General features: G+C 45.1%; 1 protein-coding gene and 1 non-coding gene across 7 annotated transcripts; both read right to left on the minus strand.

Annotated features, from left to right (window-relative positions):
• Positions 1-1904: 1904 nt before the first annotated feature.
• On the minus strand, positions 1905-43648 carry LOC144326282 (P2R1A-PPP2R2A-interacting phosphatase regulator 1-like). Of its 6 annotated transcripts, none has more exons than XM_077922840.1 (10): positions 43542-43648; positions 40925-41003; positions 17349-17405; positions 14119-14162; positions 13588-13642; positions 13322-13423; positions 11008-11096; positions 7806-7867; positions 3032-3128; positions 1905-2022 (listed from the first exon to the last, which is right to left on the minus strand). In XM_077922840.1, exons 1-10 carry the CDS (start codon positions 43646-43648, stop codon positions 1905-1907), a joined length of 810 nt encoding a protein of 269 aa, XP_077778966.1. The 6 variants fall into 6 exon arrangements, with proteins under 6 accessions (XP_077778966.1, XP_077778965.1, XP_077778964.1 ...); XM_077922839.1 differs by having other exon boundaries at positions 7806-7870; XM_077922838.1 differs by having other exon boundaries at positions 40910-41003.
• Positions 30339-30468, minus strand: LOC144326475 (small nucleolar RNA U109). Its single transcript, XR_013391515.1, has one exon. It is a non-coding gene; the product is annotated as a small nucleolar RNA U109 (small nucleolar RNA).
• Positions 43649-71750: the final 28102 nt, after the last annotated feature.

Genomic DNA, 71750 nt, shown 5'->3' on the forward strand with positions numbered 1-71750 from the left:
TGATCTAGAGCAGTGGTGGCTGAGGAAACCAACTCTCCGCAGGTGAAAACCGGAATAGGGGTAACAAGAGGTACAACTCCAATTCCAAACCAACGCTTTCCAAAGGAAAATTCCAGGAAGGGAAAAGCCAAATGTCCTTTTTTTCCTCCTTTTTCCAAGCCAGATGAGCACAATCTCACATCAAATTCCGTGCTATTTCTCGGAATGAAGGAAGGAAGAAAATCAAAGTTTTCCAAATGTGGACGACAAGAAACATTTGGAACCGGAATCCTACAAATAGGACAACGTTGCCTATCAATACAGACCAGCCAGCGCTCACAGAACATGGGGAAAGGGCTTCATAAATACTCTAACAAATCACCAGACTACTACTATTATGATTATGATTATTATTCTATTTATTTTATTTTACAGAATTAGAAATAATGAATAGCGTGTGAGACAGTAGATTACAAATTGTTTGCTTCTTTTTTAAAAAGAAAAAAGAAGTTAAGGCTGATGGGATCTTGTGAGAAGGAATAGATCAGGCTTCCTCAACCTCGGCCCTTCAGATGTTTTTCGCCTACAACTCCCATGATCCCTAGCTAGCAGGACCAGTGGTCAGGGATGATGGGAGCTGTAGTCCCAAAACAGCTGGAGGGCAGAGTTTGCCTAGGTCTGATCTAGTTTATTTCAACGCCATTCTTACCTTCAGAACAGGCATGGGCAAACTCCGGCCCTCCAGATGTTTGGGGACTGCAATTCCCATCGTCTCTGACCCCTGGTCCTGTTAGCTAGGGATAATGGGAGTTGTAGTCCCAAACATCTAGAGGGCTGGAGTTTGCCTGTGCCTGCTTCAGAACAAGCGATCGCAACAGCTTTTCCGAGAATTAAGAGTTACGATCCAAGCAGACATTGGCAAAATAATAATTTATAATAATAATTTATTCTTTATACCCCGCCCATCTGGCTGAGTTTCCCCAGCCACTCTGGGCGGCTTCCAATCAAGTGTTAAAAACAATACAGCATTAAATATTAAAAACTTCCCTAAACAGGGCTGCCTTCAGATGTCTTTTAAAGAGAAGATAGCTGCTTATTTCCTTCACATCTGAAGGGAGGGTATTCCACAGGGCGGGCGCCACTACCAAGAAGGCCCTCTGTCTGGTTCCCTGTAACCTCACTTCTCGCATCTGGGCTGAATGATGGGGGTGGAGATGCTCCTTCAGGTAGTTAAAAGGAAAACCGGCAAACCAGGCAGCATTGGGCCTGATGTGTTTATTAAAAGGAGAATTATTCTTTCTAAACAAGTATCTAGACCAGGCATTGGCAAACTCGGCCCTCCAGCTGTTTGGGGACTACAACTCCCACAATCCCTAGCTAACAGGACAAGTGGTCTGGGATGATGGTAGTTGTAGTCCCCAAACAGCGGGAGGGCCAAATTTGTGTAGGCCTGACCTAGAGCAACAGAGTTTATTTCAACTACATTCTTACCTTTGGAACAAGTGACGGCGACTGGTTTCTCGCCGACATTTTTAACGCGAATATAAATTGGGTGCTTTTCCGAGAATCTGGAGGAAATGTGGATTCACTTTCTTTGAAAGGAAAGTCCCGATCCGAGCAGTTGTTGTCAAAATAATTGGTAGTTAAAAGGAAAACCGAGCAGATGTTGGCAAAAGAATTAAAAGGGAAACCGGCGAGCCAGGCACCGCCGGGACCTGACGCATCCCTTAAAAGGATTAAAATCACCAGGAGACGTTGCCGAGAAGGAAGGTTGACGTGGGCATTTCACACTCTGCGCTCATAATCCGGATGCCCTCAGGGGTTTTATGCCACCAATTTCTCCGTAGGTGGGTATAGCGAAAGGACGGCACGGGCGGACATCCAGGCGAGCGGCGGGGGGAGTCACTTGGGGGAAAGGTCATCCATCAAGATGAAGGGGGTTTGGATCGCGCAACAGGTGCTTCCGCCACGGCGCCTTTGGCCAGGGAGTCGGAGGAAAGCCTGACACTGCTGGAGCTCCCGTCGAGGGCGTCCGAGGACAAACTGCAGGGCACGAGGGGAAACCACAAGCTTCAGTCAGGGCACATGAAATGAAAATTAAAAAAAAAAGTCCAGTAGAATCTTAGAGCAGGCATAGTCAAACTCCTATGTTACATTTCCCATAATCCCTGACCACTGGTCCTGTGAGCTAGGGATGATGGGAGTTGTAGTCCAAAAACAGCTGGATGGCCAAGTTGGGCCACGCCTGATCTAGAGCAGTGGTGGCCCAACTTGGCCCTCCAGCTGTTTGAGGACTACAATTCCCACCATCCCTGACCACTGGTCCTGCTAGCTAGGGATGATGGGAATTGTAGTCCCCAACATCTGGAGGGCCGGAGTTTGCCTATGCCTGTTATAGACCAACTCATTTCGTTCTGAAGAAGTATGTGCACACATCTTCAGATAAAGTGCACATAAAGTGAATGCAAAAACAAACAAAAAACAACGAATCCGAAGAAGTCACTGGCAGGTTCTGGTCCGTACCCAGCCGGGTGGATTGGGTTCAAATCAAGTCAGTTGAAATCACGATTCAAGTCACTCAGTAACGCTTGATTTAATATCCTTTTATACACACACACACACACACACACACACACACACACACACACACAGAAAGGCCCAACCTTGCTGGCATCCTCTTAATACTAACTCCCATCATCCCTAACTAACAGGACCAGTGGTCAGGGATGACGGGAGTTGTAGTCCCCAAACATTTAAAGGGTCGAGTTTGCCTATGCCTGGACTAGAATGTCACTTAAATAAAAAAGCTTTAGAAAGATTTTTCCTCCAAAAGCATTTTGTTTTAGAAATCTGATTTAAATTTTTAAAAATCCAATTTAAGTAAAAAAAATCAGATTTAAATATAAAATCCCTTTTTTTGTTTGTTTTTTAAATCATTGATTTTTATCCACCCTGGGTAGGAACTATTTTGGAATGCTAGAACATCAAAAGACATGGCAAACCATTTCTGGGCCAAGATGAGTAGTATATGCATTATTATGATTAATTTTACCATGAGCTGAGGTCTGACAGGTGGGTCACGTCGGGAGAAAGCATGTTGGTGATTCCTTGGAAAAGTCTCTTGGGCTGGCTTTCGGTTTCCATTTTTCCTACCAAAATCAAGCAGATTTGGTTCAGATTGGAGGAGACCTTCAAAAAGCAGCAGTTTGAAGCTTGCCTCATAGCAGCAAAACAAGACAACCAAACCAAGTCTCTGGGTGATGATCATTTCAGGCACCCACTCCTCGACTCCAGGCATAGGCAGACTCTGCCCTCCGGATGTTTTGAGACTACAACTCCCATTGTCCCTAGCTAATAGGTGTTGGCATACAACCAAGGAAATGGGGGCAATTGGCAGGCCCCCAGCTGGCTCTAGCCCACTGGCTGGTGTGTTGGGCGATCCCCAGTCCTTGGATCAGCTACTAACAACAGCTGTTGCTGTCTTAGCAAACTCATCAGCAAATCTCTTTGGAGGTTTGCCTTTTGTGGCCCTTGCAGATCTGCATACTAGATGCAAATCTTCAGCACTCATCTCCTCCTTCTTAGGAGAATGGTGGCCAATGGTGAACAGTGTTTCTTCCAGTTTAGTGTCAAACCCATCAGATGGTCTGAGTGAGTCCTTTGCGCTCTTGTAGTCTGCTGTGTCATCACTGTCGCTGACATCAGCAGCAGCACCGCCCACTAAGCTGGAATCCGAACTCTGATCATCATCCTCAGCTTCCTCTGCTACCTCAGCATCCTCATCTTCTGAGTGACTCTGGAAAATCCCCACATTCTCCCCCCCCCCCCCACTTGGGATTGTATTCAACACTCTTTGTGAACCGTATGGTCTTAGTGTCAGTCATGAGTACCCTGTATGCACCTTTTAATACCCCATGAACAAACCATGTGCCCCACGCTTCCCAAGCTTGCTGCTCTGTGGGGTGTGGACCCACATGTCAGAACCAAAGATTCTCATGTGCTTGACGTAAGGTTTCTTACCAAACATCTCATAGGGAGTACAGCCGATAGGTGAAGACAATCTCCTGTTGTACGTGTAAACAAAATTATTCAGCGACTCTGCCCAATATTGCTCAGGAAGATTGGCATCATGCAACAAGGTTTTTAGGCCTTGCAGCAAAGTTTGATTTGTCCTTTCACAAAGTCCATTCTCCCAGGGAGATCTGGGACTTGAGAGGTCGTGCTGGATTCCCTTCTCAGTCAAAAAAGCTTCAAACTGCTGAGAAGTGAATTCCCCACTTTGGTCAGTAAACAAACAACCAAGTTGTCTACCGTGGGCATTATTCAACCAAGCACAGAAGGCCTTGAACCTAGGAAATGCTTCTGATTTCTGCTTGAGCACAAACACATGAATGTACCTGTAAAAAGCATCAATTAAAACCATGAAGTACCTGGCGCCACCCAAAGAGGGTGAAAGTGGACCAACCAGGTCTGCGTGGACTAGCTAATAGGGTTTAGAAGCCTGCCTGCTAGACACTTTGCCTTTGGGTGCAACCTTCACTTTGTTTTCTGCACAAGAGACACATTTCATATAATACATGCAGAGTTTGATTGTCATACCTTGAACCTTCTCTGGCATCTTGGCGAGCGCTTGCCATGCCATGTGACCAAATCTTTGATGATGTGTATGAATACAATCTAAATGAAGAACTTTGTTAGTTTGTGCAACACAAGATTCAACATTAGGCACATTAACACCAGTGTCATCGTAAGTTATCAAGAACAATCCATCTATAAAATCAGCATGCAAGATGCCTTCATTGTTCTTCCGAATGATGCAAACCCCCTTCTTGAAGGAAATTTCAAAGTCTTGCTCAGTCAGCTGTGGGATACTGAGCAAATTGTCTGCTGAATCAGGAACATACAGTACCTTGCTGATGGTGGTGTGCAAGCTTGTCAGTTTCACTGTCCCAATTCCAGCAACCCGCAATGTCTTTCCATCAGCCTGTTGAACTGCCCCATCCTGTGGCATAAAGGAGATAAACAAGTGTCTGTCCCTTGCAATGTGCTGCGATGCGCATGAATCCACAACAAATCAGGCTTTGGCTTTTGGAGAAGCAGTGCTAGCAACTAAAGCCTTGTTCTGCACTGTTTCGGGCTTTTGGCCCCCCTTCTTCCGGCCATCTGCAGTCTTTTTTCTCTGTTTATCTTTCGCCTTTGGACAATTCCGTTGGACGTGACCTTGATTCTCACAGGACTAGCATTTCACAGCTGCCAAAGCCTTAGTTCCCCCTGGTGGCTGCAATGCTGTCCCAGATGACATCGCAGTCTGCTCTCCCTGAAGCACGCAATCGGGTTCTGCGTTCCTCCGATCATACAGTGGTACCTCGGGTTACATACGCTTTGGGTTACATATGCTTCAGGTTACAGACTCTGCTAACCCAGAAATAGTACCTCGGGTTAAGAACTTTGCTTCAGGGTGAGAACAGAAATTGTGCAGCGGCAGCAGGAGGCCCCATTAGTTAAAGTGGTGCTTCAGGTTACTAACAGTTTCAGGTTGAGAACGGACCTCCGGAACAAATTAAGTTCTTAACCCAAGGTACCACTGCACTCATTTTGGAGGACAGCCAAAACCTTTGCTGCAGTCAGGTCTTGAGCAAGTAGAGTAGCGAGCTGGCTTGCCACAGCGTGGTAACTCTCATCCAGGGAGTCCAAAATCAGGACCGCAAATCAAGACTCCGGCATAATGAAACCTGTATGCACTAATTCCTGTCTTAACTTCTGCAAGTGCAATACGTGGGCTCTGAGATCTCCCCCTGGCTCAAGCTTCTTTCTGTGCAGCTTTCTGAAGTAAAGCAATACAGAGCCAGCTTCTTGTCTCAGATGCGATTCCTTCAACGCCTTCCACATTTGGCGTGAAGATGCCTTGCCAGCCAGGGTAATTAACTCCTCCGGAGCTACTGACAGGAGAATCGCCCCTATTGCTTTGGAGTCGGCTGCAGACCATGCATCTGTTATTTGAAGTGGGGGATCTTCAGAAACAGTGTTCCATACCCCAAGCCTTCACAATTGACCCTTGCAGTACTTTGCCCAGGTCTGATAATTGTGTCCATTTAGACGTGGACAGGGAGCCCCATCTGATGCTTGTAAGAGATTCATTCCTGCTTTTTACTTCAGCCAGGACCTGAGCTCTTCACAGCCGCTTATCTTAGCAGGTTGTAAATCAACGCAGCCTGCTTCTCTCCGGCCTTAATTGCTTGGCACAGACATCAAATGCCAGGTGGTGCAGCATCCATCAGCAGCCTTACTCTTGTGTAAGCGCCGTGGATCTGGGCCCATAACCCTGTTGTTGGCATGCAACCAAGGAAACGGGGGCAATTGGCAGGCCCCCAGCTGGCTCCAGCCCACCGGCTGGTGGGCCAGGCTATCACCAGTCCTTGGATCAGCATGAATCTGGACCCGAGCTTCAGAAGCTGGGGCACTCTACTCAGCAGAGTAAACACGCAAACAGAAGTGGCAAGAGAGGTTGTGTGAGCTTATTTACAAGCAGTTTATTCAGCATACATCAGGACAAAAGGAAAACATGTCTGCTTTCCTTCGTGTCCAAAGCAAGACAGCTAAAGCAAAAACAATACACAAACAGAAGTTCCCAGCAATAATAATAATAATAATAATAATAATAATAATAATAATAATAATAATAATAATAATAAATTTATAATAATAATTAATTCTTTATACACCACCCATCTGGCTGAGCTTCCCCAGCCACTCTGGGCGGCTTCCAATCAAGTGTTAAAAACAATACAGCATTAAATATTAAAAACTTCCCTAAACAGGTCTGCCTTCAGATGTCTTTCCTTCACATCTGAAGGGAGGGCGTTCCACAGGGCGGGCGCCACTACCAAGAAGGCCCTCTGTCTGGTTCCCTGTAACCTCACTTCTCACAATGAGGGAACCGCCAGAAGGCCCTCGGTGCTGGATCTCAGCGTCCAGGCTGAACGATGGGGGTGGAGATGCTCCTTCAGGTATACAGGACCGAGGCCATGTAGGGCTTTAAAGGTCAGCACCAACACTTTGAATTGTGCTCGGAAACGTACTGGGAGCCAATGCAGATCTCTCAGGACCGGTGTTATGTCGTCCCGGCAGCCACTCCCAGTCACCAGAATAGCTGCCGCAATCTGGATTAATTGCAGTTTCCGGGTCACCTTCAAAGGTAGCCCCACGTAGAGCGCGTTGCAGTAGTCCAAGCGGGAGATAACTAGAGCATGCACCACGCTGGCAAGACAGTCCGCAGGCAGGTAGGGTCTCAGCCTGCGTACCAGGTGGAGCTGACAGACAGCCGCCCTGGACACAGAATTAACCTGCACCTCCATGGACAGCTGTGAGCCCAAAATGACTCCCAGGCTGCACACCCGGTCCTTCAGGGGCACAGTTACCCCATTCAGGGCCAGGGAGTCCCCCACACCCGCCCACCCCATCCCCCCAAAACAGTACTTCTGTCTTGTCAGGATTCAACCTCAATCTGTTAGCCGCCATCCATCCTCCAAGCTGTGCTGGACTGTAAACAGACATGTGACATGCAACAATCCACACGTCTGTTCTTAAGGTGGAACGCAATATCCCAACAACAGGACCAGTGGTCAGGGGTGGTGGGAGTTGTAGTCCAAAAACTGCTGGAGGGCCAAGTTTGGCCACGCCTGATCTGGAGCAGGAAAGACGCATGGCTTGGGCAGGCCGCAGGCCCCACGGTGAGGGCCCCACGGCATTTTGTGTCCCCCCCCCCAGTGGTGACACCCGGGACGGACGGCCCCACGGCACCCTTCTGCCTTTGCCCCTGCACATACCTTTCCTTTTGATGGGACCAAGAGCGCTGGGCCGGATGCAGTTGATTGGACTCTGGCTCCTCCTGCTAAAATCAAAGCCGGATTACGGTCAACCTAGGAACGGGGAAACTTCTTAGGTGACAAGACGACTTTAAAGCTACTGTATTGTGTTTTCAAAATTATAATCTGGGTGGATAAAAATCAATGTTTTTTTAAAAAATCAGATTTTTAAATAATTTAAATCGAAATTTTAAATCATTCTAAAGATAGTTTTCCATTTAGGTTACACTATAGTCCAAAGGCTATTCACCAGGAAATAAGGTTTTTTTTTAAATCAGGCATCCCTAACCTTCAGCCCTCCAGATGTTTTGGACTACAATTCCCATAATTCCTGACCACTGGTCCCGTTAGGGATCATGGGAGTTGTACGCCAAAACATCTGAAGGGCCACAGGTTGGGGATGCCTGTTTTAAGTGCTAAAACTCAGTCTAAGGTTTTTTTTAAAAAAAATAGTTTAACCACATCAGTTAACAAACATGGATACATGTGCTATAATGTTATTCCTTTAGTTAAATAAATTGTTTAAATTGTTGTGAAGGAAAAGATTATTTTTCTCCTTCCAATCAAGTACTGCAGAAAAGTTGTCCAAATTGAAACAGTTAACTTATTAAACCTCACCATAAATTTTGTAAATATTTCTAATGGTATAACCAAATCAGTCATTTTTGATATAACTGGAAAAACTCTGAAAATTTATTATTCCAAAAAGGAAACCTTCGTCTGGTTGTCAGTATTCAGAGGATGCCAGCAAGGTTGAACCTTTCTGTAAAAAGGGATTTAAATCAAGCCTTCCTGACTAGTGGTTTAAATCAAGTCTGACTGACGAGTGGTTTAAATCGTGATTTAAATCGTGATTTAAATCAAATCCACCCTGATTATAATGCTGTATAGCTACCCCACCCAATCCTTACAAAGAGTAGCCTTTCACAAGCTTTCATCCCTTAAAAGCAAACACTGTTAATATTTTTAACCGCCAAGGAATTTCACCGAAGATGGACTTTGTGCCCTAGCAGTTTATCAAATGAAACTCTGCTACACGAGTCCGCTCTTTAATAAGCATATCTACACGGGGCAGTATTTTCAGGACAATGCTAATAAAATCGATATAAAGTTGAAAATAAATGCTGTCCTTTCCAGAAAATAAAACACAAATAATGACAATTTACATAACATCAGAAATGCCAATTGCTATCTGCTTAGGCGAGTAAGGCAACACATAACATGTTTAAATTACAGTGGTACCTCGGGTTAAGAACTTAATTCATTCTGGAGGTCCGTTCTTAACCTGAAACTGTTCTTAACCTGAAGCACCACTTTAGCTAATGGGGCCTCCCACTGCTGCCGCCGCCCCGCCACCGCGCGATTTCTGTTCTCATCCTGAAGCAAAGTTCTAAACCTGAGGTACTCTTTCTGGCTTAGCGGAGTCTGTAACCTGAAACGTCTATAACCCAAGGTACCACTGTATAACTGATAAATTGTCAGAAGAAAGAAATTTATTTTAAAAATGGGCTTTAAGTAACCAGCCTGTGACTTTATGGTTTCAGCTTGCGGTGTGCTGCCAGATTTGATATACTGTACCTTTAAAGTTTCTTACATTGATCCTAATTATTTGTTATTTGATACATCTGTGAATAACCTTATAAGTTCTATACATTGGTTTTATCAGCATCAGCTAGCTACACTAGTTAGTAAGCACTGAATCCCAAGTATTATATTTACCTGTATGGATATTCTAAAAAAATTACTTGGGGTGTATTCCTAATTTATTGTTTATTCGTTATTTAATATACAGGTTGCTTCAGCACTATTTGAAATGTTAACTCATTACATTGACTACTCTTTGGTGATGGACTGATATCTATTTTATTTGGAAATTGTAAATTTGGGGTGACATTCTACTATTAATAAATGCATTTATTACATTCATTAACCACGTGTTGTGGCTGTATTGGAGTAGACAAGTAAGGAAACACACATGATGTTTAAATTATACAACTGATAATCTGGTTTTCGTGTTGGTTTTATGCATGTGGTTTTTAACGTGAAGCGCCCCGAGAGCTTCAGGGATGGGGCGGTGCAGAAATAAAAGAAATAATAAATAATAACAAACACAACGCCACACACTGTCCATCAGCATGCATCTAGATTCAGGGGGGCAGCCGCGTTGGTCGGACACAGTCGGAATAAATAAATAAAAAATTAAAAATGGTCCAGCAGCGCCTTTGAGACAAACAAAGTTTGTTCTTGGTATAAGCTTTCGTGTGCATGCACCCTTCTTCAGATACACGGAAACAGAAGTCCCCAGACTCTTATATATAGTGGGAGGGTGGGGTGGGGTTTTTCTCAGAAGGGTAGTAGAAGATGAGTGATTTTATGGTTCCCAAACGGAAGAGTAGTAGGACTACAGACCTGCGCCTCCATGACTGACTTTTTCTTAATCCTTGAATTCATTGATAATAACACTTGGCTGTCGTGCGCAGACTTCTTCAGATACACTGAACCAGAAGTCCCCAGACCCTGATATATAGAGGGAGGGTGGGGTGGGGTATTTCTCGGAAGGATAGTAGGAGATGAGTAATTTTATGGTTCCAGAGCCCCATTCACAACCTGAGCAGAATGCAACCCACGTCTGTGTGTGTTTAGTGATTCGCCGCTTCTGCGCATGTGCGTGACGTCATTTTGAGCGTCTGCGCATGCACGAGCGGCGAGACCCGAAGTAACCCTTTCCGGCACTTCTGGGTTGCCGCGGGACGCAACCTGAAAACGCTCAACCTGAAGCGTCTTTAACCTGAGGTATGACTGTAGTAGAACCAAATCAGTCATTTTTTATGTAACTGTAAAAACTACTCTGAAAATTTATTATTTTTGAAAAATGAAAATCCTTATTTCCTGATGAATAGCCTTTGGACTCGAATGTCAGTTAAATAGAAAACTATCTTTAGAAAGATGTTTCCTCCAAAAGCATTTTATTTTAAAAATCTGATTTAATTTTTTTAAAAAATCCGATTTAAATTAAAAAATCTTTTTTGACATATATATATTTAAATCATTGCTTTTTATCCACCCTGATCTGTTCCATTCACAGGCATAGGTCATGTATATGTTAACAGTACAGAAGTCAAACTGATTACTAAGAAACGCTTCCGCAGATATACTGACTTACTTTGAAAATCTCCTTATGGGGCTAGGAGTTGGGCTTGGAGGCAATCCATTACTACACACAAACATTTGCAGGGAGGGAGAGAAGCATTGCTAGGAAAGACAAGCACAGCATTGAAAAGCACCTGAAATGATGTTTCTGTCGTTAGAAATAAGAAGTTTTATCAACATATCAACACCAGCGAAATTAACTGAAATGCATAAAACAAGGAATCGTTGTTGGAAACGTAAAGAAAAGGAAGGTACTTTTAAACTGTATGTGGTGGGTCTGTAAGGAGGTGAAAGCTTTCTGGGAAATGATTTATAATGAACTTTTAAAAAAATGTTAAAATATATATTTATTTTAAAAAACAAACCAAGAAGCCTTCTTACTAGGCATTGTAGGTAATGAAATACATAAGCAAGATAAAAGACTGTTTTTAATCTGCAAGAACTGCAGCAAGAATATTATTAGCCCAACGTTGGAAGCATGCAAGAGATCCCAACGAAAGAAGAGGGGCAGACGAAATTAATGGACTATGGCAAGCTGGCGAAACTTGCAGGGAAAATTCGGAACCAGCAAGACCAGACTTTCCTGAAATATTGGAATAAATTTACAGAATACTTGAAAGACAATTGTAAAAAACTAACTTCGCTAGGAGGGTTGCCAGAAGTTTTGTAAGGTGGACTTTATCCATTATTGCAAAGTGTAAAATGGTTGATTTATAATTAGGATTTAATAGTACCGTATTTTTCCGTCTATAGGACTAGGTTTCCCCCCTAAAAAATAGTGTCCAAAATTGAGGGGCATCTTATACATGGGGGCCATCTCCCGCCATTTTCTTAAATCTGAGTCCCTAAAAATAGGGGGCATCTTATACATGGGGGCGCCTTATAGACAGAAAAATACGGTAATTTAAAAATGGTCAATTTACAATTTGGATTTAATAGTACTGTATTTTTCTGCCTAGGGACGCGGGGTGGCGCTGTGGGTAAAACCTCAGTGCCTAGGACTTGCCGATCGTATGGTCGGCGGTTCGAATCCCCGTGGCGGGGTGAGCTCCCGTCGTTCGGTCCCAGCTCCTGCCCACCTAGCAGTTCGAAAGCACTCTTAAGTGCAAGTAGATAAATAGGGACCGCTTTATAGCGGGAAGGTAAACGGCGTTTCCGTGTGCTGCGCTGGTGCTGGCTCGCCAGCTGCAGCTTCGTCACGCTGGCCACGTGACCTGGAAGTGTCTTCGGACGGCGCCGGCTCACAGCCTCTAGAGCAAGATGAGCACGCAACCCTAGAGTCGGACACGACTGGCCCGTACGGGCAGGGGTACCTTTACCTTTATTTTTCTGCTTATAAGATGCCCCCATGTAGGAAATACCCCCTATTTTGGGGAAATCTGATTTAAGAAAATGGGGGGAAGACGTATCTGTGTATAAGACGCCCCCAAATTTTTGACATTGTTTTTTTTTGGGGGGGGGGGGCTAGTCTTATACACAGAAAACCATTAGTCAAGGAGGAGGGAAGTCAAGTTTTATAAACATATTGCAAAATATTTATCCCTCCAATTCTGGACAGAAGCAACCAGAAGGGTTGGTGTCCACAGCCCTCTCTGAAGATTATGAATGAGCTTATCGGTCCAAAAGATCTGAGGACTCCCGAAGACCACTAAATATCATTTAGTTCCCGTATAACAGGCACGTCCAACAGGTAGATCATGATCTACTAGTAGATCGTGGGGTGTTCCTGGTCGATCTCTGGTCCCTCAGGGATTCATATATTCCATTCCCTTCATTGATATATTCTGTTTCCTTCATTCATATATTCCGTCTCCTTCATTCATTTGCTTCCAGGGGGAAAAAGCTCCACAAATTTGATCCACCCAACAACAATGGGCCAGTTTTTTTTTTTAATACTGTGAGTAGATCGCAGTCTATCGGGAGTTGGATGTCCCTGCACTATCGGACTGCGGATTCAGGACCCTCAACTGTGTATTATATATAAGTGACCTTTGATTATGTTCTGTGTGAATCGCAACGCTCGTTCTGTTCTGTTCATTCATATATTCTGTTCCATTCATTCATATATTCCGTTCCATTCATTCATATATTTCGTCTCCTTCATTCATTTGCTTCCAGGGGAAAAGGTCAACCACTTTGGCTTCCCAAAAAAAAGCTCCACAACTTTGATCCATCCAACAACAATGGGTAGATCCCGGCCAGTTTTTTTTATACTGCGAGAGTAGATCGCAGTCTATCGGGAGTTGGGCGTCCCTGCTGTATAGAAAAGTCTTCCCACACTGCCACCTCCCTTGCGACTCCTAAACTGAGGAAGCTCTCTGGCGTACCTTTCCAATCCCCCTCGTGGGCGAAGGTGCCGGAGAGATGGGAATGAAGTCTATCCTCTTTGGAGACGAGGATTTTTCCGATTTGTCCAAGTCGTTGTCACTCTGAGAACACAAAAGGGTCATGTTGACAGCCTCATGGGGCTGCGCTGCAAAAATCTCAGTGAAAAAGAGCACAGCCAATCACTTCATTCCCCACTCTAAGCTCACTGGTTAAATTAAATTAAATTAAATTAAATTAAAATATTAAACATCTGTAAAAAGATTACCAGGCTCAAGCTTTCTTCCCATGATTGGCTTATCTGCATTGCTGTTTGGACTTCCCTAAAACACAAAAAGGCTCATCAGTGGTGACAAGAGAACACAGTCACTTCTTCTTTTTTTTTACAGCAACTGCATACAACAACTATACTTTGCAAAGGCATATGTGGAACATTACAAAGAACAAGTTCATTTTCTGCAAGTACTGCTTCTTAAAGTTGTCGCGTCTGACACTTGTATTTGTAAAGACATACATGGAACACAAAAAGCTTTTATTTGGACATTACCTTTAAAAAAACTGATTCATTTGTACATACGCAGAACACAAAAGCTTCTATTTGGACATTACGTATATAAGAACTGATCTATTTGTATTTCCCGTTCTAAATGTTGGCCCTTAATTGCTTCTACTCAATTAGATAATGTGTAAAGAGTTATATTTATATGATGTATAAATAATTTATATAGTTAAACACAGCCGGTTACGTTGTGGGTATATTTGCTCCTTTTTTTTAAGACAGCAGTTCAGTTGCGCCTACCTTTCATGTGCCGCTTCTCTGTTCATCAAATCCACTCCTTCCTCCTGGAGTACAAGAATTCACAGCTTAGTTCTTAATGACTTCCTGCTCCGCAAAATATCACTTCCTATATCAACCATATATCCTATATCAGGCATCGGCCAACTCGGCCCTCCAGATGTTTTGGACTTCAATTCCCATCATCCCTGTCCACTGGTCCTGTTAGCTAGGGATCATGGGAGTTGTAGGCCAAAACATCTGGAGGGCCGCAGGTTGGGGATGCCTGTTTTGGGACTACAACTCCCATCATCCCTAGCTAACAGGACCAGAGGTCAGGGATGATGGGAGTTGTAGTCCCAAAACATCTGGAGGGCCAAGTTTGGCCACCACTGCTACATCCTATACAGCCTTGTGCAAATGAATTGAAACAAAGAATATTTTCTATCTCACTCGCTATCTGGAGGGCCGAGTTGGCCGATGCCTGTCCTATATCAGCATAATCTGATATATCTTATATCATAGGTAGGCAAACTAAGGCTCAGCGGGCGGATCCGGCCCAATCGCCTTCTCAATCCAGCCCGCGGACGGTCCGGGAATCAGCGTGTTTTTACATGAGTAGAATGTGCCTTTTTATTTAAAATGCATCACTGGGTATTTGTGGGGCATAGGAATTTGTTCATTTTTTAAAAAAATTATAGTCCAGCCCCCCACAAGGTCTGAGGGACAGTGGACCGGCCCCCTGCTGAAAAAGTTTGCTGACCCCTGTAATATCCTATATATCCTATATCAACAGAATCTGATAAATCCTATATCCCAGTGATGGCCAAACTTGGCCATCCAGCTGTTTTGGGACTACAACTCCCATCATCCCAAGCTAACAGGACCAGTGGTCAGGGATGATGGGAATTGTAGTCCCAAAACAGCTGGAGGGCCAAGTTTGGCCACCACTGCTACATCCTATACAGCCTTGTGCAAATGAATTGAAACAAAGAATATTTTCTATCTCACTCGCTATCCTGTACTCAAAACAAACTTGAAAAGCCAGTTGGTCATTGTGGTGTCGGAAGCCTGCAGCCAATAGGAGGAACGATGAGCTCGCCACAATCTATTGAGGTTCTACGAAAGAGTTATTCCAGAGCTGAGAAAGAGGTATTCTGACGGTACTGAGATATTGCAGCAGGACCTAGCTCCCTGTCACATATCGAAAGCGCGAAGAAATTCACGACAGAGCAGCAAAGACAGATACTTGATTAGCCAGGAAATTCCCCCGACAATCCCATGGAGAATTGGTGGGCTATATGCAGAAAGTCGCCTCTGCGCTGTAAGACTGCGCAGCTATGCAGAAGCTCGAGTGTGGTGCGGGGATCTGAAAATCAACAGCATGGGTAGGCAAACTATGGCCCGGGGGCCGGATCCGGCCCAATCACCTTTTCAATCTGGCCTGCAGACGGTCCAGGAATCAGCATGTTCTGTAACCTGAAGCGTATGTAACCTGAGGTCCCACTGTATAAGACTATTTTGGGGGAATCAGATTTAAGAAAATGGGTGGAAGATATATCCGCGTATAAGACGCCCCCCTAATTTTTTTCTGGGGGGGGGGGGGAAACCTAGTCTTATACACGGAAAAAAGACATAAATTTGCACCAGGGTATATCAGCAGAATTGCATGGTGCAGCCAAACTGTACCATCACAGAGGATAGGGTAATACAGTGGTACCTTGGGTCACAGACGCTTCAGGTTACATACGCTTCAGGTTACAGACTCTGCTAACCCAGAAATAGTGCTTCAGGTTAAGAACTTTGCTTCAGGATGAGAACAGAAATTGTGCTCCGGCAGCGCGGCAGCAGCAGGAGGCCCCATTAGCTAAAGTGGTGCTTCAGGTTAAGAACAGTTTCGGGTTAAGAACGGACCTCCGGAACGAATTAAGTACTTAACCCGAGGTACCACTGTATGCGTTTGAATATAAATAACCGCGTAGATGCACACAAAACATAAATGTATCAGGAAGATACATTTTCCCCCAACATGCTCGTTTTCTGTCTGCAGGAAGCTTTCAAACCTGGAAGCTCGCATCTCGACCCTCTGCAGCAGCAGAAACCAGCACCGACCCTCCCTGCCAGCCGTCTCACCAGAGTGGTGCATGCTCTGGTTATCTCCCGCTTGGACTACTGCAGTGATGGCCAAACTTGGCCCTCCAGCTGTTTGGGGACTACAACTCCCATCATGCCCGACCACTGGTTCTGTGAGCTAGGGGTGATGGGAGTTGTAGTCCCAAAACAGCTGGAGGGGGCCAAATTTGGCCATCACTGGACTACTGCAACATGCTCTACGTGGGGCTACCTTTGATGGTGACCTGGAAACTGCAATTAATTCAGAATGCGGCAGCTAGACTGAGGACTGGGAGCAGCCGCCGAGACCACATAACACTTGTCCTGAAAGACCTGCATAGGCTCCCGGGGCATTTTTGGGCACAATTCCAAGTGTCGGTGCAGACCTTGAAAGCCCTCAATGGCGCAGTACAGGAAACTTTCCTCTAGTTGTCAATATTAAGAGGATGCCAGCAAGGAAGCCTGCCCGCCCCACCCCGAACTCCCCTGCCCCTTCTTCCAGGCATAGGCAAACTCGGCCTCCAGAGGTTTTCGGACTACAACTCCCATCATCCCTGACCACTGGTCCTGTTAGCTAGGGATGATGGGAGTTGTCATCCCAAAACAGCTGGAGGGCCAAGTTTGCCTATGCCTGTTTTATTATGTTTTTAGTGTTCTGTTGGAAGCCGCCCAGGGTGGCTGGGGAAACCCAGCCAGATGGGCACAGTAGAAATACATTATTATTCTTTAAATTTTATTTTATATACAAACCAACAGGAAAACAGAAATATTTCACATACGTTACTGACACCAATTACAAACATTAAAACACCCTTGTGACTTCCCTCCACCAACATTCACTTTCTTTTGTACAGTATTACTGTATTTCACATTGCAATTTATATCTTTGTTTCTTAACTCTCTTAACTTATTATTATTTATTCTTACTCAACTTTACAAGCATTAATCCAAACATATCAACATATTATTTTTTGAGCAGTGTCTGGACATATAATCTTCAAACAATTTCCATTATAGTCTTAATTTCTGCAAAACTATTGTTTTCTTCGAATAACCGAGATATTATTGAGACCAATTCCAAAGAACCTTTATATATGTTTGTACTTCGATGACAGCGCCTGTAGAAGTGAAATGTTGCTTACCCTCCTGATCTGATGGAGTCGGCTGCTGGGAATACAAATTGTAGAGGAAGAGATCAGCTGTGGGAGAGAAGGAAGACACAGACCTTTCAGAAGTTACCTTGCTTTGGTTGGGCTGAAAGCCAACACTCACTCAAGAACCTGGCATGCCACTTTGTAAAGAAGGAAAGATGAGCCGCTAATAAAAACTGCCCACAGAATTGTATAGTAAGAATGCCAGGGTGGATTAAAATCAATGATTTTTTTTAAATAAAAAAAATCAATTTTTACAAATTTAAATAGGATTTTAAAAATATTTAAATCAGATTTTTTGGATTTACCATATTTTTCCATGTATAAGACTAGGGATTTTCACAAAAAAGATAGGTTTAAAATTGGGGCTCGTCTTCTACACGGGTAGTGCTGAGGGGTGTTTGCTTAATTTGGATTTACATGGTATACGGTAAATCGGATTTTAAAAATAAAACGCTTTCGGAGGAAAAATCTTTGTCAAGATTTTCTATTTAAGTGACATTATAGTCCAAAGGCTATTCATCAGGAAATAAGGATTTGTTTAAAGTTTTTGTGTGCCCAGTCTCAAATCTTCCATTCTTGGGCAAGGTGATTGAGCGAGTGGTTGCTGAACAACTCCAGGCACGCCTGGAAGAAGCGGACCATTTGGATCCCTTCCAGACGGGATTCAGGCCTCATCATGGGGCTGAAACTGCCTTGGTCGCACTGGTTGATGATCTCCGGCGGGCTAGGGACAAAGGTAGATAATACTTTATTCGGCTATAAGCCCACAAGGTAAAACACATCAATAGATAAAATAGGATTTTACAATCTAAAATATCAACTAAAATATTTCAACGCATAATCTCCTTCACATTACTTACAATCTCTAGATGTACCGTGTTATGTACCGTGTTTACTGGATTTTTAATAATCATGCAGCATTCCATGAAGTCTTTTATATGAAAGAACTGAAATCAGGAATCTAGCAACCTGTAATGTTCTATAAGAGTCAACGTCCTGGAGTAGATAAGCTAGATGTAATTCAGGTGGTTTAGCAGCAATTTCCAGAATGATTGAACTCAGTATCCTTGATCGGGGAACAATGTATAAGGGGCAATTAAACAAGATATGACAAAGGGATTCTATTGATTTGTTGTCACATGCGCATAAAACAGAGGTTTTACCGTTAGAGAATCTATTGCTCAGCACATTTGAGGGGAACACATTAAATCTGGCTCTAACAAATGTGAATCTATGCGACGCAGCCGATAAAGTAGACAGATATTGAGGAATCTGGGACATAGATGTAATGCCCAGATTTATCGGGGAACATGTACCTCCACCTGTAGTAAGATTTTGTTGCAAATCTACCTCCTCCAGTCTTTGTTTGATGACCTTTTTAGCTGTAATTAGATCTAAATTAAGAATATCGGAAGGAGAGATTCCATAAGACAACAGTTTGGAATGGATTTTTGTTGCCCATGGGCTGGTGAATTCATCTCTCCAAAGGCATTGAATAAGATAGTAGTTTGGCAATTTATGCCAGAGGGACAGCCAATAATTAAAGGCATGTCTCCACATCAGAATCTCTAGGGAGGGGGTCTTAAGTTCTAAGCGAATGGCAGAGTTGCTTACACAAGAGGGTAGTTTCAGAAGGCATCTTAGAAAAAGATTTTGCAATGTCACCAGAGGCAAGAGGTTTACAAAGGCGCCCCATAAAGGGACCGCATAGGCCATAGTTGCAACCACTTTTGCACTATAAACTTTTAAGGCGGATGGGACATGCATAGCCCCCTCAGTAAAGAAGAAGCGTGATAGAGCATAGATAAGGGCTTTGACCTTATTTTGTAAATATGTGATATGCGCTTTCCATCCCATATTATACTGGAAGTAAATTCCTAGATATTGAAATTTGTAAACTTGTTCAATTGGCTTCCCCTCGAGTTCCCATCTATACAGTTTACAACTCCTGGAAAAAAATAGGACTTTAGATTTGGAATGGTTAATAGTAAGTAAATTTGTTTGACAATATAATGCAAAAATCTTAAGGGCCCTCCTCAAACCGATTCGAGAATAAGAGAGGATCACTGCATCGTCAGCGTACAATAATAAGGGGCAGCGATAGTCTGCAAGCCTGGGTGCATGAATGGAGGTTTGGGCCTCAGCTAGGGGCGTTCTCATATCACTAATATAGAGGTTAAAGAGATAGGGGGCAAGGATGCACCCTTGTCGTACCCCCTTATTTATTGGTACAGAGTTTGTGAGATCGCCCTCGGGTGTTAACCTCACCCTAGCGGCCGTCCCTTCATGTAATTTAATCATAAGCCACAACAGCCTTTTTTCTATGCCCCACTTTGCCAATTTTTCCCATAACAGCTCTCTTGAGATACTGTCAAAAGCCTCCTTCAGGTCTATAAAAGCGGCACATAGAAGACCATGAGTAGGGGAAGAATACTTCCGCGCCAAATGATATAGAATTATAGCATGGTCAATAGAAGCGCGATTTGGTCTAAACCCGACCTGTTCATGGCCTATCAGATTGGAATCTTCGGCCCATTGGGTTAGTCTGGTTAGCAGGAAGCGAGTATAGATTTTTCCGATGATTGATAATAAACTGATATTACGATAGTTTCCTGGGTCCTCTGGTGGTCCTTTTTTATATATAGGAATTATGATGGACTCCTTCCATGATCTAGGTATCTGGCCTGTGGCATTGATTGCATCAAAGATTTTTGCAAGAATTTTAGCCCACCATGTTGGGTGTTGTTTAATAGCTTCCGCCGGGATCAGATCGGGCCCTGGGGCTTTATCAGTTTTCAGTTTAGCAATTAAATCTACTATTTCCTCCGGGTCAGTATCTGGCCAAATGGGCAAGTGACTTGAAAGAGTATCAGATTGAATGTTAGAGATGTCTGTCTGGGAGAAATATTTTCTTAGAAATTGTTCCCATGTCGGGGCTGGGATAACCGTCAATGGGTATTTCCTCGATCTTTTGTTGATTAAATTCCAAAAACCGTGAGAGCTGCGAAGCTTAGAGGCAGCAATCAGCGCTTGCCAACGTCTTCGCTGCCACTCGTGCTTGGCTGACTTCTGTGCCTGTTTGTAAGCAATTTTGGCCTGCAAGTACTCTGGGGGGAGAGTTTCAGCTCCAGAAGATTTATATCTGCTGTAGATACAACAGAGAGAGAGTCCAGCTTGCTTACATTTGGCATCAAACCAAGGTGCACCGAACCTGGGTTGATCTCGGTTAACCAGGTGAGCCGGCATCGTAAAGAAGCTAGTTAAATCTGCAGAGAAGTGGGAGAACCACTCCAGTATCCTATTTGGTTCAGACAGCTCCGCCAATGAAACAATAAGGGATTCGGAGATATTCCTCTGGAAGAATTCTGCATATTTTGGGGCCTGTTTCATAGACCATTTAATGCCTCTTACTTGAGCTGTGGCATTTAAACCTACATGAATTGGGTGTGTACCGCTAACCGGGTGCCAGTCAAGCGTTAGCTTGGCCACTAGAGGTAGGTGGTCACTGGATTGTACATTATCTACTTTGAGATAAAAGAAGTTTGAAAATAGGTCATCTGAAACTAGAAGATAGTCTAGGACACTATTTGATGTTGTGCCCAAGTGAGTAAATTCACCTGGCACGTCCGGAGGGCAGTTGCCATTTAAAATGTTCAAATTCATACGAATGGCCAATTGATAAAGAAGGACTCCCGCCTCATTCACTCTGTTGTCCTTAGATCTTCTTGATGTAAAAGAGATTAAATCAGATTTTGGGTAGGGGGGAGATACCCACCACTTGGCCTTAATTATCCCATTCCAGTTGGCGGCTGTACGTGCATTAAAGTCACCACCCATTATCGATGGAATATTAGGGTACATAACATAGCATGCCAATAAATGATCTTCCAGAGAATCCCATCTATAATGAAGGTCTGATATAAGACCACCTGGAGGAAGATAAACATTGGTGATTAATAGTGAGAATTTTTCACTTGAAATCAGACCAGTAAAAGCAAAAGGAGGAAAGGACTGAACTAGCGAGAGTTTAGCACTCATTTTAAGCGATATGGCGATTGCAAGACCGCCTCTGGATCGGCCACCTTTCTGGGAGGGGATAGCTGGAAGTGATATCAGTCCAAAGCCATTTATATCTATTTTATCTTCTTCCCATGTTTCTTGCAAAAGGATTATCTGAAAAGAGTTTATATAGGACAAAAATTCGGGATCTAATATTTTCCTTTTCCAGCCACCAATGTTCCAACTTAGGACTGCTAGCTGGGGACTTCTGTGTTGTTCTTTTAACAGTCAAAACGGAGGGGGGGGGCAGACTCTCTGTTAAAAACAGAAGATGTAACAAAAAAGTCAGTTATTTTACTTTGGGAAGATGGTAACTGTGAGGAGCCCTCCAAATTAAAGTTTTTAACAATTTGGTTCGACTGTTGGCACACCGTGGATGATCCACTGAAAGTAGATCCCTGAACAGGAAGTCTCTTCATTTCGAAATTCTTGGTACAACTTGACAGAGAGATACCCAGGGAGGGAGAAGTTGAGTCCGTCGGAGTAAACCCTCTCGCAGATTTATCATCCGACATTCGGATGATTTTATTGATGCGTCCCATCGGGTCTTCAATCGTTTCCGACGGCGGGTCCCGAGGTGTAACATTCGCAGTTTCCTTTGAAGGAGGTGATTGAGGGGGCATCACGGGGGTGGGAATTGCGGAAGACTCTCTCAGGGGCATCACTTGTGGACTACTTCTATATCTGGTCGAAACTGGAGAAGATTCTAGCTCTGGCATAGATGAGTGAGTTAAAGAGGGATTTGAGTCAAGCAGGGAAATCAGAATTTCGTCCTTAGGTATGTTGGTCGATGAATATAGATGAAGGTTCGGTGAGGATGACAGAGCCTGGTCGTCTCGTGATGTAGTGCACGGGGCAGAAACAACTTGAAGATTTGAGTCTTGTCGGATGGTTTTTGATTTCAGAGAGGGGCTGAGCTGAAGGAGGTCAACCACTTCTGTCCGGTGAGCCCAAGTGGGATTATTTGAGACATCGTTAGTATCTTCCCCTCTATGTTGGACTTGCAAAAGCTGAGATTTAAGCGTGTCAAATCTTTGCATCATCACCGACTGTTCTTTCGGGGGGAGGGCTCTGAACGCATCTATAAGTTCCCTTTCGTCAAGGGCAGACTGCAGATTATCGTCCTCATATATGGCTGTTTGAGAGGATATCGAGTTTGTTCGAGGATGGCACGCTGCAGAGTCATCGCGGTTGGGCCTGACAGTATTTTGAAGTAAGGCAGAGTCTCTTGTCCTAATGTCCTCACCACCAGGGCACCTATTTAGAAGGGGTTTGATCTTACTGTCTGTAAAAACCCTCGTTGCTACGATGTCGGCCATGGACAAAAGCGTTTTCCTCCTAACAATAATAGATGGTATGCCGGCTAAGAGGCCAAAAGTGACGAGATAGGTCGAAAATGGCGTCCGGCACACTTCCATTGCGCAGCTCTGCTATCTCTCCGTGCCGCTCCAAAAGTCCTCTGCCTCTTCAGCCGGTAGCAGAGAAAACACAGCAGTTAGAAGCAAAATTGCAGCGTGTGGTAATAACTCAACGCAGACACAAGGCTTTCCTTATCTTCTTAGCCTTTAATCAAGTAGAATAACAGCATAAATCAAATCCTGGCGAAACCTCGCCCATCCTCCTCCTCTCGCATAGCGTACCAGAGGCAGACTGACTTACTCAGAGCAAACCACTCCCGTAAGCGTCTGTGCGTAACCACGCCTCATGATGCAAGACGTCACACACAGAACCTCTTAACCCTGTAGGTTCTGATTCTCCCACACCCCCTCTCGTTTTGCATCCTGAGGGGACTCAAAGAGGTCTTTACGGACCTCTTTGAGTTCAACACCTTCCCCATTGCCTTTTGCCCCTTCCTGGCATCTTTCCCAGGCACCTGTTGAACCCCTTCAACACTCCCAGAATCACACTGTGCGAAACCAACCCACGCACTGGTGACCTGAAACCTCTCAGGTGGAACACCCTTTGTTGTCCGAGATGAACGTCTGGGCACAAACTGGGGTGCTTCATCTGAACTTCCCTCTGACCCACTGGGGCCAGCAAGTGTGTCTTCTCCGTCAGACTCCTCCCCCTCTGACTTGACGACCCGTCTGTGAGCTTTCTCCATTATGCTAACAGGAGATGAAGGCTAGCTCTTGGACAATCCTTTAACAACTTTTGGAGATGCCCAAACCTGCCCTGAACCCTGATCCTGGACCTGGTCCTCATTTTCAGCATCCTCAGGTTCAGCCTCTGGCTCTCCTTCCTCCTCAGAATCAGACAGACATTCTGAGAGAAAATCAGGACCATCCCTAGGCCGTGACCAACCACCCTGCTCACAGAACTCAGCATGCTTGCTGACCAGCAGCTTGGTCTGATCACCCTCTGGGTATGCAAACTTCCACCCATTTGTTGCAGGATCATACCCACAGAAGATCATGTCCTGGTACCTTGGACCACCCTCCTTCCGTTGTGCTTTTGGTATTGGTACTGAAGCCCTTGAACCAAACGAACGGAAGAAATGCACCTGTGGCTTTTGCTTGTGCAATAGAAAAAACGGTGTGTTCCCTACAGCGTGATTGTAGGACCTGTTAAAAACAAAGCTGGCAAATTTCCAAGCTTCACTCCAAAAGCTCTGAGGCAGCCCAGAGTCACACAGCAAAACCCTGACAGCTTCAGCCAGTGTTTCACTCCTGTGCTCTGCCACGCCTCTCTCTTGAGGAGACTTTGCACCCATCACCTGGTGACGTATTCCCTTTTCCTTGAAAAACTCCTTCAGAGCAGACCCAGTAAACTGTGACCCTCGGTCGCTCCTGAACCCTTGCACCTTGGTGGAGAACCTTAGTTCCACCTCCGCAACCCAATCCTGGATCAGTTGCGCCGCCTCCCTCTGTGATTTGAGAGAGAAACACCATGAATTCTGAGAAAAATCATCTGTCACCGTCAACAGAAACCTGGCCCCACCCAGACTCTCACACTTCATGGGCCCTGCAAGGTCTGTGTGAACCAGCTCAAAAGGTTTTGTGGTTACCCTCTTTATCCCGGGAAAACTGCACCTTTGAACCTTTTTGCATGCCCTGCACTCTAGGGATCCCTCACATGGTGTGATTTTACAACCTTTGGTGCAGCTGGGCAACCTCTTAACATCCTCCAAACAAGCATGAGACATTCTCCTGTGCCATACATGAACACATGAATCATGACTGGGAACACTAGCACACTGCGCCTGTGCTTTTCCGGCATTCCCACCACCCTCCAGAGGTGATTCCAGAACAAAGAGATTGTTCTTGCTTTCCATGTTGACAAGTTGTCTCCCCCCTCTGAAAATGGAACAGGCATCATTTTCAAAGCAAACTTTGTATCCCTGCTTCACAAGAGCAGGTACAGACAACAGGCAACAATGCATTTCCGGCACAACGTAGACCTCTAGCTCCTCCTGTAAAAAGGACAGATATATGTTAGCAACAGCAGAAACTGATTTTCGTGTCCCATCTGCGAATGTAACAGTCATTCCAGCTGAAACAGCCCTGCAATTCCGCAGCCCCCCAGTAGGTGGCGCCAGGTGATGACTGGCTCCTGAATCCACGACCCACTGCCCAGCTGTGTCCCTGCTGGAGTTGTTTTCCAAAGCCGCCAGAGAAGCCGTGAGATGATAACAGTCTCCCTTCTCTGAGTCACGTCCTTCCTTCGCGTTCCCACGCTGGCCTCCTCTCCGAGACTGGTTCCCATGGGAAGCGACCTTGGGACCTTCCTGCCCAGCTGTCTTCGCTCTCTGTGGGCAGTCTCTTTTGAAATGATTGTTGGACCCACAAACATAACACTGACGAGTGGAAAAAGCCTGAACAGAGCTCTCCGCTGGCGTTCTGCCCCCCCTGCAACCGGGTAGGGTCCCTGTGCCAGCCCTGCTCTCCCTGAGGCGTCGCTCCTGTTCGTCAGTCAAACGTCCCGTGACGTACTGCAGAGTCAAATCCTGGGGACTCATCGACTCCAAAGTTAGACACAAATTGTCATAACTTTTGTCCAGAGAGCTGAGCAAAATATAAACCTTCAGCTCCTCTGAGAAGTTGACTTGCAACAGCCTCAACTCATTAAACACAGAGAGCATATCAGTAGCATGCTGTCTGATGTTGCCACCTGGACGCAGCTTCATCTCAAACAAGCGTCTAGTGGTATGGATCTTTGCACCAGCCGTGGTCCTGTGGTGCACTCTTTCAAGAGCAGCATAAGCTTCGTGCGCAGTGTCCAACCCCTCCACAAGGGGCAGCTGTGAACCCTCCAAACTGAGCACTATAGCTCCCAGGGCTTTCTGATTCTTTCTCTGCGAAGCATGTGCGTTTGCAATGTCTGCTGCCGCAGCTCCGGCACCTGGTTGGGGCAGTGGAGGCCCTGTAACCGCCTCCCACAAACCCTTGGCTATCAGCCAGGCCTTCAGCTTTCGACTCCATTCCGCCCAATTCTGTCCGTTTAATTTTTCAAAAGGTACGGAATATGATTCATGGCTGTCTGCCATCTTCCCCCGGGGCCCCAGCTACTCACATAGATAGCGTCCAGCTCCCGGTACAACAGACCAGCCTCCTAGCCTCCTCCGGCTCCGGCTCCGGCAGACCGATCCTTCCCAGCTTGCTCCTTCCAGCTGGTCCCAGCAACCTTTCAGCCGGTTTGCTGGCTTCCCCCACACGTGGGACGTTGCTGCAAAGCTTCAAAGCGTTGGCAAACACCCATGACCTATGCCGGCTAAGAGGCCAAAAGTGACGAGATAGGTCGAAAATGGCGTCCGGCACACTTCCATTGCGCAGCTCTGCTATCTCTCCGTGCCGCTCCAAAAGTCCTCTGCCTCTTCAGCCGGTAGCAGAGAAAACACAGCAGTTAGAAGCAAAATTGCAGCGTGTGGTAATAACTCAACGCAGACACAAGGCTTTCCTTATCTTCTTAGCCTTTAATCAAGTAGAATAACAGCATAAATCAAATCCTGGCGAAACCTCGCCCATCCTCCTCCTCTCGCATAGCGTACCAGAGGCAGACTGACTTACTCAGAGCAAACCACTCCCGTAAGCGTCTGTGCGTAACCACGCCTCATGATGCAAGACGTCACACACAGAACCTCTTAACCCTGTAGGTTCTGATTCTCCCACAGATGGTATCTTTTCAGAGTGGAACGCAAGTATCACCTTCAAGAAGTTGATCTGCCGGAGAAGGGGCATCACAGCATATAGGTCAATCTGATGTTTCTTAATTTTTAAAAGTTTGCTTAAACAGTCTTTAGCCCCTTCTAGCATTGACCATCTTCCTATTTCCGACCTGACAGAAAGGCAACTTTTCTTGGGTTGCAGAGTTAGTATCTGATTGTTCAATTGGGAATTTATGATATATTTAATTTTAGTCTCCTTTATTTTATCTGAATTGGGGTGAGGCAATAAGTTTTTGACCTCACAAACTGAAGATTGTGTTGTTGATTCAAGTTTTTCGATTTTCAGCAGGATATTGGATAATTGTGAAGATACCTCGTCCAGCCTTTTAAAAATACAGTGAAGGGTCTTAATTACTAAGTGTAACTGCTCACAACCGGGGAACTCCCCCATATCAGATGCCAAACCATCTTCCTGTGATGAGAGTTTTTCTTTCGTATTCTCCTTTATAGGCTTTACTTTTGAAACATTTTGAGTCATCGGAATTGGAGTAGCTTCTAAATCAATTAGAGGTAGGAAGCGATTTTGGGTTTCCACTGCAAAGCACTGCTCGGCATGGTCACTCCCTCCTCTATTCCGGTGTGGCACCAACCTTGATAGTTTTGGTTTAGGGGATGATAGGGGCTCGTCAAAGTCTCTCAAGCGTTTTTTCTGACCCATGCTTTCCTCAGGCCAGGGATTATACGCTTCTTAAAATAACATAACACTTGGCACGCAATTAAGATAATGGCGTTCTCAACTCTTTTAGCAGCTAAGGCCGGCCCGCTGATAAGAGAGAAACAAAGAGCAGCCTGCAACAGTCTGGAGCAGGGCCAAATCTCTCAGAGAGTTTCCAAAGCATGCGGCTGCAGCAATTATAAAATACTTCAAAAACTGGCTGGGTCAGTTAAGATACAAATATAAAAGATTAAAAGAAGATTAAAAGAAGTCCGAAGAGCACCGGTAAGCGCGTCTTACCTCGGCGCCATGTTGGCTCCTCCTCCGGCTAGGGACAAAGGTGAGAGCTGTTTCCTAGTTCTGCTGGATCTCTCAGCGGCGTTTGATACCATCGACCATAACATCCTTCTGGACCATCTAGAGGGGCTGGGAGCTGGGGGCACTGTCATACAGTGGTTCCGCTCCTTCCTCCGTGGCCGTGTTCCGAAAGTGGTGGTGGGGGATGAGTGTTCAGACCCCTGGGCTCTCACTTGTGGGGTGCCTCAGGGTTCTGTCCTCTCCCCCATGCTTTTCAACATCTACATGAAGGCGCTGGGAGAGATCATCAGGTGGTTTGGGCTGGGTGTTCATCAGTATGCGGATGATACCCAGCTCTACCTCTCTTTCAAATTGGAACCAGTGAAGGCGGTGAAGGTCCTGTGTGAGTGCCTGGAGGCGGTTGGAGGATGGATGGTGGCTAACAGATTGAGGTTGAATCCTGACAAGACAGAAGTACTGTTTTGGGGGGACAGGGCGGGTGTGGAGGACTCCATGGTCCTGAATGGGGTAACTGTGCCCCTGAAGGACCAGGTACGCAGCCTGGTAGTCATTCTGGACTCACAGCTGTCCATGGAGGTGCAAATCAATTCTGTGTCCAGGGCAGCTGTTTATCAGCTCCATCTGGTACACAGGCTGAGACCCTACCTGCCCGCAGACTGTCTCGCCAGAGTGGTGCATGCTCTGGTTATCTCCCGCTTGGACTACTGCAATGTGCTCTACGTGGAGCTACCTTTGAAGGTGACCCGGAAACTACAACTAATCCAAAATGCGGCAGCTAGAATGGTGACTGGGAGCGGCCGCCAATACCATATAACACCGGTCTTGAAAGACCTACACTGGCTCCCAGTACGTTTCCGAGCACAATTCAAAGTGTTGGTGCTGACCTTTAAAGCCCTAAACGGCCTCGGTCCAGTATACCTGAAGGAGCGTCTCCACCTCCATCGTTCTGCCCGGACACTGCAAGAAGCCAAGCATTCTGCACCCGCTGTTCTGGGTCAGTCTCAAGGGCAGCCCCATGTAGAGTGAGTTACAATAATCAAGCCTGGAGGTGACCGTTGCATGGATCACAGTGGCGAGGTCAGGGCGAGAGAGGTAAGGAGCCAACTGCTTAGCTTGGCGGAGATGAAAAAATGCCACCTTTGTTATAGCTGCAACCTGCGCCTTCATAGATGTCGAAGATTACACCCAAACTCTTAACGGATGACGCTGGCACTAATTGCGCCCCCGCAAGAGATGGGAGTTGGCCCCCCAATCCCATATTGTCCCGACCCAGCCAAAGGACCTCTGGCTTCGAAGGCTTTAACTTCAACCGGCTCCCACGTAACCATCCAGCCACAGCTTCCAAACATCTGATCAGTGTGTCTGGGGCCGAGTCAGGACGGCTGTCCATTAACAGATGGACCGTCCAATCAAGTACAGCAGAAAAGTTGTCCAAATATAAACGGTTAACTTATTAAATAATAATAATAATTTATTATTTATACCCCACCCATCTGGCTGGGTCCCCCCAGCCACTCTGGGCGGCTTCCAACAAAACACTAAAATACAATAACCTATTAAACATTAAAAGCTTCCCTAAACAGGGCTGCCTTCAGATGTCTTCTAAAGGTTTGGTAGTTATTTTTCTCTTTGACATCTGGTGGGAGGGCGTTCCATGGGGCGGGAGCCACTACCGAGAAGGCCCTCCGCCTGGTTCCCTGTAACTTGGCTTCTCACAGTGAGGGAACCACCAGAAGGCCCTCGGCACTGGACCTCAGTGTCCGGGCAGAACGATGGAGGTGGAGACGCTCCTTCAGGTATACTGGACCGAGGCCGTTTAGGGCTTTAAAGGTCAGCACCAACACTTTGAAATGTGCTCGGAAACGTACTGGGAGCCAGCTTAAGTCTTTCAAGACCGGTGTTATGTGGTCTCGGCGGCCGCTCCCAGTCACCAGTCTAGCTAGCACATTCTGGATTAATTGTATTTTCCGGGTCACCTTCAAAGGTAGCCCCACATAGAGCGCATTGCAGTAGTCCAAGCGAGAGATAACCAGAGCATGCACCACTCTGGCGAGACAGTCCGCGGACAGGTAGGGTCTCAGCCTGCGTACCAGATGGAGCTGATAAACAGCTGCCCTGGACACAGAAGAAACCTCACAATAATTTCAGCATTATCTTTCAATGCATTTCTAATAGTTTAACCACATCAGTTAACAAACATGGATCCATATGCTACCATGTTATTGTTTTAGAGAAATAAATGTTTTAAATTGTGGTGAAGGAAATGATGATTTTTCTCCTTCCAATCAAGTACTGCAGAAAAGTTGTCCAAATAGGAACAATAATTTCATAATGATCTATGTGTTTCTGATAGTAGAATCAAATCAATCATTTTTGATGTGATGGTAAAAGCTACTTTGAAAATTTATTCTTCCAAAAGTGAAACCTTCCTCTGGTTTTCAATATGAAGAGGATGCCAGCAAGGTTGAACCTTTCTGTAAATAAATGATTTAAATCAAGTCTTACTGACTAGTGATTTAAATCGTGATTTAAATTGATTTGATTTAAATCAAATCCACCCTGTTAAAGTGTACCTTCAGTGTTCTGTTTTTATGAAGAGGATGCCAGCAAGGCTGAACCTTTCTGTAAAAAAGGATTTAAATCAAGCGTTATGGGCTAGTGCTTTAAATCGTGATTTAAATCGATTTGATTTAAATCAAATCCACCCTGAAGAACAGTAATATTTCCCAGCTGTAACCTCCCCAGGACTATAGATTATAGTAGATATGCATTCCACCCATTTTAATGTAGGAAAAATACACTACCACTCAGCCTCTGCTCCAAGGCATGTGGCCCTGAAAACTCCTTATTTTTATAGCATTGAAAGAATATTCATTCTTCTTATTTTTTTTTTATAAAATTTTTTATTGCGTTTCTTTCCATAATTTTGTACATTCCAGACAAATACAGTAGATACAAGAAACAATTTTTTCTTTTTTAACAAAAAAAAAAAAACAACAACAACACAAAAAGAAAATAAATCCCTATTTGGACTTCCCCACCCCTTCCGGATCTGCGTTCTTTAAATTGACAATGTCAGCAATTTGTTACCTTATTTCATACCTCACTGTAACTTTCAATTGTTATGTATCCAAATTCAATGTATTGTATCTCAGTTTTAATGCCTTTAAAATAAACATAACATATTCGATTCAATTTGTCTCCTTTTCTCTTTTATCACTTGTTTTACCATTTACTTAATCATAGTTGCTAAAGCATAACATTTCCTGATCGTGCACTATCTTAAGATTCATACAGTTTGTAATATTTTTGCAAATAGTCTTTAAATTTTTTCCAGTCCCCCTCAATTGTTTCTTCATCCAAATCTCGGATTCTGCCGGTCAGTTCAGCTATCTCCATGTAGTCCATCAACTGCGTCTGCCATTCCTCCAGCGTGGGCAAATCTTGTGTCTTCCAACTCTTTGCGATGAGTATTCTTGCTGCTGTGCTAGCATACATAAACAAAGTTCTGTCCTTCTTTGACATTTTCTGGTCCACCATACCCAGCAGGAAGGCCTCTGGTTTCTTGGGAAAGGTATACCTAAATACCTTTTTCAATTCATTATAAATCATTTCCCAGAAGGCCCTCACTTTTGGGCAGGTCCACCAGAGATGGAAGAAGGTCCCCTCTGCCTCCTTACACTTCCAACATTTGTTGTCAGACAGGTGATGTATCTTAGCTAACTTGACTGGGGTCATGTACCACCGGTATATCATTTTCATAATGTTTTCCTTCAGGGCACTACATGCCGTGAATTTCATTCCGGTGTTCCATAACCTTTCCCAGTCTTCAAACATAATGTTGTGTCCAACATCCTGTGCCCATTTTATCATGGCAGATTTAACTGTCTCATCCTGTGTATTCCATTTAAGCAGCAAGTTATACATTTTCGAAAGTGTCTTAGTTTTTGATTCTAACAATTCCGTCTCTAATTTCGATTTTTCCACCTGGAAACCAACTTTTTTGTCCATTTTAAAAACCTCTTGAATTTGAGCATAGTGTAACCAATCTCGCACCTTATTTTTTAGTTTATCCTGGCTCTGCAACTTCCAGTTATCTCCAATTTTTTCAATTAATTCCCAATATTTCGGCCAATAGGCCTCCATATTGGGTCTTTTTCGAGCCTTGGCCTCCACCGGTGATAACCACCTCGGTGTTTTGCTCTCTAATAAGTCTTTGTATTTCAACCAGACTGCAAAAATTGCTTTTCTGACAATATGGTTTCTAAACAATTTATGAACTTTAACCTTGTCATACCATAGGTATGCATGCCAACCAAAAGCATTGTCAAAACCTTCCAGATCTAGAACATCAGTGTTTTCCAACAATAACCAATCTTTCAGCCAGCAGAAGGCTGCAGCTTCATAGTACAACCTCAAGTCCGGCAGGGCAAACCCCCCTCTTTCTTTCGAGTCAGTTAATATTTTAAACTTTATTCGGGGCTTTTTGCCCTGCCAAACAAACCTGGATATATCCTTCTGCCATTTTCCAAAACATTCCATTCTGTCCACGATCTGTAAGGTTTGAAACAAAAACAACATTTTCGGCAATACATTCATTTTTATGGCTGCGATTCTTCCCAACAAGGAAAGTTTCAACCTTGACCAAATTTCTAAATCCTTTTTAACTTCCAACCAACATTTCTCATAATTGTCTTTAAATAAATTCAAATTTTTGGAAGACAAATAGATCCCTAAGTATTTCACTTTTTTGACCACACTTAATTCTGTTTCTCTCTGGAACCCCTCTGTTTCTGTAAGTGTCAAATTCTTGGTCAGAACCTTAGTTTTTTGTTTGTTCAACTTAAATCCCGCCACCCGACCAAACTCAGATATAAGTTCAAGAACTCTTTTTGTACTGGATTCTGGCTCCTGGAGTGTCAAAACTAGATCATCTGCAAAAGCTTTCAGTTTATATTGTTTCACTCCGACCTCTATCCCTTGTACCGACCGGTCCTCCCTTATCATGTTCAGTAGCACCTCCAGGACTGAAATGAATAAAAGAGGGGATAGAGGGCACCCTTGTCATGTCCCTTTTTCAATTTTAAATTCCTCCGTCACCACATTGTTCACTATTAGTTTAGCTTTCTGTTCTGAATAAATTGCTTGTATTCCATTTTCAAACCCCCGTCCCACTCCCATCCCTTCCAAATTTTTCTTCATAAACATCCAAGATATGTTGTCAAATGCTTTCTCCGCATCAATAAAAATTAACACCGCCCTTGTGTTCCTATTGGTTTGCAAAAGTTCCAAAATGTCAATGATGTTTCTGGTATTCTCATATAAATGTCTACCAGGGAGAAAGCCTGCTTGGTCTTTGTGGATTACTTCATTTAAGACCTTTTTAAGTCTACTTGCCAAAATGTCTGCAAATATTTTGTAATCCACATTCAGGAGTGAGATGGGACGGTAGTTCTTAAGCTGAGTCTTTTCAGATTCTGTCTTAGGTATCAATGTGATGAAAGCTTCTTTCCACGTTTCTGGTGCCCTCTTCCCATCCATAATCTGGTTGCATACCTCCAACAAAGGTTGTGTCAGATAATCCTTCAAAGTCTTGTAGTATTTGGAGGTAAGCCCATCCGGGCCTGGAGATTTGCCTAGTTGCATATTCTGAATGGCACCTTCGATTTCCTGTGAAGTTATTGTAGAGTTCAAGATTGATCTTTTATCTTGAGTTATTTTTGATAGTCCATTTGTCTTTAGAAATTGATCTATCTCTGATTCTTTCTGAGGCCCCTGTGCATAAAGTTCTTTAAAATATCTGTGGAAGCACTTCCTAATTTCTTCTGGTTTCTGCACCGTTCTTCCTTCAATCTCTAGATTTGTAACTGTGTTTAACTTTTGTCTTTTTTTCAGCTGCCAAGCTAGCAGCTTTCCACATTTATTTGCTGATTCAAACGATCTTTGCTTCATCTGTTTAATTTTCCATTCAATCTCCTGATTTATCAACTTAGAATATTCTGCTTGATGGAATTTGATTTCTCTCAGCACCTCCTTTGACTTTGGTTTAGTTCTCAATTTTTTCTCTCCTTGATGTATTTTCTCCAGTATTTTATCCTTCTTTCCATTCCAGAGCTTTTTCTTAATTGTGTTCTGTTGTATCAGAAACCCTCTCATAACGGCTTTGCTTGCGTCCCAGATCGTTCTTTTTTCTACTGTAGTATTCAAATTTATCTCAAAATAGTCCTTTAGCGTTTTTTGGGCCTTTTTCACAATCTCTTGATCTCTTAATAGTGTGTCATTCATTCTCCATCTGAAGGAACCGGATTGAGTTAGTCTGAATTCTAATTTCAGAGCGTTGTGGTCGGAGCATGTTTTTGGGCAGATTTCCACCTTTCTGGTCTTAGGTGCCAGCCCTCTAGACGTCCAGATTTGGTCGATCCTTGTCCAGGACAGGTGGGCCTCAGAGAAAAAAGTTCCTTCTTTACCTAGGGGGTTCTTTGTCCTCCATATGTCAATCAAATCCAAATTGTCAGTCAATTCGAAAAAGGTTTTAGGCAGTCTACCGTCTGATGTTAAATTTTGACTTTGAGACTTATCCATATGTGTAGACACCACTCCATTCATATCTTGGACTACTGCAACGCGCTCTACGTGGGGCTACCTTTGAAGGTGACCCGGAAACTGCAATTAATCCAGAATGCGGCCGCTAGACTGGTGACTGGGAGTGGCCGCCGGGACCACATAACACCAGTTCTGAGAGATCTGCATTGGCTCCCAGTACGTTTCCGAGCACAATTCAAAGTGTTGGTGCTGACCTTTAAAGCCCTAAACGGCCTCGGTCCAGTATACCTGAAGGAGCGTCTCCACCCCCATCGTTCAGCCCGGACACTGAGATCCAGCGCCGAGGGCCTTCTGGCGGTTCCCTCATTGCGAGAAGTAAGGTTACAGGGAACCAGGCAGAGGGCCTTCTCGGTAGTGGCTCCTGCCCTGTGGAACGCCCTCCCAGCAGATGTCAAAGCAATAAACAACTATTTTACTTTTAAAAGTCATCTGAAGGCAGCCCTCTTTAGGGAAGTTTTTAATGTTTGATGCTGTACTGTTTTTAATATTCAGTTGGAAGCCGCCCAGAGTGGCTGGGGAAACCCAGCCAGATGGGCGGGGTATAAATAATAAATTATTATTATTATTATTATTATCTCCCATCATTATAATGTTAGTATAGTCCATATAATCCAGCAAAATCTCATGCAGCTTCTTGAAAAATTCTGATTTCCCGTCGTTTGGAGCATATATTCCTAATATCAAGATTTTTTCTCCTTGTGTCTGGATTTCAATCGCCAAGATTCTTCCTTGTTCATCCTTAAATAAGAATTTGGGCATCAGGCTCTCCTTAGCATAAATCACCACTCCTCTTTTCTTAACCTTATCTGATGAGATAAATTCTTGGCCTAGTCTTTTGTTAACCAAAACTTTTCTGTGGAGCCTGGTCACATGAGTTTCTTGTAGGCAAATAATGTCCAATTGTTCTTTCTTCAATATATGAAATATCTTCCTTCTTTTCTCCGGGGAATTTCCGCCATTTATATTCCAACTAAATAGCTGCAGAGACATCCTGTATTATTTTGTTACACCTAGAGTGGTGTATCTTCTTTATCCTCTGGTCCCGAAGGTATAGGCGTTCCTCCGCCACCAGGCGGTATAGGCCCAGATTGAGGTAGGGGCCAATGAGTTGCTGCTTCTTTTTGGAGATCTTCTCCGTGGTCGTGCAGGAAGTTTTGTAGGTCCTCTGGTGTTCTTATTTTAACCTTCTTCTGTTTGTAGGAAAATGATAATCCTTGTGGAAACTCCCACCTATAAAGAATTGAGTTGAGTCTCAGCAACTTTGCTAATTCTGAGTAGGTGGCTCTCAAGTCCAATAACTGTTTAGGTATATCTCTATAAATTTCCACCCTTTTGTCTTGTATCTCAAGTGAGTTTTTAAAGTGAAGGCCTAGTATCTTGTCTCTCTCTTCCCTTGTTCTCAAAGCTATCAAACAGTCTCTAGATCTGTCCTTTCTTACCAATCTTCCCAGTCGAAAAGCCGATACTATTTTAAAGTCAGTTTCTTCTTTTATGGCCCAGAACTTTGAAAATTCTGTTGTCAAAAATCCGATCAGATCTTCTTGTTCAATTTCTGGGATAGCCCTCAATCTGAGGTTGGTCTCCCGATTTTTCAATTCCACCAAAGAAAGATAGGTTTGCTGGTCCCCAATCTGTTTATGCAGAGGCTTGACTTCTGCTTTAACTTCCTCGACCTCTTTCTTAGCTGACGTTGCTATTTGAATGGCTTCCCCTGCTAGTTTACGATTCTCTTCTGTTGCTCCTTGCAATTTTTCAATTGCTTGTGTATGTTGGGAAACCTGATCCGTCAATTTCTGAATCGAGGATGTAGCTTGGTCAATTTTGATTGATTGATTATCTACTTTTTGATTTAAAGTTGACAGTTGTTCCAAAATTTGCTTCAAAACAGCCTCTGATCCTCCTGCTGCCATATCCTCCTCTTCAGATTCTTTAGGCTTTTCAACTTCTAACTTTTGCGTTGCAAGCACAGCTGGAACCGATAATCTGCGTCCCTGAGTCAAAGTTGTTTGTACAAGCTGTGCCTGCTTTTTCGCTTTTTCTTTTTCCTTAGCTTCCTTAGCTTTGGCTGCTCTTGTCTTTCCTGTACCACTCATCAGTCAATGTTCAAGGTCAAATATTGTAATCCCATGGGAAAGACAAGTCCACTTTAAAAACAATCCAATGAGAGAAAGTAAACAAATAGAGCTGTTCCCAGGCCTTTATATTCCCAAAATCCTCTAGGGAGAGTGCCACCAAAGTTCAGTAAGAAGAAGGCAACTTTTCCGCCATTAAAGTCCCTATTGTTCCAATTTTAAAAGCACAATTGTCCCAAAACACTAAAAAAGCAGATTCTGCAGAGCACTTCCAAACTTTAACAAAGTTCCAACAAGGTGCCTGCAACAATATCCAGTCTAGCTAGTTGAGCTCAAAAGTGCCACTTTAGTATCCAAAAGTATCTAGGAGTTTTGTAACAGTTCCGCAGTTAAGGCAACTTCCCCCCGGCAGCCCGATGATTTGGAGATCAAAACCTCTGTTGCCCCCAGGCAAGGGGACCGCTCCAAATTAATTTTTAAAGGTTTACTCACTGGTAATTCTGTGTTTCTTCTTTAAAAGTAAGTTTAAAAATGCACGAACGTCCCTCTTTAACGCTTCCCCACACAGCGCATTCAGCTCCTCCTGTCCTTTGCTTTGATCTTAAAAGCAGTGCCGGAAGACGGACTTCCTTTTTCTCGTCTCCCGGTTTCAGCCAAATTCTTTAAATTTATTCCACCGAATTTCAGGTCCTTACTCACGGGATTGTTGTTTCAGCCTGATGTTTCCAGGAAGAAAGGTCGGCGCTCATCCGTGACAGCCGCGCGGCTTCGCCTCCGCAGAAAGAGCGATGAACTCACAGCACCGCTCCCCCTCCTTCACTCCGGAGCCCCTTACGGGGTTCCTTCCGCGAATTCGGGTTCGCTCCAGGTGCCCGCCGAGTCCCACGGCCACGAGCTCACTCTACTCGTGGTTTGTCTTAATGGGTTGCCGCTGCGCCGTAGCGAACAACCCTTTTCTGCGGTGCCCCTCTTCACAGCTCGAAGAGGTCCGCCATCACGGTTTCGCGCCGCCTCCGGAAGTCAGAATATTCATTCTTCTTAAAAGGAAAGAGGAATGACAGTTTCTCTCATGCAGATGCGATCAAACTCCATCATATAAATCTGTTGCAAAGGAAGGTAATATTGCCATATTTTTCGCTCTATAACACGCACCTGACCATAACATGCACATAGTTTTTAGAGGAGGAAAACAAGAAAAAAAATATTCTGAATGAAACAGTGGATGTATGACTTTTGTGCTTCATGCTGTGGCCACAGACATGTGATTTGACGGTGAGTTTGGGGTAGCCCAATGCAAAAATCCTGAGAATCCATGTGGATCTGTGCTTTGTAACCACATTTTTGTGCCACTGCGGCCCCAGGCAACAGTGGGTGCGTGATTTTTTTGGTACAGGCTGTACCCATGGACATGCTATGTGATCTGATGGTGAATTTGGGGTGACCCAATGCAAAGATCCTGAGGATCCATGTGGATCCGTGCTTTGTAACCACGTTTTAAGTGGGGAGGGAAGGAAAAACACAGAAGGGACAAGGAGCACGAGAGGGGTGTGTGGAGAAGGAGCTGGCTAACAATGCAGCAGAGGGGTTTAACGGGAGGGGAGAAAGGAAAGCAAAAGTCCCCCCCCCCAGCCAGCCCCCTCTCTCTATCTCCCACCTGCATGTTTTCTGGCTGCCTGCGCTTCCCTAGAATGCTTCCCTGGATGCAGCAGCAGAAGCACTGGAGCACGGAGAGGAGGCGGCGGCGGCGGCAGCTGTCGGTTGCGCTTCTAGCTGACGGAACCTGAGCCGGGTGGGCTGGAGCCTGCGCGCAGGGTGACTAGGAAGGAATTAGCAGGAAGGACGCAATCCTTTCCCCTCTGCTTGCCAGGAGGGCAGGGGACTTCCCTGCTCTTTGTTGCATTTGTCTGCTACCAGTCTCCTTGCTTAGCGTGCCTGCTTGCTGTGAGGTGACACTGCCGCAGCCTGTGCTGAGCAACGGAAGGGGAAAGGATCGTGTCTGCCTGCTAATTCCTTCCTAGCTGCGTCACCTCACAGCAAGCAGACACGCTGAGCAAGGGGAATGGGCCATTGCTGGCCCAATCCGAGCAAACACATCAACCAAAAACAAAAGAGGGTGGGCAGTAAGACCCTGAGGCAGAGGGCAGGAAAGGAGTTCACTGCGGCTGTGCGCTCCCTGCCAGAAAGGGACAAGAACAAAAAGAGGAGAGCAGCGGCTGACTTTAATCGCCCAGTTAAAACCATACGCAGCGGGGAGCGCAAAACAAAATAGGAGTCGCAATTGAATCCTTAGGAAGGCGCTACAATAATTAGGCAAGGGGAACAGGGCTGATGAACAGACGGTAGCCTTGGGATGCCGTACAGATTGAGAGGCTCCACACACAAGGACACTCAAGTGCCCCCTTTAACAATGCGCTCTCCCGTGCAGCAACACGACTCACACGCCTCCACACACACACCAAAGTATGCCCGATACAGGAACCCCAGCAGCCTCCTCTCTGCAGCCTTCCCTCCTCTGTGACACGCGATCTGATTTTCGCCCCTGCACTTGGGCCAGCCGGCTCCAGGGCCCACACATCCGCTCAATAAGATGCACAGACATTTCCCCTTACTTTTTAGGAGGAAGAAAGTGCATCTTATCTAGCGAAAAAAACAGTACTCTAAATATTTTAACAATGATAGAACCTGAAAACACCTTCATTGGTGGCTAAGAAGAGTTGAAGCATTATTTATATGTGGAAGTTCAGCTGCAAAACATATTCTTCTCACTGTTCATCTGTTTATCTGGTGGAGATGATTGACACTTTAGCCTACCATTTAGAGATTGATACTAAAGCTAATTCAATCTTGGGGCAAAATTAGCTGAATTTATTCCTGCCATTGAAAATGCTATCAGCTTGCCTCTTTGCAAGACAGAAAATTGCAAGTTCCTTATCTTGCAAAAAGTCATGGAAAGAGGAAACAAAGTTTACTGCATGCTCAACAACTTCAATCCTAAAAGAAGCTCAACAGCTTTGGGGCAAAATCGTAAAAAAAGCACAACAACTTCAATCCTAAATAAAGCTCAACAACTTTGGGTTAAAATTTTTAAAAATGCTCAGCAGCATCAATCCTAAAAAAAGCTCTACAACTTCCATCTGAAAAACAGCTCAACAGCTTTGGGGTAAAAGTGTAAAAAAAAGCTCAACAACTCCAGTCCTGAGATATGCCATGAATAGTTACGCTACAGAGCAGGGATTCTTGGCAGGCCATATTTCTATTTGCAATTTCTATTTGCGTGATTATGTAGTGCACGAGGGGAAGTCCGGCCTCGAGTTCGAGTTCTGCCCTGATGAGAAACTGAGACATGCAAATGGCAGCAATTGGAAAAATGATGTCTGGATCAGAAAAGAAGCATGCGTACTCAAGAAGTAAAGAGGATAATCAACCCGGAGGAGCTTTGGGGGGGGGGGTCCTTTTGTTCTTGGAGGAATTTAAATAATTTCCACATAATACACAGCCAGGAAGCATGCCCCACAACACAGCATTATATACAGACATACATGGACACCAGCTCATTAGGAGACACCAGAGAGAAGTTGTTGACTTGCCATTTAAAAACTCTTATTTTTGGAATGAAGCCCAGTGCCTTTAATGAGAACTTGACGAACAAAGGAGAGAGAAGAGGACTGAACACCCAAATAATTGGACAGAGAATAAGATGGGGAGGGGAAAAACATGCCTCCTGTGTGTTAACAAAATAATAATAATAATAATAATAATAATAATAATAATAATAATAATAATAATAATAATTTGTACCTCCCCGGCCGGAGCCAGGCTCAGAGCGGTTAACATCACAGAAAAAATACAATATGCATAATACATATGCATAAAAGCTTTGCTACAGAAGATGTGAGCCACAGAAACGACGACTGATCAGATTCAGAATGAGGGTGGATAATATTAGTATTGAATTTGAACAATAGCCGGAAATGCAGAGATGTGAATGAGGACGGTTCTCTCCAGACATCTGGAACACGGGAAGTCCCAATTTTTTAATTTTTTTTACAATTGGAATATATAATTGGTGCACTGCTATTACTGTAATTTGGACTGGTTTGATTTGATTTGTCATTAATTGGAAGGTTGTGATTGAAAATGAATAAAATTTGAACAAAAATAAATACAAATAAAGAGGATAATTGATGATGGTGAAATCACGAAAGAAGATGATGCCTTATGGCCTCCTTCTGATGGAGTTGGCTGGCAGGAGCTGGAAATTGCAACTGGTGATGAAGACATCACTTTTGCCACCTCAAAAAGTGGTTCTCTGATTAGGGCGGTTCATAAAAAACTTTTTTTAAAAAAATGCCTGCTCCAAAGGTCTTGTTACTACACTAGGGATTACATAGCTATCTCTGACATTTCATGCATATCAGTTAATATCTTGACCCTGCTCCACTGAATTGAAATTTCAGCCTTCATGACATAGGAAAACGGCCAAGTAAACAGCTATTTTCATGGAGGAGGGTCAAGATATCAACTGATATGCATGAAATAATATTAGAGTCAAGGGCTGACAGCACAACCACCAATTCAGCTTTGATGGAAATGCAACGGGGCCTTCGCCGCCTGTCTGTCAGGCTCCCACACAGCCTCCCTCTTCCACAAACCCCTGGGGTTCGAATGCGCTTTGTACCTCACCAGTGCTTACCATGCTGTGCCGGTTCACGACCGTTGTGCTGTTCCAGCGGGTGCGCAAGACGTGAGGCTGAAAGACCTGGGAATTGTCACTGAAAGAAGCGAAAGCATCTATTACGTTATGCAGCTGTCTTACACACAATTCTAAATTCCTGATTGACTACTCTTCCCTTCCCACCCTCTTCTCTCCCATCCGAATGTCGACTATCAACTTTGGAAGAGGCTGCTTGGTTTGTTCTGAAATGTGCCACGCATATTGCTAGCTCTATACAAATATGTAGCTCCCATGCACAGCTAGTACAATACCACCTGTAGCACTTTGGATCCTGGCCACACTGCTGCCATGCGCTCTATGTGGGGATGCCTTTGAAGGTGACCCGGAAACTGTAATTAATCCAGAATGCAGCAGCTAGATTGGGGACTGGGAGCGGCCACCAAGACCATACAACACCGGTCCTGAGAAACCTGCATTGGCTCCCAGGACGTTTCCAGGCACAATTCAAAGTGTGTTAAAGTGCGAGGCTGAACCTTTGTGTAAACAAAGGATTTCATTGTTCCCAAAAGGAAACCTTCTTCTGTGTGTCAGTATGATTAGGATGCTAGTGAGGTTGAACCTTTCTGTAAAATAAAACCTTACCAAGACCATATAACAATGGTCCTGAGAGATATGCATTGGCTCCCAGGACATTTCCAGGCACAATCCAAAGTGTCGGTGCTGACCTTGAAAGCCCTAAACAGCCTCGATCCTGTATACCCAAAGGAGCGTCTCCAGCCCACCGTTCCACTGAGGTCCAGCGCCGAGGGCCTTCTGGCGGATCCCTCCCTGCGAGAAATGAGGTTACAGGGAACGAGGCAGAGGGCCTTCTCGCTAGTGGCTCCCGTCCTGTGGAACGCCCTCCCTCAAAGAAATAAACAACTATCTGACTTTTAAAAGTCATCTGAAGGCAGCCCTGTTTAGGGAAGTTTTTTAATGCTTGATGCTGTCTTGTGTTTTTAATATTTGGTTGGAAGACACCCAGAGTGGCTGGGGAAGCCCAGCCAGATGGGCGGGGTATAAATAATAAATTATTAGCATTATTAATTACTAGTGGAATAGCAGTATGTTGGCTAAGAGTATGAGCTGTGAAACAAGAAGCCCTCCGTTTGAAATTATTACGAATGAGGCCATTCAACAGGCCCAGTCCTCTATTGTCTCCCAAGACAGACAGATGCCAACAAAACAGGAGCCCCACTGATATCAACAGGTTAATTGCCCATTGTAACAGACGTCTATAGCAGTGGTGGCCAAACTCGGCCCTCCAGCTGTTTTAGGACTACAACTCTCGTCATCCCTGACCACTGGTCCTGTTAGCTAGGGATGATGGGAGTTGTTATAATAATAATTATTATTATTATTATAGTTGTAGTCCCAAAACAGCTGGAGGGCCGAGTTTGGCCATCACTGGTCTATAGGATACCAGTTCCCTGTGACCTTAAGTAGCGTAAAGTAGAACAACATTCCAATGTGCTCTCCAGATCCTTTATTTGTGTTTTAACTGTATGCTTTAAACCAGGCATGGCCCATCATGTTTATCATGTTATTGTTTTAGTGAAATAAATTGTTTAAATTGTTATGAAGGAAATGATTATTTTTCTCCTTCCAATCAAGTACAGTGTCCAAATAGAAACAATAATTTCACAATTATCTGTATGTATTTCTAATAGTATAACCAAATCAGTCATTTTTGATGTAACTGTAAAAACTATTCTGAAAATTTATTCTTCCAAAAACGAAACCTTCCTCTGGTTGTCAATATGAAGAAGATTTCAGCAAGGTAGAACATTTCTGTAAAAAAAAAAAAAAAGAGGATTTAAATCAAGCCTTACTGACCAGTGATTTTAATCGTGATTTAAATTGATTTGATTTTAATCGTGATTTAAATTGTTTTGATTTAAATCAAATCCACCCTGCTTTTCCTCCAGGGGAACCCCCAGCTCAGCTGGCGCAAAAACCACTTTTAAGCCTTCCATCGCATATATACCGTATTTTTCGCTCCATAAGGCGCACCGGACCATAGGGGGCACCTAGTTTTTAGAGGGGGAAATCAAGGGGGGAAATCGTATTTTCCCCCCCCAGCCCCAAAGCGCAGTGTACAGGCTGCGCGCAACCTCTCCCTGCCAGAGGGGTTGCATGCGGCTATGGCACAAGCCAAGACAGCGGTGTCTTGGCTTCCTCTTTAGCTGCGTGCAACCTCTCCAGCCAGGAGAGGCTGCACGGGGCTAAAGAAGCCATAGCCCTGAGCAGCCTCTCCCTGCCAGAGGGGTTGCGCGCAGCTATGGCATAAGCCAAGACAGCGAACGGAATGGATCCTGCACGCTGATTTGGCTTCCTCTTTAGCCCAGCGCAACCTCTCCCTGCCGGAGGGGTTGCACGCGGCTATGGCACAAGCCAAGACAGCGAGCGGAATAGATCCTGCTCGGTTTTGGCTTCCTCTTTAGCCTCGTGCAGCCTCTCCCTGCCAAAGGGGCTGCGCACGGCTATCCCTGAAGCCTTCGAGGATTACGATTCCCATCATCCCTGACCACCGGTCCCGTGCGGTAGGAATGATGGGAGTTGTAATCCCCGAGCAGCGGGAGGGCCCGTGCCTCACCTGAGCCCGTGGATGAGTGGGGCACTATTGAAGCGCCTCAGGCCGCCCCCCTCACTCCCGGCCGGCGGCAGCTCCAGGTCCAACTCCATCTTCTTGACCTGGGCCATGGCGGCGGCGGGCCTGCTCACTGAGGGCGGCCTCGGCTGCTGCTCCTCAGGACCGGCCTCCCAGCTGTGACAGGAGAAGCATGGCAGTGCCCGCGAAGAACTTGCCCGGCGGAGGAGGCTCCTCCTCCAGCCCGTCGTCGCCGCCGCCTCAGCTTCGCCTTAGGAGCGGCGTCGGAGCGTCTCCTCAGGCGGAGGCTGGCCAGCCGGTAGGCGTTGCGCATGCGCAGACAGCTGGCTCGCCTGGCTGCTGTGCGAAAGGAAGGGAAACGGTGGGCAGGCCCTTCACGCATGCGCACGTCGGCCTCTGCGCGTGCGTGCGTCTCGCCGAAGCACGGCATTGGAGGCTGGCTGCTGGGAGAGAAGCAGGCCGCCCCTTCACGCATGCGTCCCGCTGCTCCTGCGCATGTCGGCCTCTACGCGTGCGTGCATGTGGCCGGAGCTGCTCCCGACGACGATTGCGCATGCTCAACCGAATAGAGGGCGGGGGAAAAGGGAAAAAGCCCGGGCGGGGGGAAGGCGAGCCTCATGATTTCGTCACCGCGGCTCTCCCTTGCCCATTGAGGGCGGGGCAAGCGCTTTACCGCAGAGTGATTTGCTGCTCTATTTTGACATCCAGACAACGGGCCAATCCAGAAAGTGGCTTCTACAGTGGGAGGCCGAGGCCGCTGGAAGAAGCGTCATGATTCCTTTTCAGGGCTGCGAGTTCGAGTCCTCGTTCGCTCTATTGCACGTGCCTTTGATTTTTCAAGGTATTAGTCGCTTGTCACCTGAAGGTCTCCAAGTGACTTGCAGCAAATAAAAATGTATAATCAGGGTGGATAAACATTAATGATCATTTAAAAAAAATAATCAAAAAAATCGGGTTTATTTTATTTAAATCGGATTTTATTTTATTTTTTTAATCGGATTTTTAAAAAAAATAAATCGGATTTTTAAAATAAATTGCTTTGGGGGAAAAATCTTTCTTAGATTTATATTCTTTTTTTAAAAAAAACATTTGCTTAATTGAAATAAAGAAAATATTCTTCATCACACATTAATACAAAATTAGAAAGCAAATCAACTAAAAGAAAAAAAATCTAATATAATAAAATAAAGAATATCTTCTTACTTTACATATAACTTCCCATCCACTCTATATTTCACATGTTCATTATTAGTTTGAGTGCCAAAACTTGTCAGATTGTTATCCAAGCCAAAAGTATAAATAAATATTCAATTATCTGTGTCCTCGAGTGTTACTACCAACTTTTATAGATATAATAAATAACAAGATGAAAAATGAAAAAATATTTTAAAATAATTTCAGTGGCACCTTAAAGATCAACTAAATATAAGCTTTCAAGGTATGAGCTTTCGTGTGCAATACACACTTTGTCAGTGGGGATCATTTGTCAGATACTCTGCAGCAGAGGTCACTATTATTATCTTATAGTTATTATAATTATATTATTATTATTATTATTATTATTATTATTATCTGTAATAACTATTACAGATGTGATTCGAATGTTACAACAGAGTTTAGACTGCAACAATTATTTTTCAGAAATATTTTAACTACTTCCCAGTTAGAAATGAACACACGTTTTGGGGCCACCAGGTGGCGCGTTGGAAGATGGCCGACAATAACATCTCTCTGACCCATACGAGGTAAATACGGGGCTGCTATGGGAAGTATGCAGTCTTCCTACCCCCCCAGGAGACGGGGGGGAGCTGCCTTGCCAGCGGTGTTCACAATGCACCCCCTGATCCGAGAGATGGGGGTGCCGAACACTTGGCACGAGCCCTCGGTGAAGTCAGATCTTCCTGACGCCGATTCCAATTAGCGCATGCTGGTTAGCTTCAGCTCGGAATTATAATTGGAAACATATGATTGGATTGAAGCTGAAGCACATACATCAAGTAATGTTCGAGAGATAAGACTGCTGATTTATGGATCTCTGTGACCGGGAGTGACGGATGGACAAGTAAATCTTCTGATGAATCACCACTAGGAGACTGTATGTTTGGAATGAAGGGGGGGTGGAGGAAAAAACTTTTTTTTTCTTTGCACAATGTGATATTAATAATCCTTCACCCTGTTACGATATGGATGCAATGCTGCTGCAAAGTGCTAGCTTGAAAATAAAACATGATGGGAATGTTGGGACTGTCCGTGGGAAACAGAGGGACAGTCAATTCACAGGGCATTGCACCGGAATTAGCTCAGAGTGTAATATGAGCTTTTCCTCTTGTTCCTGTACAGGAAGTGCAGGAAGTGTTTCTCGACTGCTGGAGTTTGATGAGAGCAGTCATGTTTTTTGTAACGCTGCAAAGACAGAAATAAAGGCATGTAAATACGTGTAATGGTTGTGAGGGGTTACTTGTGCGTAAATGGCCTTAGATGTAGTTAGCTTGCTTGCCCAACCATGCTTAGGGTCAGAGCTCGCCCTCCGTGACCTGTTAGTCACTTGCAGAATCCGTCAGTGGGCGTTTCTTGAACCTCTTCCAGCATAAAAGCTGTTTGACCCCGAGTCTCCTCCTATGTTTCCTGTGCGGAACGCGTCTGCGCAAGTAAGGGGAAGGCTGGGGCGTGCCAGCGCTCTCTCCACTAGTTTCGGGTGAAGGGTCTTGGAGCCCTGTCTCCAATTCCTCCATCTCCCTCTCTTCTCTATTGGTGTTACCCTGAATTCCTTCCCCCCTGCTGGTCCCCTCTCCGGCATCGCTCGGGAGCCCTGCCTCCGCTTCTTGCTCTGATGTCAGTTCCCTGACATCCACCTCCCTCCCAGGACCCCCTCCACCCCCGGCCTGACCCTGTGATGGGACCTTGTCCCCTTCTTCAGCCGACGAGGCAGGGAACCCCCTAAAGGAGCTGCCGTCATCGTCCGAGGACTCAAACCCCGCTTCCCACCCGCTCCGATTTCTCGCGGGAGGAGCTTCCCAATCTGATTCCTCCTCTCCTGACGATTCTCCTCCTTCCTCCTGGGAAGCCGGAAAACCCACGAAATCCTCTTCCTCCTCATCGGTGGTGGCCAATTGCTCCTCCCAGAATCTCTCAAGGGGTTTGGGCTTCCTCGGATACCTGTTGTGGAACACGTCCACCAGATATTCATCATCTATTTCCCCCGCGGGAACCCACGTGTTTTCTGACTCAGGTTCCCCCTCCCAAGCCAGTAGGTACTCCACCTGCCGCCCTCGCCAGCGCGAATCCAGGATCTCCATTATCTCGTGGTGGCGTTCCCTCTCTTCCAATAGCGGGTGTGTGAGCACTTCCCCTCCTACCTCCCGGACCCTCCGCTCCCCTCTGTACGGTGAGAGCAGTGACCTATGAAATACCGGGTGGATTTTCATGCTGTCTGGCAACTTGAGCCGGAACGCCACCGGGTTCACTTGGTGTGTCACCTCAAATGGTCCCAGCCGTTTTGGCCTCAGTTTCTTACACCCGCCCTTGAAGGGTAAGCCTTGTGTGGATAACCACACCCGGTCCCCCACCCGAATGGTCTCCCCTTCCCGCCGACGTTTGTCTGCGTGTCTCTTGTACACCTCCTTGGCCCTGTCCAGATTCATCTTAAGCTGCTGGTGCAGGGCTTCCATTTCTTCCACGAACTGCTCTGCGGCGGGCACGCTCCACCTTTCCTCCCCCCTCCCGGGAAAGGCCCTTGGATGACACCCATAATTGGCCAAGAACGGGCTCATCCCCGTGGACACATGCTCCGCATTGTTATACGCAAACTCTGCCAGTGCTAGCCTTTCTACCCAATCGTTCTGTCTCTCGTTGACGTAACAGCGTAGATATTGCTGTAAAATGCTGTTCGCCCTCTCTGCTTGCCCGTTGGTCTCCGGGTGCCTCGCCATCGAGAAACCCACCTCCACCTGCAATAAGTTCATAAGCCTCCTCCAGAACCTCGAGGTAAATTGTTTCCCTCGATCAGAGATAACCCTCGAAGGTGCCCCATGCAACCTAAAGATGTGATTCACGAACAACTGGGCGGTTTCCTCTGCTGTCACTGCATGAGAGCACGCGATAAAATGGCACATTTTGGTTAGCAGATCTACTACTACCATGACTGCTGTCTTACCTCTGGATTTGGGTAAATCAGTCATGAAGTCGATTGACACCACCTCCCAGGGTCTTCCCGGCGTGGGTAAGGGTTCTAGTAGCCCTGCCGGGGCTGCCCGTTCCCCCTTGGCCCTTTGGCAGCGGTCACACCCCCGTACATACTCTCGTACATCTTCCCTCACCCTTGGCCACCAAAACTCCCTAGTGACCAGTAACATAGTTTTGTGTTGCCCAAAGTGCCCCGCTGTTGGGCTGTCGTGAAGCTGTTTGAGCACCCTTTCCTGCAAAGCCTCCCCGGGCACATACATTGTGTTAGGATATTTCCGTTCCACCTTAAGAGGGAGCAGGCTTTGAGAGTCACAGAGTCTGCGCATGTCCTAGTCACAGGATGTTTATGCTTGCTGTTTCCTTTCGATTTCAGTCGGTCGGAGACACTGACACAGAACGGTCATGTTTTCCTTTGTTCTGTTCAACGCTAAATAAAGTCTGTAAATTATGCTCTCTTCTACGGTGCAAGCTTTCTGGCTGTGGTTCTGCTGATAAAGAACAGTGTGCACAAGCCTGGAATGTGGCAATCTATTTCTGAGGCTTCGTGTCGCTAACTGCTGGATCTGCCTGGCTACGGGAGATCGATGGAAGTCCGGCAGCCGGCTTGGGGCCATGATGGACTATATCTCCCTGGCAGTTTCCCAACAACAAGGTTTCGGGCCCAGATTCACAGCACCTACAGGAGAGTAAAGCTGCAACAGACTGCGTTTGAGAGGTATGTGAAAAGCGAAAGCAGCGAGAGCGGAGGCTTTTCTGTTTACCTCAACAAGGAGCCTTTGAACTCCGGCAAGGCTTAATTGGCCTGGGAGCCAAGCCAGGGAGTTCGTGATTAATGGGCTGCCGAGATAATAAGTCTTTGAAGGCATAAAGACTTGGGCTCACGTAAAGACCTGAGATGGATCTTTTACAATCCTCAGAAGTAGCTCCGTGTCCACCGAAGCTACATGGGCAGAATTATGAAACCTGGGCAAAATGGTGTGAGAGTTTGCTGCGTCAGTTTAGGGTGTGGCATACCGTGAGTGAGGCCCCCCCAGTTCCTCTGACAGAGAGATGGAAAGCCGATGATTCGAAGGCGATTGACGTAATAGTCTTATCCGTATCTCTTGAGGAAATTAAGACGCTGGCTGGCAACACCACTGCACGTGGAATGTGGTATGCTTTGATGAAAGCTCACAACTCAGTTGTCCCAGCCCAGAGTTTGACTGCATCGGAGGTCCAAGCTGTTTCCCAGAATGCGAGTGTATGCAGGGATGCTGAGGGCACCGGTTGCAAGCTGCAGGGGGAGCAGACCGTGATGTCATCCCAGGCAGCATTCCAGCCTCCAGGGGGAGCCAAGGAGTCGGCAGCTGAGAGCTCTGGTTCTCGTGAGAACCAAGGTCATCGCCTTTGCAGAGGCCGGAAAGGCAAAGGTAAACAGGCGTCTGTAGATGGCCAGGAGCGAAGGGAGGGTGAAGAGCCCGCGCCAGGGAAAAACAAAGCTTTGTTAGCTGGCACTGCTTCACCAAAGGCTAAAGGCACGTCTGCTGACCAGAAGCAGGGGGGCAAGCTGCAAAAGCCCACGCCAGTGGAAGACAAGGCTATGTCTGCTGGCACAGCTTCACCAAAGGCTAAAGGCACGTCTGCTGGCCAGGAGCAGCAGGGGGGCAAGCTGCAAAAGCCCAAGTCAGTGGAAAACAAGGGTTTGCTTGCTGTAAAGACTGCTCCAACAGCCAAAGGCAGGTTTATTATCGATTCAGGTGCCAGCCGCCATATTTCGAAGGATCGCCACCTCTTTATCTCCTTCAAGCCTCAGGAAGGTGAGATCCACCTGGCTGATGGAAGGACGTTGCAAATTGCAGGAGAAGGGACTGTGAAACTTGCAAGTTTGCATACAACCATCAGTAATGTACTGTATGTTCCTGGAGCTGCAAGCAATTTGTTGAGCGTCCCGCAGCTTACTGGACGTGGTTTTCAGATTTCCTTCAAGAGGAGCGTCTGTGTCATCAGTAAAGGCAAAGAGGACTATTTGCATGCAAAGTTTATGGATGGTTTGTTCCATATAACTTATGAGGACACTGCTGTTGTATCTAATGCTGATTCTTGTTGTGTTGCACAAACTAACAAAGTTCTTCATGCAGGTTGCATTCATGAAGCGCATCGAAGGTTTGGTCACCTCTCTTGGAAGGCACTGGCCAAGATGCCAGAGGTGGTTGAAGGTTTGAACATCAAACCCTGTAAATTTCACATGAAATGTGTATCTTGTGCAGAGAACAAGGTGAAGGTTGCTCCAAAAGGCAAGGAGTCTAGCAGGCAGGCTTCCAAACCCTACCAGCTAGTGCACGCAGACCTGGTTGGGCCACTTACGCCCTCTTTAGGAGGAGCAAGGTTCTTCATGGTTCTAATTGATTCTTTTTCTAGGTACATTCATGTGTTTTTGCTCGAACAGAAATCGCAAGCGTTTCCGAAGTTTAAGGCATTCTGTGCTTGGTTGGAGAATGTGCACGGTAAACGTATTTCCTGTCTGTTTTCCGATCGAGGCGGGGAATTCACTTCTCAGCAGTTTGAAGCTTTCCTGACTGAGAAGGGAATCCAGCATGACATGTCAACCCCCAGATCGCCATGGATGAATGGGCTTGCGGAGAGAGCAAATCAGACATTGCTGCAAGGAATGAAAACCTTGTTGCATGATGCCAATCTTCCTGATAAGTTTTGGGGGGAGGCTTTGGGGAATCTGGTTTACTCCGTTAATCGCAGATTGTCATCACCCATTGGTTGTACCCCCTATGAGAAGATGTTTGGCAAGAAACCCAACACCAAACACATGAGAATATTTGGTTCTGACATGTGGGTACGCACCCCACAAACCAACAAGCTTGGGAAGCGTGGGGCACATGGTTTGTTCATGGGGTACGAAAAAGGTGCATACAGGGTATGGATGACTGACTCTAAGTCCATAAAGTTCACAAGGAGTGTTGAGTACAATCCTAAGTGGGGGGAAAATGTGGGAATTTTCCAGAGTTACCCAGAGGAGGATGAAGGTGATGTGAAGAAAGCAGATCATGCTGAGAAAGCTGAGGAAATTGAGGATGAGGATGATGATGATGATGATGATGATGATGATCAGAGTTCGGATTCCAGTTCAGTGGGCGGCGCGGCTGCTGGTGTCAGTGACAGTGATGACACAGCAGACTACCAGAGTGCAAAGGCCTCAGTCAGACCATCTGATGCATCTGACAATGAACTGGAAGAACCACTGTTCACCATTGGTCATTTTTCTCCTAAGAAAGAGGAGATGAGTCCAGAAGACTTGCGTCTAGTACGTAGGTCTGAAAGGGCGACCAAAGGCAGACCTCCTAAGAGATTTGCTGATGAGTTTGCTAAGACTGCAACTGCTGTTCTTAGTAGCTCAGAGAAGGTGTGGGAACCTTCAAGCTTCAAAGAGGTTCAGGAGTTAACCTCTAAAGATGCTGAGCCTTGGCTTAATGCCATGAAGGCTGAAGTTGATTCCTTGAACAGGAACCAAACTTGGGAACTGGTACCGGTAGTCCCAGGTATGAGACTGGTTGGCAGCAAATGGGTCTTCAAGGCCAAGACAGACCAAAATGGCAAGGTTGTCAGACACAAAGCCAGATTGGTTGCCAGAGGTTTTTCACAGGTACCAGGACAGGATTACCACGAGACCTACTCACCCACAGTCAAATATGAGAGCATTCGGCTGATGCTCAAGATAGCTGCGGAGGAGAAACTGCATGTTTCCCACCATGACATTAATACAGCTTTTTTGTACGGGATTTTGAATGAAGAGCTGTTCATGCTTCCACCAGATGGGATGGAGATACAGAAGGGAATGGTCTGTAAATTGCGGAAATCCTTGTATGGTCTCAAGCAGAGTGCTAGGTGTTGGAACACAAAACTCACTGAGACATTGCTTTCTCTAGGTTTTCACCAGGGCAAAGCTGATCCATGTGTGTTTGTCAAGGAGGAGGGGCAAAACAAACTGTATTGTTTATGTTTTGTTGATGATCTTCTGATGTTTTGGAAGAATCAGGCTTTTTACCAAAGCACCCTAGCTCAGCTGAAGGAGCACTTTGACATGAAGGATCTTGGTGAGGTATCCAACTATCTTTCTCTGCAGGTGGAGAAGGACCAAGCAGGTAATTTTTTGGTACACCAAACACAGAAAATTGCTGATGTATTAACCAGGTTGAATTTGGTTGATGCAAACCCAGCAGACACACCGATGGTGACAGGTTACCAGGTAGATAGTACTGCTGAAGCGTTTTCTGATACAACGCTGTACAGATGCATTCTAGGCAAGCTAAATTTCATTGCCAGATGTTCAAGACCTGACATAGCTGTAAGCTGTAATCTGCTTAGCAGACATGCCAACAATCCTACGGTTCAGGATTGGAAAGCTCTGAAGCGCATAGCCCGCTATTTGAAAGGGACTATGCACTACAGGCTGAGGTTCACCAGTCAGAAGACTGGAGGTCTTGAAATCTTTGCAGATGCAAGTTTTGGAAGTGACACCACAGATGGTACAAGCACTTCTGGAGTATGCTACATGTACAACCACTGCCTGTTTGACTGGTTGTGCAAGAAGCAAACAACAGTGAGCCTAAGTTCCTGTGAAGCAGAACTCAATGCTCTGTCATTTTCACTCATGGATTGTGAATGGTTGATGCAACTGTTTAAGGACATCGGGGTTTCTGTGAAATGTCCTATACAAGTGTATCAAGACAATAGATCGTGTTTGGCTTTGCTGAACTCTGAGAGTTGCAAGCAAAGAACCAAGTACTTGCAGATTAAGCTACATCGTGCAAGAGAGTGTATTCAGAAAGGACTGATTCGGGTGTCCTACATGGCAGGAAATGAAATTCCTGCTGATCTGTTGTCTAAGGTTGTTAACAAAGAACAACTTAAGGTTTATGTACAAAGGTTGCAATTGAGTGAACCACAGGTACTGCAGGTTACACGGAAAGGGGGAGGATGTTAGGATATTTCCGTTCCACCTTAAGAGGGAGCAGGCTTTGAGAGTCACAGAGTCTGCGCATGTCCTAGTCACAGGATGTTTATGCTTGCTGTTTCCTTTCGATTTCAGTCGGTCGGAGACACTGACACAGAACGGTCATGTTTTCCTTTGTTCTGTTCAACGCTAAATAAAGTCTGTAAATTATGCTCTCTTCTACGGTGCAAGCTTTCTGGCTGTGGTTCTGCTGATAAAGAACAGTGTGCACAAGCCTGGAATGTGGCAATCTATTTCTGAGGCTTCGTGTCGCTAACTGCTGGATCTGCCTGGCTACGGGAGATCGATGGAAGTCCGGCAGCCGGCTTGGGGCCATGATGGACTATATCTCCCTGGCAGTTTCCCAACACATTGCTCCCTTGTAATATAGTAGTCCTTCCCTTTCCTCAAAGCCTCCCCGGTCTCCCCCAGTTTCCCTGAGTTCCCTGATGCGGGTTTGGGCGAATTCGTCCTGGCGAATCAGCTCGGTTAGTTCTCGTTTCTCAACTAACGCTCCCCCACAAACCCATCATTCCTCTGGGAACACGTGTCGAGCTTCCGGCGGCCCTTCTCCTTCCGTGTACTCCGGCTTCCGGGAAAGCGCGTCTGCCCTCACGTTCTCTTCTCCCGGCACGTACTTGATCTCAAAGAAGAACTTGGAGAACTCTTGCGCCCATCGAATCTGTCTCTGGTTGAGGACTCGAGCTGTTCTCCAATATTCCAAGTTCTTGTGATCAGTGCAAACCTGAATCTTGTGCTGCGCCCCTATTAGGAGATGTCTCCACTGCCGAAATGCTGCATAAATAGCTAACAGTTCGCGATCATACACCGTGTAGTTCTGTTCCGATTTGTTCAGTTTCCGTGAGAAGAAGGCGCACGGCCTCCAGGTGTGTTGGCTCCGTCCCGGCTGCAGCAACACCGCTCCTATCGCTCTGTCTGATGCGTCGGTCTCCAGCCTCATCGGCTTCTGCAGATCCACGTGCAGGAGCTGTTCCTCCGAGGCAAACGCCTTCTTTAGCCTTTTGAAGAATTGTGGTTTTTTTAAAAAAATATTTTATTAAATTTTATTTCAGATAGTCAGAGATTTACAGAATAAAAAGTAAAAAGTGAAGATAAGAAAAAGAAAGAATACATAAACACCAACTTTCCAAAATACTTTAACCGTTCCAATCGGACTTCCCCACATCTTCCGAATCCTGCGTTCTTTGCAATTAAAACATCAGCAATTTGTTACCTTATTTCATGTCTTACTGTATCTTTCAAATACTATGTTTCTAAATTTAAAATACTGTATCTCAGTTATTTGTACCTTAAAAATAAACATAGTATGGTTACTTCATGTTGTCCACCTCATCTTTCTTATAACTTAGTTTCCAATTCACCTATTCAAGTTGCTGAAGCAAAAGTTTCCTAATCGTACACATTCTTAACATTCATACAACTTATAATGTTTTTGCAAATAGTCCTTAAATTTTTTCCAGTCCTCCTCCATTATCTCCTCCCCCAAATCTCGGATTCTGCCAGTCATTTCAGCCAGTTCCATGTAGTCCATCAACTGCGTCTGCCATTCTTCCAGCGTGGGTAAATCTGGTGTCTTCCAGTGCTTTGCGATGAGAATTCTTGCTGCTGTAGTAGCATACATAAACAAAGTTCTATCCTTCTTTAACACTTTCTGGTCCACCATGCCCAGGAGGAAGGCCTCTGGTTTCTTGGGAAAGGTATACCTAAATACCTTTTTTAGCTCATTGTATATCATTTCCCAGAAGGCCTTCACTTTTGGGCAGGTCCACCAGAGGTGAAAGAATGTCCCTTCAGCCTCCTTACATTTCCAGCATTTATTGTCAGACAAGTGGTATATCTTAGCAAGCTTGACTGGGGTCATGTACCACCGGTATATCATTTTCATAATGTTTTCCTTCAAGGCATTACATGCCGTGAACTTCATTCCAGTGTTCCATAACCTTTCCCAGTCCTCAAACATAATGTTATGCCCAATGTCCTGTGCCCACTTTATCATGGCAGATTTTACTGTCTCATCCTGTGTATTCCATTTAAGCAGCAAGTTGTACATTCTAGAGAGTATCTTAGTTTTTGGTTCTAACAGTTCCGTCTCTAATTTCAATTTTTCCACCTGGAAACCAACTTTTTTATCTATTTTAAACACCTCTTGAATTTGAGCATAGTGTAGCCAGTCTCGCACCTTATTTTTTAATTTCTCCTGGCTCTGCAACCTCCAATTGTCTCCAGTTTTTTCAATTATTTCCCAATATTTCGGCCAGTAGGCCTCCATGTTGGGTCTTTTTCGAGCCTTGGCCTCCACCGGTGATAGCCACCTCGGGGTCTTGCCCTCTAGTAAGTCTTTGTATTTCATCCAGACCATGAATATTGCTTTTCTGACAATATGGTTTTTAAACAATTTATGAGCTTTAACCTTGTCGTACCACAAATATGCATGCCAACCAAAAGCATTGTCAAACCCTTCCAGATCTAGGACATCAGTGTTCTCCAACAAAAACCAGTCCTTCAACCAACAGAAGGCTGCAGATTCATAATACAACCTCAAGTCTGGCAGGGCAAACCCCCCTCTTTCTTTCGAGTCAGTTAGTATTTTAAACTTTATTCGGGGCTTTTTGCCCTGCCAGACAAATTTGGAGATGTCCTTCTGCCACTTTCCAAAACATTCCACTCTGTCCACAATCTGTAGGGCTTGAAACAAAAATAACATTTTCGGCAATACATTCATTTTTATAGCTGCAATTCGACCCAACAAGGAAAGTTTCAGTCTTGACCAAATTTCCAAATCTTTTTTGATTTCTACCCAACATTTTTCATAATTATCTTTAAATAAATTCAAATTTTTGGAAGACAAATGAACCCCCAGGTATTTCACTTTTTTAACAACACTTAATCCTGTCTCTCTCTGAAACCCATCCGTTTCTGTAGATGTCAAATTTTTAGCCAAAACCTTAGTTTTTTTGCTTGTTCAACTTAAATCCCGCCACCCGACCAAATTCCTGAATCAGTTCTAACACTCTTTTTGTACTAGATTCTGGCTCCTGTAATGTTAAAACCAGGTCATCTGCAAATGCTTTCAGTTTATATTGTTTCACTCCGACCTGTATTCCTTGTACCATCCGGTCCTCCCTAATCATGTTCAAAAGCACCTCCAGGACTGAAATAAATAAAAGAGGGGATAAGGGGCACCCCTGTCGTGTCCCTTTTTCAATTTTAAACTCCTCTGTCACCACATTGTTCACTATCAGTTTAGCTTTCTGCTCTGAATAGATTGCTTCTATTTCATTTTCAAACCCCCGTCCCACTCCCATCCCTTCCAAATTTTTCTTCATGAACATCCAAGAAATGTTGTCAAAGGCTTTCTCCGCATCAATAAAAATTAACACTGCTCTTGTATTGATTTTAGTTTGCAAAAGTTCCAAAATGTCAATAATATTCCTGGTATTATCAAACAAATGTCTTCCTGGGAGGAAGCCTGCCTGATCTTTATGGATTACTTCATTCAGTACTTTTTTAAGTCTACTTGCCAGGATATCTGCAAAGATTTTGTAATCCACATTTAGGAGTGAGATGGGACGGTAGTTTTTAAGTTGAGTCTTTTCAGTTTCCACTTTAGGAATCAATGTGATGAAAGCTTCTTTCCACGACTCCGGGGCCTTCTTCCCCTCCATAATCTGGTTACAAACCTCCATCAAAGGTTGTATCAGATAGTCTTTCAAAGTCTTATAATATTTGGAGGTAAGCCCATCAGGGCCTGGAGACTTGCCTAGTTGCATATTCTGAATGGCACCTTCAATTTCCTGTTGCGTTATTTTGCAATTCAGGCTTGTTCTCTTTTCCTGAGTTATTTTTGATAATCCATTGGTTTTTAAGAATTGATCTATTTCAAACTCTCTCTGTGGCCCCTGTGCATAGAGTTCTTTAAAATATCTCTGGAAACACTTTCTGATTTCTTCTGGTTTCTGGACAATTCTCCCTTCAATCTCTAGATTTGTAACTGTATTCAATTTTTGTCTCTTTTTCAACTGCCATGCTAGCAGTTTTCCACATTTATTTGCTGATTCGAATGATCTTTGCTTCATTTGTTTTATTTTCCATTCCACCTCTTGATTTATCAATTTCGAATATTGTGCTTGATGGAATTTAATTTCTCTCAGCACCTCCTTCGACTTTGGTTTGGTTCTCAGTTTTTTCTCTCCTTCTCTTATTTTCTCCAAGATCTTCTCCTTTTTTTCATTCCAGAGTCTTTTCTTAATCGTATTTTGTTGTATCAGAAACCCTCTCATAACTGCTTTGCTTGCGTCCCAGATTGTTCTTTTTTCTACCGTGGTATTCAAATTTATTTCAAAATAGTCTCTTAAAGTTTTTTGGGCCTTCTTCACAATCTCCTGATCTCTTAGTAAGGTGTTATTCATTTTCCATCTGAAGGAGCCGGTTGGAGTAAGTCTCAATTCCACTTTCAAGGCGTTATGGTCGGAGCAGGTTTTTGGGCAGATTTCCACTTTTCTAGTTTTAGGTGCCAGCCCTCTAGTTGTCCATATTTGGTCGATTCGTGACCATGACAAATGAGCCTCAGAAAAGAAAGTTCCTTCTTTACCTAGGGGTTTTTTTGTCCTCCATATGTCAATCAAATCCATATTGTCAGTTAGTTCGAAGAAAGTTTTAGGCAGTCTTCCATCAGTCGTTAAGTTTTGATTTTGTGACTTATCCATGTTTGTTGATACCACCCCATTCATGTCTCCCATCATAATGATGTTGGGATAGTCCAAATAGTCCAGCATAATCTCATGCAGCTTCTTAAAAAATTCTGATTTCCCATCATTAGGTGCGTATATTCCTAATATCAGGAATTTTTCTCCCTGTGTCTGAATTTCAATCGCCAAAATTCTTCCTTGATCATCTTTAAATAAGAATTTCGGTGACAGGCTCTCCTTTGCATAAATCACCACTCCTCTTTTCTTGACTTTGTCCGATGAAATAAATTCTTGGCCTAATCTTTTGTTGATTAACACCTTCCTGTGGAGCCTAGTCACATGGGTTTCTTGTAAGCAAATAATGTCCAAATGTTCTTTTTTCAAAATGTGAAATATTTTCCTTCTTTTTTCCGGGGAATTTCCGCCATTTATATTCCAACTAAGTAGCTGCAGAGACATCCTGGACTAATTTGTTGATCTTATAGTGGGGTCTCTTCCTTTTCTTCTGATCCCGAGGGTGCAGGCGTTGGTCCAGCTCCAGACGGTGTTGATCCGGGTAATGGTGGTGGCCAAGATGCTGCTGCTCCTTTTTGGAGGTCTTCACCGTATTCGTGCAGGAACTTTTGCTGGTCTTCTGTTGATTTGATTTTAACCTTCTTTCCTTTATGGGTAAAGGATAATCCTTGTGGGGACTCCCACCTATAGGGAATTTCGTTGTGTCTCAACAATTTTGCTAGTTCTGTATAAGTGGCTCTTAGGTCCAATAACTGTTTCGGTATGTCTCTGTAGATTTCAGCCTTTTTATCTTGTATTTCAAGTGATTTTTTAAAGTGTAGGCCTAGTATCTTGTCTCTCTCTTCCCTTGATCTCAAGATTATCAGGCAGTCTCTGGATCTGTCTTTCCGTACCACTCTTCCCAGTCTGAATGCCGATACAATTTTAAAATCCGTGTCTTCTTTTATACCCCAGAACTTGGAAAATTCTGTTGTCAGGTAGCCAATCAAATCTCCTTGTTCAAGTTCTGGAATGGCTCTCAGTCTGAGATTGTTTCCCCGATTTTTCAATTCCACCATTGACAGGTAGGCTTGTTGTTCACTAACCTGTTTATGCAGGGGTTTAACTTCGCCCTTAATCTCCTCGACCTTCTCATTTGCTTGGTCGGCTTTTTGAATAGCTTCCACAGCTAATTTATGGTTTTCAGTCGTTGCTCCTTGCAAATTTTCAATTGCTTGTGTGTGCTGGGAAACCTGGTCAGTCAATTTGCTAATCGAGGATATAGATTGGTCAATTTTTGTTGATTGATCATCCACCTTTTGGTTTAAGATTGACAATTGCTCTAAAATTTGTTTCAAGACTGCTTCAGATCCTCCTACTGCCATATCCTCTGCTGCAGATTGTTCAACTTCCACCTCCTGTGCTACCAGCACAGCTGGGACAGATGATCTACGTGCTTGAGTCAACGTTGTTTGGACAAGTTGTGCAGTTTGTTTTGCTTTAGCTGCTTTAGCTGCTTTAGCTGCTCTTGTTTTCCCTGTGTCACTCATTCCACACCAGCCTCTGTTCAAGGTCAAATTGTCTATTGTTCCATGGGAAAGACAAGTCCAAAATATAAACAATCCAATACCGAGAAGTCAAAATAAAGTGTAGTTCCCAAGCCTTTGTAAGTCCAAGCTCCTCTAGGGGGAGTGCCACAAAAGTTTAGCAGAAAGAAGGAACCTTTTCCGCCATTAAAGTTCCTGCAATTTCAAACAAAGCCCCTGTAATTCCAATACAAAAGGAAGGTCCTCCAGAGCTCTTCTTTAAATTAAACAAAGTCTCAAGAAAGGTGCCTGCAACAGTATCTAATCAGTAGTGCTCAAAAGTAGCAGTTTAAGTTCATGTATCAGTTCCCGCAGTTTGACAAGTCTCTTACGTCTGGCAGCTCACCGATTTGGTTTCTTTGATCCTTAAAATCCACTGTCAGGGGGATAGCTCCAACTTAGAAATCCCACAAGTTTGAAAGAAATTTCCTCTTTTTCTTTTAAGAGCCGGTTTGGTAAATGCACGATAGTTCAAACTTTTTACAATCTCTTTTAAAGCGCTTCCCGCTTCTCAGAGTCTTTGCTTTGATCTTATAAACAAAACCGGAAGACGGACTTCCTGTTTCTCGTCTCCCGTTTTCTGCCGAATTTAGCAATTTAGTCCCAAATCTTAATGCCCCTTACTCACGGGTATGTTGCTTGTAGCCAGATGTTTCAGAAAGAAAGGTCGGCGCTCATCAGTAACAGCCGCGCGGCTTCGCTTCCGCGGAAAGAGCGATGAACTCACAGCACCGCTCCCCCTTCTACGTTCCGGAGCCCCTTACGGGGTTCCTTCTTCGTTTCTGGGGGGGCTTTAGGTGCCCGCCGAGTTCCACGGCCACGGGCTCACTCTGCCCGTGGTTTTTCTTGATGGGTCGTCACTATGCCGCAGCGCACGACCCTTTTCCGCAGAGCCCCTCTTCAGAGTCTGAAGAGGACCGCCATTACCGTTTCGCGCCACCTCCAGAAGCCCGCCTTTTGAAGAATTGTTGGGCACTTTCCGTCCAGACGAACTTCTTCTTGCTACTGAGGCAATCCGTGATGGGTGCGGTCAAGTCGGCGAAGTTCCTGATGAACTTCCGGTAGAAGTTGCTGAACCCGAGGAACCTCTGCACATCTTTCCGGGTTTTGGGGGCCTTCCATTCCAGCACCGCCTGCACCTTGCCGGGGTCCATGGCTAGGCCTCTGTCCGACAACCTGTATCCCAGAAATTCCACTTCTCTGGCGTGAAACTGGCACTTTTCCAGCTTGACCCACAACTGGTGCTCTTGTAGTCGCTTCAGCACTTCCCTGACGTCCTGGACATGCTGTTTTTCATTGTCTGAATAGATCAGGACGTCGTCCAGAAATGCTACGCAGTTTTTGTACAGCAGGGGACCCAGCACATGGTGCATGAAGCTTTGAAAACAGGCCGAGCCCGACTGTAATCCAAATGGCATGACTAAGTACTCAAAGGCCCCTAGGGGGGGTGAACATGGTGGTTTTCCATTCGTCCCCCTCCCTCATTCTAATCAGATTGTATGCTCCCCGGAGGTCCAGCTTGGTAAAGATCTTACCCTTCCTTACCCTGGTTAGAATATCATCAATTCTGGGCATTGGGAAGGTCACGGGTTCCGATACGAGGTTCAATTTTCTAAAGTCTACGACCAGCCTCATCTGGTCCGTGTTTTCCTTTTCCACAAAAAACACAGGGCTGCCCCCCACTGCCTTCGATTCCCTTATAAAACCCCTCTTTAGGTTTTTGTCAATAAAGTCTCGCAACTCCTGCATCTCTCGGTCCGACATGGCATACAGCTTACCCACTGGCAGCTGCGCCCCCGGGAGTAGGTTGATTTGGCAGTCGAAGGGCCTATGAGGAGGCAGCCTGTCCGCTTCCTTCTCGCTGAAGACCTCCTGTAAGTCCGCGTACTGTGGCGGCACCTCTGCTCTCTGCTTCAGTGTAGTTGCTGCTACTCTGGCCAACTTCACCCTGGGCTTCTCCCCCCCTAGACAGTGTTCCAAACAGTGTGCTGACCCGAAGGTGACTGTCCGTTGATGCCAAGCCACCACTGGATCATGTAGCACTAGCCAGCTCATGCCCAGTATTATCGGTGGTCCCGCCAGTGTGGCCACATGAAAGGCAATGGTTTCAGTGTGCCTGGACACCCGCATTCTCATTGGTGGGGTTTGATGTGTCACCTCCCCCCCCAGCAGCTCCCTGCCATCTATCGTGGTCACTTGGAGTGGGAAATCAAGTGGCACCAGGTGTAGTTGGTGCTCCAGTGCAAACTCCTTACTAAAAAAATTACAGGAGCTGCCTGAGTCCAGCATTGCCTTCACCTTGACTGGGTGTCCATTTGGGAGTTCTAGCACCACCTCTATCGCTATAGAAGCCTTGGGTGGGTCTGGTTGGGGCACTTCCGTTAGTTGTTCGCTTGGCTGCTGCACCCCCCTGTGGGCAGTCAAGCGCTGGCGTTTCCCTGCACCTTTTCCTCTGCGCCCTCCTCCTCGCTTCCAGCGGCTCCCACCATCCCTTGCCAAGCCTTCCTTTGTGGACAGACCCTAGCAAAGTGTCCTGGCCGTTGGCAGAGGAAACACTTCTTGGTGCTTTTCCCAGCCTTTCCCTCCCTTTTGACTCCTTGGTTGGCGCTCGAAACCTCGCGCGCCCGCGCTCCATCGATTTCCATTGGCACCATGTCATCGGGAGGCTGCTTTGGCATCTCAGGAATGCGGTAGTCAGGGTGGCGCTCTCCTCTCCCTTCCCGCCTTTCCAAAGCGCGCGCTTCCTGCCGAGCGCCTATCGCAAGCACAGCTTTAGTCAGTTCATCCATAGACTGCGCGCGGGGCGCGCGGGAGAGCTCATCTTTAACGGTTGGGGACAACCCCTCCTCAAACAGCATCCGTATGGGCGGGCTATCCAGATCCCATTCGAGCCGGTGTATTAGCATCGCAAAGCAGGACCAATAGTCTCTAATGGAAAGATCCCCCTGCTTGCATCTCATCAGCTCCCTCTGGGTTACACTCTCCCCCAATTGGCTTGCATACATTGCGTCCATAGCCTGAAAAAACTTCCAGACATCCCTCATGGCGGGGTTCTGCATGGCCATAAGGGGTCGAACCCATTCCCTCGCGCTGCCCTCAAGGTGCCCCACGATATACGCCACCCTCGCTGCCTCGTCAGCAAAGTCATCATGCTGCAGCTCCAAAGCGTACTCAATTTCTGTTCGGAATCCATTATATTCCTGGGGCTTCCCCCCAAATTTGTGTACCAGTCCGGGCACCTTCTTTCCCACTGGGGTGGGTCTAACCTGCGCGTCCTGGGTGCGCCTCTCATCCAGCCGCGCCGTCAGCAGGGCTACATGCCGTTCCAGCTCCTGGTTCCTCTTCACCAGGTCCTGCACCCCCACAGCTTGCTCCGCTGCCCCGGTGCCTCCAGTCTGGCTCATGTTTCTCCTGCTTGCGCACAAATAACGTCAATGACTGACGGATTGCTGTAATGGTTGTGAGGGGTTACTTGTGCGTAAATGGCCTTAGATGTAGTTAGCTTGCTTGCCCAACCATGCTTAGGGTCAGAGCTCGCCCTCCGTGACCTGTTAGTCCCTTGCAGAATCCGTCAGTGGGCGTTTCTTGAACCTCTTCCAGCATAAAAGCTGTTTGACCCCAAGTCTCCTCCTATGTTCCCTGCGCGGAACGCGTCTGCGCAAGTAAGGGGAAGGCTGGGGCGTGCCAGCGCTCTCTCCACTAGTTTCGGGTGAAGGGTCTTGGAGCCCTGTCTCCAATTCCTCCATCTCCCTCTCTTCTCTATTGGTGTTACCCTGAATTCCTTCCCCCCTGCTGGTCCCCTCTCCGGCATCGCTCGGGAGCCCTGCCTCCGCTTCTCGCTCTGATGTCAGTTCCCTGACAATACGTTTTTGTCTATCTCTTTCCCCTGCCGGGGGGGGGGGGCAGGAAAGAGGGGGGGTGTTCTTCTCACGCTGAGAAGGATCGCCTATTGCGACCTAGCCTGGATCTTGCCGGGAAAGCAGACAGGGAGGTCAACAGGAGACCAAGCCGGGTGCCTGGGAGAGTTGCCAGTTTCTCCTGATAAAGGCTTGATTTCCGACATCTAGTAGCATGGGGCCGATGGTTTCGATCCATGAAAGCAGCAGAAGAGGTTGATGGATCGTACTTCATCCTCTGCAAGGAGATAAAGGAAGATATGGTAGCGTGAGGATGGAAGCTACAAAAGACGGCTGAGCACCAAAGCAGACGTTTTTGCTGATAAGCCAGGAGCAACGGAACCCCTAAGGTATGCTGAATTATGGGCTAAAAGAGTGAACGCAGATTGATTCTTCTCTGGTTCACAAAAGCTGCTTTTTGGATAAAAAAACACCACTGAGAGAGAGCCACATTCTTCGCATTCCTAGGACTGATAAGGTTTGTTGCTCAAGCCTGCAATGTCCAGTTGCTAAGCAACGAGACATCAGTTTTTTCAGCTACTTCGGAGATAGTTAGCTTGAAAAGGAAGTGGAAATTTACTAGCCAACGGAAGAGAGGCTGGGACTGTAAGAGGCTGGAAAAACACTGGTAAATTTGTTTACGACTGATTACACTACTTTCAGATTAATGAAATGTTCAAAAAAGATTGTAAAATGTGTGGGTATGAAGGTAAAGAATCAAAATTCCAAGTGGAGGTATTGACTAATAAGTATAAAAACCTGTCTAAAATGTATAAAGTGTTGCTGGAGTGGCATACGAAAGATGAAGAGGTAAAAGTAGTAATGATACAGTGGGCAAGAGACTTTGGTTACAATATACAGTATGATGATTGGATGAAATTATGGAATGAAAGGCTAAAATTTACGGCATGTACTGCGTTGAAAGAAAATGTAATGAAAATGTTTTACAGATGGTATATAACGCCAGTTAAACTGGCCAAAATGTATAAAACATGCAATAAGTGTTGGAAATGTAAAGAAAAAGAAGGTACTTTCTATCATATGTGGTGGGAGTGTAAAAAGGTGAAAGACTTCTGGGAAATGATATACAATGAATTGAAAAAGATGTTGAAATATACGTTCGTTAAAAAACCAGAAGCCTTTCTATTAGGAATGGTAGGAAACGAAATCAATAAGAGAGACTGTAAACTGTTTCAATATACAGTGACTGCCGCAAGGATACTTCTGGCCCAAAGATGGAAACAGGAAGAAATTCCAACAGTGGAAGAATGGAGAAGGAAATTGACCGAATATGCAGAATTGGACAAATTGACTGTGAAGATTCGATACCAGAAAGACCAAAAGTTTATCGAGGACTGGGGGAAATTTACAGAATATCTGAAAAATATATGTGATACACAGACAATGCTTGTTGGTTTTGAAGAGACTCTGTGAAATAGTAAGAAATACTGCAAAAAAGAGAGTAAGAGGAAAAGGAGTGGGGAAAGGCAATATCATGTTTAGAAATGCGTCAATAAATAGAAATTTTTCGAAAGATTGACAGAGAAACTGAGGGAAGTCAAAAATTGAAGCATAAGTGTAAAATAATTTGTTGACTGTATAAAACTTGTTTGGAAAATGAATAAAAAATATTTATTTTAAAAAAAGGAAAAACACTGGTAAAAATTCCAGCGTTTGTTTTGAAGGACAGGGGGAGGAGAATCAGGATCATTTGAAAGAGAAGGAATGTCGGAACGCAAGCTTGACCTGACAGAGCCTCCTGACTCATTTGATTTATTTGGCAAGCCTGAGAAAAGTAAAGGACAGACCGAAGATTATTATTATTTTTTTAATGGAAGCGTTGAACAGAGGCTGTCCCTGTGCGATATGATCTTTGAAGAGTACAAAACCCACACAGAGGGTGCCTGCTAATCTGCTTGTGAAAATTATCAGAGATCGCAAAGAAAGGAATATACGATAACAACAAGAAGAAAAAGAAAGTAGTAAAGGACTATCTGGATTGAACTGGATAGAACTGTCTAATTAAAGCAGTAATATAAGTGATGTTTGGACTCGTTCGGAGTTTTGGACTCGTGCGGAGCTTGATGTATGGGTACCCCCAACAAAATTTAAAATTTGGCTGTATAATTTGGAACTAATGTGATTTGGATAATGTGATGTGATTGGCCTGTTAATAAAAATTATTATTTTTTTTTTTAAAGAAATGAACACACGTTTTGGTTTATTTTTCATTTTTCCCTGACAAATTGTCCAATAACTCCGCATATTCAACTGGTTTTGGAATCCATCTTGTCCTAGAAGGAGCATGGTCACTTTTCCAATGTGGAAACATTCTTTTGTTGGATTCTTATTTTCGACAAGTTTGATTGACGGGCAATAATGAAGATATATCTTTGATGTACCGATGCAATTATGGACAATAAGGCATGGGAAGGGGGGGGGAGGAAAGAAGATCTACAGTTAGGTATTTTAGGACAGGATCTGCCGAAGGAAAAAAAAAAAGACATTATTCATGTACACTACGACAGCTGCAAGAATTTTAATAGCTCAAAATTGGAAGACTGGAGAAGTTGGCGAACTATGCAGAGTTAGCAAAGTTAATGGACAAGTTGCGTGAAAGGGGCAATAGTGACTTTGAAAAAGAATGGGAACCTTTTACGATATATTTGCAGAAACAGCAAAAAGAAATGGTCTCGCTGGCAGGATTTAAATGAGCATTTACAAGTTTAGTTACAGAGAACAAGAAGTACTGTCAGGGAACTGCCATCGGAGCCTAGAGTGGAGGTAAGGCTCCCCAACGATGCAGGAGAAGGGACCAGCAGGGGGAGAGAGAACACTTCCTTTGAGGAAGGAAACAGGAGTGACACCAGGAAGCAAGGGGGAACTGCGGAGAGAGGGCTCCAAGACTCTTCCACAGAGACCAGCGAGGAGAGCACAGGACCTCCGTTGGGCACGCCCACTCTGCGCAGGAGACTTCCACGCAGGGAGGCTAGGAGGAGACTTGGGGTCAAAGAGTTTCTATGCTGGAAGAAATTCAGGAAACGCCCACTAACTGATTCTGCCAGCGACTGACACAGCCATAGAGAAAGGGCTGTCCAGCCAGGGAAAGGTTTAGCCAGGCTACGTTGCCTAGAATAGTAGCACCCTTTACGCACAAGCAACCCCCAACAACCTTTACAAGTACATTGCATTCAAACAGCAGAATGTATCATTGGATGTAATATACCAGAAATGGTAGTTGAGGGAAGTCAACAGAGCGGGGGGTGGGGGGTGGAAAAGGTATGTTTAGTAATGATATTTGATACTTGTTTTGAGAAAAGAAAACTAATAAAAATCATTGAGGGGGGGAAAGAACATATGAATTTGCTTTTTGTTAAAGTATATAAAATAATAAATAAATTGTCCAGTAGCACCTTAGAGACCAACTAAGTTTGTTAAGTGTGCATGCACACGAAAGCTTATACCAAGAACAAACTTAGTTGGTCTTTAAGGTGCTGCTGGACAACAACAACAACCTTTTTTATTCAACCGTCAGTCAGAAGAAAAAAAAAACATTTGTCAATACACAGTTAAAACATCCAGGAAGATTTTAGAACTTAGCCAACACTAAAATGGGCTAAACAGATAGCCCCATATCAATACAGTCAATTATAGTCTTGCGACGCTTAAAAGCTAAAAAAAGAAATTTGGCCACCAAGGAAGGTATAGCTCTAGTGACATTATTCAGCAAGTGTAAAACCTGGTTTTCTCCGGGTAGGAAGCTAAATTGACATAGGAGTGGGTCTATAAAATTTTGTCTAAGCTCTGCATAAGAAGGGCAAGTCAAGAGAATGTGTTCGGTGGACTCAACCACACCCATGGCACAATGACAGGTTCTCTGGGAGTATGGTACCTTCCCCACAATATCGCAGAGTCAAGGACATTTAATCTAGCCGCTGTAAGAAGTCTGCGGTATTCCACATAGTGGATTTCTGCAAGGTAGGGGGCTGGTATGGTCCGATAAATCTGGTCCCCTAGGAACATCCCTGGTTTTACCTGGGCTATGTCCTCTTGTCTGGCAATGTCACTCAGTCTCCGGGAGATCACAGCTCTAGCTTGATTGTACGTCATAGACTCAAAGTAAAGGTGAGACAATCCGCAGGATTGAACCTCGTTAATGACCTCCCTTTCCCACGATGATTGGAAGTCGTCCCTCAATATCAAGGGGGCAATACCCACTGGTTTAAAACAAAGCTTGAGCCATAACCAGAGCTTCGTCTTCAAGGCCACATACCATAGAGCTTGCCAGCCGACCTCTAATCTCATAACCGCACCCGCTACCGAGGGGGAATCCTAAGAATGGCTCTAAGGAATCGCGTTTGGATAGAATCCAGTTTCAAAAAATCCCTGCGGGAGCCTAAAGAGATGCCCACCAAAAGAAGGGGGAGGACTTTCATTTGAAAGAGTCTCAAAGCTATCTTCACTGATTAAGCCTGATTCTTAGCATATAGAGATCTAATCTGGATGGCTGCTTTAGATGCATTAGTTGTTATATAGTCTCTATGGGCAGAAAAGACCTATTTGACCGTATTACTTGTCCCAGATATTTAAAGCAGTTAACCTGCTCTAGGGGGATCCCGTTCATCGACCATCGATGGAGTCTCGGTAGGGCAGAGAAGACCATGATCTTGGTCTTAGCATAGTTGGGTTGGAGCTCATGCTGATCACAGTATTCATATAGAGCTTGCAACATTCTCCTCAGTCCAATAGGGGATCTGGCAAGAAGTGCGGCGTCATCCGCATACAGAAGAACATTCAGAGATCGGCCTGCTAATTTGGGGGGGTGGAAAGCATCATTGGCCATGTGAGTCACCAGTGAGTTAATGTAAAAGCTAAACAATGCTGGGGCCAATAGACAACCCTGTCTTACCCCTCTAGTGGTGGTAACAGGGTTGGAGACTAGGCCTTTATTGTCTAGCCTGATTCTCAGAAAGGTGTTGTATGGAGGCTGATAATCAGATGAAGGAGACGACGATCGATCTTTGTAGCAGCCAGTTTTGTCCATAGCTGCTTTCTAGAGATTCGATCAAATGCCTGCTTAAGGTCAATAAAAGCCACATGAAGAACCTTTGGGGCTTTGCCGGCATACTTTTCCGCCAGGTGATTCAAGGTTAATATTTGGTCTGTGATAGATCTTCCAGGGTGAAAGCCCGCCTGTTCATCGGCAATGATATTGTCGTCCTCCATCCATTTCGATAGTTTGTTTAGCAGGTACCCCGAGTAAATCTTCCCAATGACATTTAGCAAGCTGATTGGCCTAAAGTTGCTCGGCTCTGTACGTGGGCCTTTCTTATGTATTAATACAATCAACGCAGAGCTCCAGCTTGAGGGAAATTTTGCTGTTTTGTTTATATGCATGTAAAGTGCTGCTAAAAGTGGGATCCACCAATCTTTATTTGCTTTGATGGCATCAATGGATATAAGGTCATCACCGGGGGCCTTGCCTGCTTTAAATCGATCTATGAGAGTTTCAACTTCAGGGCATGTAACTGGGTCCCAATCGGGCAGTGCTTCCGGCTCCACCGTATCTCCGCAGGCATCATGGGCTGCATACAGATCGGCGAAGTATCTTTCCCAAGTGTCCGCTGAGATGTGGGGTTCTATTCTTGCAAGCGGCCTACCCAGGTATCTGGAAATTAACTGCCAAAAAGAGGCTGGATTTCTATTCTCTGCAGCTATCAAAAGGTTGTTCCAATTGTTTCTTTCTGCCTCGAGCTTCTTTTCCTTTAGTAGGGCTTTGTAACTTCTCCTGAGGGTGATAAGGCGGTTATTTGGCATGGGGTCATTTGCTGCTCTATATGCCAACCATTCATTATACAGATGATTCTTGAAGTTTTTGCATTCCTCATCGAACCATTTTTTGTGGAAAAACTGTTTACCATGCTTTGTGGGGGACCGAGCTAGTGTTGGTTTTAGAAGTTCTACTAAATCGTCATATATTGGTAGAGGCTCATCCGCCTGCATAAGGGAAGCCCTTTTTATTTGGAGCTGATCAGACCAGAGAAGTTCGTTCAACTGCTGGGCCGAGTTGGAGGTCCATTTAAGGGCTGTAGGTCTTATCTCCAGATGATCATTTGATAGGTGCACAAAGGAGTGCCTATCAAGTTCGTCAGCCAGAGTCAAGGAAATTTCTAGAGGGAAGTGATCACTCTCCAATCTTGTAGCCACCTTAAAGCTGGATATTTTGGGGGTAAGGTCGGGAGATATCCATACAAAATCAATAGTGGATGCACGTGAACCTGACCAATAGGTGAATTCGGCAGGGTAGTCCGAGCTGACTGCCCCATTTAGCAGAAGGAAATTGAGGGCCAGCAAGGTTTGCCTGCATTTGAAACCTGCGTAAGTGGCTATGTTATCTTTGAATTTCCTTGGTAAAAGATCTGTAGTCATAAGAGGTGAAGAAGGGTACTTGTTAAATTTAGAGAATAAGATTTGGTCAGTATGTGACAGGCGTCCATTAAAATCTCCCGCCAACAGAAAAGTGGCTTCGGGGTATTTATCGAAAAGCGTTTCCAATGTCACTTGGATTTCCTGCCATCTCAGATCAACCAAATTTCTCTTATAAATTGGACATAAGTAGATATTGATCACTACTATTGTTTCCTCTGCTGTTTATAATCAACTTTATAATCAGCATGAGTGACGACTGGATGTCGATTTTTTCGGCCTGAAGATTTATGGCTAAGGAAACAAAAGTAGCCAAGCCTCCTTGCGGTCTACCATGTGATAACGAGTTCTGTGTGGCATTCAGGTAGAAGCCCATGTATCCTGTTAGATAGAAGTCCTCACAGGCCCATGACTCTTGGAATAGAAGGATGTGGCTGCCATTTATATAGGCGACAAATGATGGATCTGTCAGTTTGGATTTAATACCAGCCACATTCCATGATAGTAGTGTAAGAGGCCGCTTTGTGTTTCCCTCAAGTCATGATTTCTCTTGCGTGGTTAATCCTGGAAAATCCAAATGGGGGTGCACGCTGCGTGAAGGGGCAGTAGGGTGAAAAAAGGCAGTGATTTTTGATTGTTTGCATTTCAGGTTCAAGTTGTCACATGTCACAGGAGCAGCCAGTGGCTGGGGCGGATTTATAGATCGCTGTAAGAGAGAATCTTGATACGAGGGGGTGTTACTAGCCGACAAGTCCATAGACTCGTCGTTTGCCGTATGCTCTGTAGTTGCAGGAGTCGTGCCTTGAGGATCGAGGCTTGTTGATGGGAAAGCACTATGTAAGACAGAAGAAAGACATCCTTTTCGGTTAGCTTCCAGTAGCTTGTTTAGCCTTGCCACTGCCTCAGTGTTTGTCCAGAGGGCTGCTGGATCTCCCAGTGTCTCTTGCATCGTCATGGTATCAGCACAAGGAGTGCAGCCATTTTGAGGATTGGAGATCGTTATCGCTGCACATGGGCTTGTGTCTGCCAATCTTTAGGAGCATCTATAATGGCCAAGGCTGGACCCGTCAAAGCTCTACCCCTTAAGGCAGTCCCTTCTTGCCGGTGGGATGGTCGGCTAGTAAATCATAGGGAGGGGTTCATAGGAAGGGTCCGTTGCTGCGAATTCCGGTCATAATCCTCAATCCTCCTTGTAGGCTGGCTAACCAAATTTGCTGAGTTTGGGATTTTCCCAATAATGCCCCTACAGTTGTTAAAGAAGCATCTTTGTGGGAAGATTCCATACCAGTTGAGGCGATTTTGAAGTTTGCTCAAAAGTGCAGGAAGCCTGGGAGAGTCGAACTTGAGCAACAAGCGCTTAAATTTTGGAGTCTCTGGCAGCCATTCTAATGATAGGAGATCACCCTGGGCCAAGTAGGACCTGGTCAACATTCGCAATGAGATCACAGCAGCTTTACAATTTCTCCAGGCATAGTAGGGGAAGCAGGAGTGAGCGATGTTCAAGCATATATTGTTAGGGGTGAGTTGGAGGCTTACTAGCTGCTGCCCCCTACTTAGGCTCTGTGCCTCATGATTATCAGGTCCCTGATGATTTAATGGCGGATTCAAAATCGAGGCAGAAGTTTTGGTGAAGGCATTTAGTTTTCCCTCTAACATATTGATGGAAGCTGATAGCACCTTTATTTCGTCAGCCAAGTGCAGGCAATAATTCTGCAAAGTCCTCAGCTCCACTGATTGTACTATATCACATAAAGATTTACAATGAGGGTCGGGGTGGGGAGAGAGGCCATCTGGGCTGGAGGTTATATCCAGCAGCGATTTGTCTCCTGGCAAGGGAGTATTTGAAGTCGTTGCGGGGTCATATGGACAGTCTACCTGCTTGGAGGTGTTTTAAAGGTTGTTTGGAGTCATTGCAGGATCATGTAGGCAATCTAACTGCTTGGAGGTAACAGGCGAGGGAGGCACAAGATTGCAGAAAAACTCCTCCAATGATGAGATAGAAGGCTCTGAGGTCTTAGGTGGTGAATCCAGCCCAGTAGGCTTCAAAACCTTAGACATAGGTTCTGAGGCATTAAAGGAAAGGTCTTCCACAGAAGAGGTACGACCACGTTTTAGGTTCGTCATGCTAAACCCCTTGAGCGGCTCGGTTATCTAAGAGTCCTTCAAAGGCCAAGCAAGAGCTGGTGGAAGGCCAGGGAAGCGCGGCCGGTGGCTGCCCAAGTTACAGCTAATCAGGCTGTTAGTGAAGCTCGTTAAGGAGATTTATGGCGCTGACTTGCAAACTTCCACAGGGTGAGTTCCTGGCGTTATCATCAAAACATTATTGTGCCAACTTCCAGAGAAAAATAGGAGCGGAGTAACTTACAGCATGAACTGGAAAGGGGAGCTCCGGCAAGCGCGTCTTACTTCGTCGCCAT

The sequence above is a fragment of the Podarcis muralis genome, chromosome W (assembly GCF_964188315.1).
Source record: "Podarcis muralis chromosome W, rPodMur119.hap1.1, whole genome shotgun sequence".
Classification (NCBI taxonomy): domain Eukaryota; kingdom Metazoa; phylum Chordata; class Lepidosauria; order Squamata; family Lacertidae; genus Podarcis; species Podarcis muralis.

Excerpts from the sequence above, each read along its gene's own strand:
- LOC144326282 (XM_077922837.1), bottom strand. The coding sequence starts at position 43,648 with ATGGCCCAGGTCAAGAAGATGGAGTTGGACCTGGAGCTGCCGCCGGCC. Across the intron at positions 17,406-40,909 it reads GCATGGTAAGCACTGGTGAG|CTGATCTCTTCCTCTACAAT; the intron begins GTACAAAGCGCA and ends TCTCTCCCACAG. Across the intron at positions 7,871-11,007 it reads CCCATAAGGAGATTTTCAAA|CAGGAGGAGCCAGAGTCCAA; the intron begins GTAAGTCAGTAT and ends CTTTGATTTTAG.